The sequence below is a fragment of the Lactuca serriola genome, chromosome 3 (genome assembly GCF_051521515.1).
Source record: "Lactuca serriola cultivar US96UC23 chromosome 3, Lser_US96UC23_V15, whole genome shotgun sequence".
NCBI classification, from domain to species: domain Eukaryota; kingdom Viridiplantae; phylum Streptophyta; class Magnoliopsida; order Asterales; family Asteraceae; genus Lactuca; species Lactuca serriola.
The window spans coordinates 289,419,064-289,491,152 of NC_136410.1; the positions used below are offsets into that span (position 1 = coordinate 289,419,064).

A 72,089-nucleotide genomic window follows, 5' to 3' on the forward strand; every position below is an offset into this window, starting at 1 on the left:
TAAAAACCTGAAATACCAATTCACTCTCATTGATTTGTTTATTAATGGCTACAGGTGATAGTTACAATTGCAGATGAAGATGGTGACTACTTACAAGAAGCATGGGAACACATTCTCACATGCATTTCACGTTTCGAACACTTACATCTATTAAGAGAAGGGGCCCCACTAGATTCTGCTTTCTTTTCACATGAATCAGGAGCAAAGTCAAAGCAAAAAAAGTCAAACGTCCTTCCGGTTCTTAAAAAAAGAGGGGCTGGAAGAATCCATCACCAGGCAGCAGCTGCAGCAATGAGAAGAGGTTCATATGATAGCTCAAACATTGGTGGTGATACTTCTAGTGGAATTACATCAGAACAAGCTCATAATTTGGTTTCTAATTTGAATATGTTGGAACAAGTTGGTGAAATGAGTCGTGTGTTTACAAATAGTCAGAAACTTAATAGTGAGGCGATTGTTGACTTTGTCAAAGCACTTTGTAAGGTGTCTATGGGGGAGCTACAGTCTACTTCTGCTCCACGCGTTTTCAGCCTAACAAAGATAGTTGAAATCGCGTATGCTTCTTCTTACTTCCTACTCTTTTCTTGAAATAATTTTATTTTTTTGTTGTGTTTATATGGAGGAATGGAATGGTTCGTTCCATTGCCGATGGAATGGAATTGACCATTCGTAAAGAAATGTGATTCCTTTCGATTTGTTAATTTTCTGTCTTTAGCCAAGCTGTGTTTTTTTTTTCTTCTTCTCATTCCGGTCATGGAGTTTTCATTTATGTAAATTTGAATTTCAGTTTAAAAAAAAAAGTTTCACGAAATAAAGTTATATATTGTTATCTAAAAGTAAGGGTTTTATGCAGAAAAGTCTCATGATTTTGGGAATTTTTTTTTGATAAAGTCCTAACGTTTTTTTAATAGAAAAGTCGCGATTATTTAATATTTAGCTTATATTAACGAAAAAGTCTTTATTTTTATTTTAACAAGAACTGACAAATTATCGTGTAAAATTAAATAATCGGGACTTTTCTATTCATAAAAAACGTTAGGACTTATATTTTAACAGTATCTAGAATTTTTTTTTTAAACTTATTTGAGTTTTAGTGAGCTTATATAATGTTTAAATTTTGTATTTTTGGTATAACGGAATTGGGGGAGGAATGGAATTGTGAATTCCATTGGAATGAAAAAAGTTTTTCTTTTGCTAGATGGAATAGAATAGTGAGCTTAATTTTCTTTTTTTAGCCACTTGGGTGGCTTTTTCTAATTCCATCTTTAAATGGAAATGAAAAAAATTGTAATATAGAACTCTTTTTTATTTATGTAGATTTTTTATCGTACAAATATTTAAAAAAATGATAATTATACAATATTTTTCTAAAACTAATCGAATTTTTTAATCATAACTGTATTTGGGTTATAGTGACCTTATATTATGTTTCATTTTATATTTATGTAAATAAAGTTCATTAATTATGATAAAATAATGTACAAAGTAGACATTGTATTTACATAAAAAATAAAAATCCATATGTTACCACTTTTTATACATATATTTATTTTTCAGGCACTATAACATGGAGCGTATCCGGCTTGTTTGGACAACTATCTGGAATGTACTTTCTGAATATTTTGTGACAATAGGCTGTTCTGAAAACCTCTCAATTGCAATATTTGCAATGGATTCTTTACGCCAGCTGTCAATGAAGTTTTTGGAGAGAGAAGAATTGGCTAATTATAATTTTCAAAATGAGTTCATGAAACCTTTTGTGATTGCTATGCGTAAAAGTAGTGCTGTTGAGATCAGAGAATTAATAATCAGATGTGTCTCTCAAATGGTTTTATCGCGTGTAAATCATGTCAAATCAGGATGGAAAAGCATGTTTATGGTATACTCTACTACCTAATCTCTCTCTACATGTTATTCCAAATTATTTCTTTTTATTAGAATTCTAATTGTTGCAACATTTATCAGGTGTTCACAACAGCAGCATATGATAAACACAAAAACATTGTACTTCTGGCATTTGAAGTAACTGAGAAGATAGTTCGAGACTATTTCCCGTATATAACTGAGACAGAAACAACTGCTTTTACAGATTGTGTAAATTGTTTGATTGCATTCACAAAGAGTAAATCCAACACAGATATTAGTCTTAGTGCTATTGGATTCTTGCGTTTATGTGCTTCAAAACTGGCTGAAGGAGAAATTGGATTTTCAAGAAATAAAGAGAAAGAAGGTTCTGAAGTTTTGCAATCACCAAGTCGTGTGAGATCACCACATCAAGGAAGGAAATTTGAAAATGGGGAGTTGTTGGATAAAGAAGATCTTCTTTACTTCTGGTTTCCATTATTATCTGGTAAGAATAAATAATAATTTACTGTCGAAATCAAGGTCAAACCACTAAAAATTAAAAATCACTACCGAATTCTTGATGATGAAAACCATTTTGCTTGGATTTTGTTGCCATTGTTTTTGTAAAAGTTATAAAAAAGAAAAAAGTTTGATTTATATTTTTTACAATTTGTCCAAAGTTACTCGTTTTCGAAAACTAAATGCCGATTTGGTACTTTCTGAAGAAATATGGTTAGTTTGCAACGAAAAAACAAGCATGATGGTATAAAATATGGGTGAAATGCAAGAAATAGGAATGTGCTTTTGTTAATTTGTTTTTTTATAGCATCTTACTTTGATTTTTTTTCTTAATAGAGCATTTTACCTTTGATTTCTACCTAATTATAGCAATGTCATTCTAACACAAAGCAACTTTCATTGCTATAATTGCGTAGATTATTCAAAGTACATTGCCCTGATAACAAGAAGTTTCATAGTACACTGCTATAATTTGGTAGACTTTTTGAAGCACAACATAAATAGAAAGAAAGAAAGTATAATATTGTAATCGAAAGAAAGAAACTATGGTGATATATAAAACAAGTAAACAAAAGTGCGTTGCTATTTCCTCCATTTAGCTCATCAAAATACGGGTGCAATGAAAGAAATAGCAACATACTTTCATTTATTTGTTTACTATAACATCCTATTCTCATTTCTTCCTATCACCGTATATACTCTTGAGAAATTTACTAAATTGTAGCATTATCATCCAAAGACATAGATGATAGACCTACTAAAAAAAATTACAAAATACAGTGCTATGCTTTAGCAGAATTCTTAAAGTACAATTCTTTGATAAGAAAACAAATACCTTAAATGTACAATATAGTAACAACAGATAAACAAAAGTACAATTCTTAAAGTAGAATTCTTAAAGTACAATTCTTTGATAAACAAAAGTACGTTGCTATTTCTTGCATATAGCCCTTCGAATATAGGGTAATTGCGAGAAATAGCAACGAACATTCATTTATTTGTTTATTATAACATCCTGCTTTATTCATTGTACATTGCTATTTCTTGCATTCCTAATATTATATATATGTTTTCAATTTTTATTCCTCAGGGCTATCTGAACTTAGCTTGGACCCACGATCCGAAATAAGACAAAGTGCTCTCCAAACACTATTCGACACCCTAAAAACCTACGGACACCACTTTTCCTTACCCTTATGGGAAAGAATATTCGAATCTGTATTATTCCCAATTTTTGATTACATCCGATACGCAATCGATCCATCCAACGATCACAACCCTCCATCCAAAAAACTAATCATCGGTCACGATGAACAACAAGAACTCGATCAAGATCAAGATCCATGTTCATGGCTATACGAAACCTGCACACTTTCACTCCAATTAATCGTCGATCTCTTCGTTAACTTCTATCATATTATTAGCCCGATTTTAAAAAAAATCATGAATTTATTATTAAACTTTATAAAACGACCTCATCAAAGCCTTGCCGGGATTGGGATTGCTGCGTTTGTGAGATTGGTGAGTAATGCGGGTCAGCTTTTTGATGATGATGATGATAAATGGGTTGAAGTTGTTTTCAGTTTGAGAGATGCGGCTTATTTCACACTTCCTGATTTTGAATTTGTGTTTAATAATAATAATAATAATAATAATAATAATAATAATAATAATAATGTGGAAAGTGGGGAGAATTGGAGCAATAGCAATGTGCTTTTGTTTGGTGCGATTTCCAATGTTAAATGTCGGGCAGCCGTTCAGCTTTTGTTGATACAGGTAAGTTTTTTTTATTTATTTTTAAAATCTTTTCTTTTGTAGAAAAACCTACCCAGTTATAGCAAATGCCCTTCTTATGTGTTATTAAACACTTAATTATATTATTTTTTAAAATTTTAATTTTGGCAGGCAATAAGCGAGATCCAAAACATGTATCGATCTCAACTATCAATAAAAAACACCATGATACTTTTCCAATCAGTCCACAAAATCGCAAACCACTCTCACAACATAAACACAAATCTAGCCTTACGTTCAAAGCTCCAAGAACTCGGATCCATGACCCAAATGCAAGATCCGCCATTACTCCGCTTAGAAAACGAATCCTACCAAATCTGCCTCACATTCCTACAAAATCTCACAACCGATAAACCCCCAAATCCACAAGTTGAATCCTATCTCGTTGACCTTTGTCACCAAGTCCTCGAATCCTACGTGGAGATAGCACGTCCTGTGCAAATGACGAATTTGCCCTTCAACCATTGGTTGATACCTTTAGGGTCCGGGAAGAAAAGAGAACTCGCGGCTCGTGGGCCCCTTATTGTCACTACCCTCCATGCGGTTAGTAGTTTGAGGGATTTTGAGTTTGAGAGGAATTTGAAACGGTTTTTTCCGTTGGTTTCGAGCTTGATTAAATGTGAGCATGGGTCGAATGAGGTACAGGTGGCGCTTAGTGATATGCTTAGTTTGTCCGTGGGTCCCATTCTTCTTCGGTTATGTTGAAAATGGTTATTTCTATTTATTATTCTATATATTTTTTTTTATCTAATTTGAAAATATAGTTCATAGCTTATAAAAGGTTTTCGGGGTTAGATCGGTAGAATGGTTAGATTTGATGAGGAATTTTGTTGTATCTTATATTCTACCTTTTTAATTTAATCTGAAATAATATTTTATCATCTTCTTGCTGTTTTTGTAAACACCTAAATGGTCGCAGAAATGCTTTATTTATTCTTTCCAATGGTGTCATGAGTTCTTTTCGAATATATATATTTAAAATATCACTAATTTTTATAATATTTAATAGGAAAAAAACAACAGTGATGCTAAAAGAAAATTTGATATTTTCACTTGTGATTTTATACATCCATAAATGAAAATACCCCCTCCTAAAAAAACCCTTTTTGGGTTTTAAATTACATTGTTTTTTGAAATGACAATGTTATCCCAACTTAATAACAAATTTTGTAAATTACAAAAATGGTAAGCTTTAGAAAATTGATGCCAAACATTCATATGGTTTTAACATCAAACACATTTGGCCCTTACTTCAGTTATTTATTGTCACTTGGGTTGCGTTAGAAAGCACTCACATGCCCTACACACAAGGGCAAATCCGGTTATAAGTAAGAAATTGGGGTATATGTTCAAATTAAATAATATGGTTTTATTGAAAAAACCGGATCTTTTTGCTGGAAAATTATATCACCCAGTTTTCTGATTGTAACCGTGTTTTATGACTCAAAGACATAACTTGTTTTTCAACAACTTTGACAAATGAATCATAGTAAGAGTATATTGCGATTTGAGGGTTGACGCATTAAGTTATAAAAGACCGAATTTTATCGTTACTTATATGCAAACCTAAATCAATACACATTCAAAATCCACTACCAAAATAACGTAAATAAGCTGCAAATCAATCATTTTTCGAATTTTCTTATTTACCTTTTAGTTCAATGCTAACACCAAACACATATTTGACTGGAATAACGTTATTTTTTTAACGCTAACTCTTATTTACCCTGCACCATACTTTCATTGATTCTTTTACATAGCATCCTAATTTCATATACACAAAAACTCAGATACCTACACACATACAATGACATATATGTTTTATGCCCTGAAAAGTAATTAGTAATAAACAAACACTTCATATAAATAGGCACATACACAATTTTTTCTATAAAGAAGCATACATACATGCAAACAATCACAAAATATTTATGATATAGTGAAATACACAAACATCACACAAACACACACACAATTAAGTAAAGGAAAATAGCAACAAACTATATTGTTTCTTTGGTCCTTTGAGAACCATTCTCTCTTGTAATTCCCCTATTGTAATTGTGCCTTCGGTGCAATGACGCTCTTGCAAGTACCTTGTTAGCTAGTTGTGCCTTAACAAAATTACTTAATGTTCAAAAGAAAAACAATTACTTAATTTAACAATTTTTTTTTGCTAAATACGTGGGTCCACTGCACAATTTGTAAGGCATTATGATAGATAATTAACTTTAAAGGCCCCAAATTGTTAAATTTCTTCGACTTCGAGTGTAACGCCCGTAGATCATGGCTAGTCAATTTAGAGACGATAAACGTCAAAAATGACTTTTTGGTAGAAGATTATTTAGAAAGAATAATCTTAACTAAGTTGGTCGTGACAAGGATTCCGGATATATAAAGAATGCCGAAATCCGAGTTATAACGAAGAAGTTATAACCTGTCAAAGTTTCGCGACAGAACAGACACGACGATGTGTGACGTAAAAAAAGTGAATTTACGATAAAATGCTTTTTAGTCTTAACGATCTAAAAGAATGTTGTAGAGTTCGTTAAACCGAGAGCGTGCATAAAAAGAACGTCCAAATCTGACTTCGTATGAGGAAGTTATGATTTTTCTAAGTTTCAGCTTAACAGTATGCAGCCCGAAACTCGAATTTTAGATCGAATGATTTTTAGCCAAAACAATCTAAACGGGAATCGAAGATCTTGTTAATAATAGTGCAACGGTAAAAAGACAGACGAAAACAGACGTCGGATGAAGAAGTTATGAATTTCTAACGGAGTTTTCCTGTCCCGGCCTACTAAAAATAATATAATAAAAATAAAGTCAAAATTAGCCAGCGGAGTCTAAACAAAAGTTGTAGAGCTTAGTCTCACCTACCGTGGATATAAAGAACGTCGAAAACAGAGCTCGTATGAGGAAGATATGATTTTATGAAGTTTTTAAATAATTAAAATATATAGATTTTATTATATATTCGGATAATATCCTAATTGGTGACTCGTCCGATCTGATATGAAGGGTATGCCCAACGTACCTAGGTGTACGCCCCACGTAACCCCGAAGTTCAGCCCTATAAATATGATGGGAGACCTTCGGGTTTGTTGTCCAATATTTCTTCTCCCCCCCCCCCCCCCCCCCCCCCCCCCTTATATTTTTTTTCTTGGCAATTTATACCCCCGAAGCCCCGATATCAATCCCGAGACCCGAAGCAAGTCCTGAAGCCCCGAAGATCCCAAGAAATATAGTTTTCGAGCCGAAACTCTGCCCCGCGTGAAGCCCGGTTTTGGAGAAAACATCCCGGTTTCAGCGAAGAATATTATTTTAATAGATGAGGTGTTGTCCGATCATCGTCTTATCAAGTGAGTGTATAGTCCCTTTCATAAACACGATTTTAATACAAGTATTGTTTGAATGTATTAAGTATATGTTTTAGGTGAGTGTGTAGTCACTATCTTTTAACACATAAATATGAAGTATTTGCTATGAAATACGTGCTATGTGTTTATATATTGTTGTTTATTTAAGATGAGTGCGGAATGAATGTTTTATATAGTTAATGAGTTAAACTGTATATATATATATATATATATATATATATATATATATATATATATATATATATATATATTATATCTACAAATATGTTAGCTAGAACATGGGTAGATGAGATAGTTGGTGTGTGATAAAAGATGAGTTGGATAATGAGATCAAGAGGTTAGTTTTAGATCAGGGAGTATGTATCAGGTAAAGAGATAAACTTGCTATTAGTCCGAGAGTATAGATTAAGACTAAGTTAATTGTCCCTAGTCCGGGAGTATGGATCAGATCAGGAGATTAGTTTTAGATCCGGGAGTATGGATCATGTGAAGAGATTAGTTTTAGATTCGGGAGTATGGATCAGGTGAAGAGATTAGTTTTAGATCCGGGAGTATGGATCAGGTGAAGAGACTAGTTTTAGATCCGGGAGTATGGATCAAGTGAAGAGATTAGTTTTAGATCTGTAAGTAGGGATCATGTAAAGAGGAAAAATTTTGATACAAGAATTTAGATCGTGTCATTGCGAGGATCGATGGGGTGGGATAAGAGTTGCTTTTATATGGTGAAATTATATAAATTTGTGAGTTCAAATATATATATATATATATATATATATATATATATATATATATATGATATAACATTGTGGGATGAAAACCCTATATGCTCACCAGGCTCCCAAGCCTGACCCACTCAGTTTTCTTTGCATTACAGCTTATGGCACGAGAGCATAAGTTGGCTGACATAACGAGAGATTTGGATTATAGGCCAGTAGTTGTGAATAACTGTTGTAAAGTCTATTTTGTTCTGTTTATGCTTTTGGTATGTATTGAACATGACATCCCGAGATTTTGTTATATAATGAAAATACATTTCAATAAAGAAATGCTTTGATAAAATTCGTATCATATTTTGTTTTAGGAACAAATTTCGCAACTGTTTTCTGTAAAAGATTACTCTGATTTTAAAAACAAAGCATAAAAAAATAGGTCTTTTTTGGCCGTGAAACTGGGGATGTCACATCGAGTTTGAAGTTGATTTTAGTAAGATCGGGATGGAAATCTGAAGATGGTATAAGATGGAGATTTTCGTAAGATCTATATGTAAATCCATACGTACGATTTTTTAAACTAATTTCTAATCCTTTGTACGTATATCTCTCCCTACCACTCTATCTTAGTCTCTCGTATATCTTTTTTTTTCTTCTTTAACCGAATCTACTTGTGTATATACGAGGTCAATGATATGGTAGAATTGATAGAAGATGATGGATTTTTGGTGGGAACTTAAAGATGTATTCCCGCCTTCCATGGAGGCTAAAATGGTATAGTACTAGTATGTAATTATTTATTAAATAATATGATATGTATTTAATTATTATTTTTTTGTTTAGTGTTGTTGATTTTTGTTAATATATGTCTTGTTATTAGCAGTTTTTTTATTTACTTTCAGCTTGTTGATTTTATCATAAATAATCAAAAAAATGTATTTAACATTAGTAATTATATTATGATATGGGTTGATTATATTTCTCGTTTCAATATTACACTATTGTTTATTGAAATCAATTGAATCCAAAGAATACTTATAATATGTAAAACTTGTTTTTTTTTTTTTTTTTTTTTTTTTTTTTTTTTTTTTTGATAACATTAGTTAATTATGTAAAGAATTGATAAGGATATATATGTTTGGTGATTTCTAATGTTAAATACTATATACCCTTATGTTCTTACCATTATAAGTAAAATTTTATTGTGTTATGATGGATGTTTTCTATAATAAAGTTGTATTTGAGATCAAGACGGTCGCTTGGATATAAAATTCATATAAATGCGAATTTGTAAGAGGGAGTTATAGTCGTAGAAGTTCATGGTGTGAAGTACAATGCTAAAATATGTATCGGGAAAGAATTACATGATCGTGTAATTATGACGAGGTGACCAAAGCTTGAGAAAATAATATGTTGCTAAAATGGGCTTTAATGGGAAGTTACATGAACGTGCAAGGAGTTACATGATCATGCATAGTTTTGGACTTTAGGAAGAAAGAAGATGAGTGTGCTTGAGTTCTTTTGCAACCTCTCTGAGGGAAGTTGTAACACCAATTTTCTAGGATATATCAGTTGACGGATTGAGGGATTAAAATTAAGGTTTTTGAAAAAAAAAACCATGTGCCATGACATGATGAATGGGGAACCACGACGTGACATAGCTAATGCATGGTCCACACATCTAATGATCGTCATGAAGTGGAAAGGAGGGGTGCCACGTTGTGGCAGCTGTTGAAGCCCAAGCCCATGATTTATAGGATTTCTTCCATATTTAAGCATCTAAACTCAAGGTTTACAACATCATCTTCGGCCTCCAACCCTTCCAAATGAAACCATAACATCCATGCTTGATTAAGGGCTTGATTTCTTTATTTAGAGCTTATTCTTTGGATTTTTGTAAAGCTTAGGGAAAGAATAGGTTCATCTTGGTGCAAGGGAACAAATAACAAGTTCAGATCCAACATTCTCTTTAGATTTTTAAGTTGTTGAAAGTATAAAGTTCATACCTTGGAAATTATTCTTCAAGATTCAAGTTTGAGGTCATATTTGGGTGGTTTTGGTCCCTTCCATGGATGCTCTTGGAGTTTGAGGAACTCCAGAGCTTGGTATGGCTCATATATTGTAACGCCTAGGTTTTCATACCAAATACACCATAAAAATTTCATTTCTCGTTTAAAAATTTACAATAATTTTGGTGTACATTAGCACTCTGGAATACAAGTAGTTATCACAAGGATCGTACTGGCCTCAAGTACAAGATCGAGTCGGGCCTCAGAATAATTTACCTGCAAAACAATTCATCACAACAACGTAAGCCTCGTGGCTTAGTGAATAACAACTACAATAACATAATCAGATGAATCACACTCTCAATAATAATCTAATTGATCATTATGATCAATATCAATTAGTCAGATCAATCTCAATTGCTCAGATCAATACCAATCGCTCATAGTTATCTCTTCGATCAATATAAATCACTCGGTTAAATAAATTAAATTACTCAGGTCAATCAACCACTCAAATCAATCGATATGATCAATATTTATCACCATGTTCAATATTAATCAACCACTCTGATCATTTATTCAATTTAATCTATTCAATTACTCAAATTATTTATCAACCATTCTCTAACCCTTTTTCCACACTCAATTAGGAAATTATTTATCTTATAAGTTTGCGATTTCTCAAATCAATCTCATTTTAATCAGGTCAATTACTCAAGTTGATATCATTTGCTCAGATTAATCACTTGGATCTATCGATTACTCAAATCAATTTCTCATATTAATCATTTTTAAATCAAAATCAATCATTCAGATTAATTACTCGATATACTTAGATAAATATCATCCACTCAAAATAATTGCTCGGATCAATATTGTTTACTCATATCTGTTACTCAAGTTAATCATAATAAACCTCACATTGAGATTAGGCCTCGTCATCTCTCGGAGACTCAATCACAATTATTATCTTCATGAGTAAACCCAATCATCTCTCATGGGCCCAAACATGCAAGTCTCAATCATCTACATGAAACGATCTAATCGCCTCTCATAGATGAATCATGTAAGTCTATCAATCGTCTACATGGAATAATCATGTAAGTCTATGATCTCAATCATAATTCTCATTTATCTTGATCTTTTACATAATGAGATACAATCATCTCTCATGGATCCATTATATAAATCTCCTGATTAATCTATCAATTATCAATCGATTATTCATTAATAACTAATCATTTAAATCATGTAATGTATATCACAAATAACACATCGATGTTCGAGTGGTGTTACTCACATGGTTAGTTAGTAGACTTATTCTGGTTTTGATTTTAATCCTTCGCCGCCTATCATCTTGTCACATGGTAGTGCCTAATCATGAAATAACAAGTTTCTTAAAAGTTGTATTACTCATTACTAGTTACCGTCTGGGACCTCTTGTCACCAAACTAATCAAATCTCATAATATAATCATAATAGGCTAAACCCGTAAGCCATTAGCTAAATCTCTCATAACAGGTATTTCTCAAATATTAGAGTTGATAACCCTCACTGTAACACCTTTTCCAGGTATTATTTAATTTATCTAATTTTTTAGGGTTTTGTGCATGGACTCGGTGAGTTGGGGAGCTCCAACTCGGCGAGTAGAAGTTATTATGAGGACGCGGATTTTCAATCCTAATCGACGAGTTAGAAGGCCCTGACTTGCCGAGTAGGTGAAGGAAAACCCTAATTTTTAAGGTTTGCACCCTATTTATGTAACAGCCCGAATTTCCAGGTATCTTTTATGCTTACGTTTTTGGTGCTTTGTGAGGGGACTCGGCGAGTTGGAGCTCAAACTCACCGAGTAGGATCGCGGTTCTGGATGCGGGTTCGCGCCTGGACTCGGCGAGTCCACGGTATGGACTGGGCGAGTCCGCGCTGTTTAATGTAACCCTAATTTCTCGGGTTTGGGACCTATTTAAAGGGCCTTAAGGTCGTCATTTGTGCTCACCGGACCCCTGAGTGAAACCCTAGCGAGTTTGAGCGTTTGGAGCAAAGCAAGGAGCCATTATTGACCTTGGAGGTGTTGTATTGCAAGGGAAAGGAATCAATAGCTAAAGGGGAAACAAGAGGAGCCACTTCCTGAAGATTTGAGGACCAGAACATCACATTTGAGGTACTACCTTCGAGCTATTCTCTGTTATGTTGATGATTAGAGCTTATTGAGCCCTTTTGTGGCTAGATCTAGTGCTTCCTTGGCCACTTAAGTGAGTTAGGTTCTAGATCTGGACCTTTGGAGGTCCAGAGTGTCCCTTTTCCCAAGCTTTTTATGAATCCATGGGGGTTTTGGATTGGGGTCTTTGTGCTTAAGGTCAAAACACCATTTATGAGTCATGGGGTGTGTTATGAACACCAAGATGTGGACTTTACGTGATAAATAAGCTTAGGAGGGCCAGATCTATGAGTTGTTGGAGCGGATCTGACCTCAGAAGCAAGTTGGAGTTGATGTATGGCATGGACTCACCGAGTCTGAAGAACAGACTCAACGAGTAGCATGAAGATTGACCTTAACCACTCAGTGAGTGGTCCAACCGAGTTATGAGTTGACTCAGTGAGTCGGGGAGAGTTAGAGAGGGTTGACAGGTGGATTGAGTCGAGCTGGGACTCGCCGAGTTGTTCTTGAGACTCGGCGAGTTGAGTCGTGGTGGCCCCACGATTCATGCCAGGTGGAACCCGTCGAGTCAGGGGAGTACTCGACGTGTCAAAAGAGAATCCTAGAGAGTTGGTGAGTACGTATAGACTCGCCGAGTCGCCCTAGTGCACTCGCCGAGTCCGGTCAAAGTTGACCGTTGACCGTTGACCGTTGACCAGAGTTGACCAATGTTGACTTGATAGGGGTAGTCAACCTTAGTGGTAAAAGTGTTAATTAAGAGATATATGATGTTATAGGAGGATTATAGCTCGGAGGATCGAGCACGAGTGATTTCCAGGATTCACGAGTTATCGGGATACCCGAGGGGAGTCTTCTCACTATACTTTACCTTGAGTAGGTAATCAGAGTTATGTGTCAGAGTATGTGTATGTTATGTGTATGCTATGTGTTGTACTGCATGATGTCTATGTGATTTATGCTGTGGATGTTTATAGAGTTGGAACCGGAAGGTTCCCAGAGTTAGAACCTGAGGGTTCATAGAGCTTGGGTGCACGGACCCATAGAGTTATAGCCTCGAGTGGCTAATATATGTTTATGTGGTATTTTGGGGAACTCACTAAGCTTTGTGCTTACAGTATTAGTGTTGTTTGTTTCAGGTACTAGTGATGACCGTGGGAAGGCGCCGGCTTGATCTGTACACACGCAGGGGATTTTTGATATATATATATATATATATATATATATATATATATATATATATATATATATGATCTTGGGATTTGTATGATGTGAATTGGGATTTTAACTTAATGTGTTTATGAAAATTAAATGAGAAATGTTTTTATAATTTGTGAAAAATTATTTTGAAATTCACGGCGTTACAAGTTGGTATCAGAGCCTTGGTTTGAGGGATTCGAGTACACCTTCGGGCGTATTTGAACTCAAACCGAGGATTTGAGAAGTATTTTCAAAAAGAATAAAATATTTTGAAAACGTAGAACAGAGTTGTGTGTACGATCAGTCCGCGCCCGAACGGTGATTTCCCAAAGTACCCTTATGTTATGTGATATTGATATTGATATGATGTATCCGCATGCTAGAGCAGGCTAGGTATTCCTATTAGGACTAGAGTGGCCTGATCTGTGATGCCTTAGCCTTGGAAGAGGTGAGCTGCTATGAGATGCTTGAGAGTGAGTAGGTAGCAGCGAGGGGCTTGTGAGAGATCTATTAGAGGGAGGTCTATGCATGATAGAGTACTTGAAAGTTGGGATCCGAAGAGGAGGACTTGGGGTGTATTCTGAGACGGTGCGGACAGTAGTATTGGGCCCGTACTACTGAAAGCACCGGAGCGGTGTACAGCCCAAGTAAGAATCTTTGGAATACCAAGGATCAAGGAGGAATGAGTTGTCGAGTGTGAGTATGCTCGAAGGGGTTCTAATTTCTCGTATGTTGTATTTCAGAGGTAGATTATGGTGAGGACACGCTTGATGCCTGAGAGTAGTGGTACCAGTGATGAGGAGATCCGCCGGATCATCCATGAGGAGGTGGCTGCGGCCATCAGGGCAGAGATACCAGAGATGTTCGGGTCTATTAAGACCACGCTGATTGAGACCTTTGACGAGTGTTATGCCGCTCTTTCTGAGGCTGCTGTTGCAGCGGCCACCGCAGCGATTGCTGCCGCGAGGCCGCAAGGTGGTGATGCGTTGCTGTTCCGGGAGTTCAGCAACACGAAACCACCAGAGTTTGATGGGACCCAGGACCTGGTGGCAGTTATGAGATGGATTTCTGATATAGAGGGGTGTTTCTTCACTTGATCGTCTCCTGAGCATTTGAAGGTTCGGTTCGCGTTGAACCAGCTTCGCTTGGGAGCGAAGGACTGGTGGAAGTTTGTGACGGCGCATTATACGCCTGCTGAGCTTGCGGCAGTGACTTGGGAGAGGTTCACTGTCATGTTCCGAGATGAGTACGTTCCCCAGGTGGAGAGGGAGCGTTTGGCATAGGAGTTTCTGACCCTCAAGCAGGGTACTGAGTCAGTTACAGCGATCACCAGGATGTTCCATGAGAGGGCGATGTTCTGCCCTGAGCACATGTCCACTGAGCAGGCACGTATGAGCCGATATTTGAGTATTTTGAGGCGAGACATTCGGGAGTTCACGGCGAAATCCTCGTACCGGACATTTGCTGAGCTTCAGGCAAATGCCCGGAAGAGGGAGATTGAGCTGGAGACTCAGGCCAGGGAGGAGGCGGAGTCTTAGGGGAGGGATCGGCGACCGACACAGTCTCAGCCGGCAGCCAAGCGGGCCAAGCTCGTTGATCCCAAATCAGGGAGCCAGCAGGGTCGCACTTGTGGGAAGTGTGGCAAGGGTCACGATGGAGTCTGCAGAGCGGGATCTTGCTACAAATGTGGCAAGGAGGGGCATATGGCCAAGGATTGCCCCAAGGGGTTTGTAGTGTGCTTCCATTGCAGTCAGACCGGACACCGGAAGGCAGAGTGTCCGCAGTTGCGAGGGTCATCTCAGGGAGCACCTCAGGGATCTGCCCCTGCCGCCATCAGAGCTACAGAGAGTCGACCAGTGAAGGCCGAGGCGCCGAGGGCACGGGGGAGAGCCTTTCAGCTGACCGCGGAGGAGGTCCGCGCAACGCCCGATGTCGTGGCTGGTATGTATTCTTTCATGTATTTATTTTGATGTTGTGATATTATGCTTATGTTATGTTATGCGTACGTACTTTTCTTGTGAATTCTGTACCTGCCTTGGTGTTATTTGACTCGGATGCGAGTTAGTCTTTTGTATCTTTGGCTTTTAGTCAACATATCAGTGTTAGTCGTGAGGCGTTGAGTCGGCCTCTGAGAGTTTCCATAGCTGATGAGAGGGTGATATATTGCACTGAGGTTCTCCGAGGTTGCGTAGTTGAGATTTTCGGTGTTGAGTTCTCGATTGATCTGGTTCCTATTGCTATGGGTGATGTCTGTGTCATTGTGGGCATGGTTGGTTGGTTGAGTAGGTTCCTTCATCTATCGACTCATAATGTAACCAGGAAAAACTTGGATGCTTTATCAACTTCATAGTTATCATTTCCGTTTTTACCTACATAACAAATTGCTATATTGAAACAAAACCCATTGAAATTTTGTAGATCGAAATTCCCAACTTATAAAAAACAATGAAGAATTGCTTGAAAGTATGAAACTTATTGTCACCTTTTCAAAGAAACCAAATACTTCAGAAATTGAAAAAAACACTAAACAAAAACTATGAAAAATAAAGGATCACCTTTGCGATTCGGTAAGATTGTAGAAAGCTAAGAAGCACATTCAATGCATAGTGCATTCACAAATCTGCATGTTAGTAAGAAATTAGCTTTTACAAAGAGTGAGGAAAATTACAAATAGGTTAATAAAGCTTAAGCTGTGAGATATTAGAATTCAGACATTTAGACTTCTCAGGTCTAAATCTAAAAAGATAAGTTGATCAAACTAACAATAGGAATGCAATATATAAAATGCGAGAAGAAATACAACGGATAGCAATTAATTTTTCAAAACCAGTAATAGATCAATTGCGCCACCGGAAGTTAGCGATCGTGTGGTAGATTCATAAGAAAATAGAAACAAAGAGATCTAGGATATCACAACATCAACAATTCTTATTCAAGTAAGAATCAGTTGGTTTTCATCTACTTACAAAAGAAACCTTACTACAATAACACTCAACCCTCTGATTATCGTCTAATCTATCTACTAAATACAAACAATCAATAAAAGAAGGAATAAGAACAACCCTAACTCGATATGAACAGACTCATACTCGATATGAACAACTCAGAGAGAATGAGTGAATCGTAAGAATGAAAGTAGTCGAAATGAATCAAAACAACACACAAAGTACTCATTTAAACAACAGGTCGACCCGATTATAAATCAAGTATAACCTGCGTGTTTTTACTTGATAAGTTCCAAAAGTGCTCCGCAATCCAAAAGATCCACAATCTTTGCACTAACCACCATTCCTGCAAATATCTAACAAATGCAAGAAATACAAACTAACACAATCTACCCTAAATAAATAATAAATATATATTAAGAATACAAAAAGATATACCAATGAATTATAAGTTTGAAGAAATAGACATCAACTAACTCAACACCCCTCCTTAAACTTAAAATTCAATGGAAACATTAGCAAAACTCCTTGGAAAAGTTCAACAAGACCCAATTCTTGACAAATCCATTCATGTTGAGAAACACTCAAAACCTTAGTAAAAATATTAGCCAAATTATTATCGGAACTAACTTTTAAAACCTCAACAATTCCTTTTGAAACACGATCTTTAATAAAATTAAAATCAACATCAAAGTGCTTGGTTTTCTCATGAAATACTGGATTAAGAACAAGCTTTATCGCTGATGCATTATCACAAAATATTGGAACATGAGTTTTATTCTTAATTCCAAGATCAAAAAGAATTTTCAAAATCCAGATTATTTCACATGATACAATACTAAGGGCTCGATATTCAGACTCAGTAAAGGAGCGAGAAACAGCTTCCTGTTTCTTACTCTTCCACGAAACAAGATTATTACCAAAAAAAATCTGCATAACCTGTTACAGACTTTCTTGAAACAAGACACTTTGCCCAGTCTACATCAACCAAGCTTTTAATATTCAGAGAATTCGATTTCACAATAGAAAATCCTCTTCCAGGATTACCCTTTAAATACCTCAGAAGCCTTATAACAATATTAAAATGAGACTTTCTTGGACTTTGCATGAATTGACTTAAAACTTGCACAAAATAAGAAATATCCGGCCTGGTAATGGTTAAGTAAATAAGCTTACCTACTAATTTTTTAAACAAACAACATTAGGTATTAAACTATCATTTTTATCCAAGCCATCTCCTTTAATAACAACATTATTATCCAAAGGAACTTTAACAAGTTTACAACCTAACATACCAAATTCATGAATTAACTCAATGCGGTATTTCCTTTGACATAAAAAATACCATTATGAATATCAACAACTTCAATACCAAAAAAAACTTTAACTTTCCCAAATCTTTAATTAGAAACTTAGATTTTAAGAAACTCTTTACTTTATTAATTTCATCAACACTACTACCTGTAAGAATAATATCATCAACATAAACTAAAAGAGCAAGAAAAAATTATTATCAGACTTAAAAAATAGAGAAAAATCATTTATACATTGTATAAAACCAAATTCAAACAAAGAACCACATAATTTTTCATTCCATTTTCTAGGAGCCTGTTTAAGTCCATATAAAGATTTCAGCAATTTACAGACTTGATTATTATTTCTATGATGATATCCTGGAGGCAAAGACATATAAACATCTTCATCTAATTCACCATATAAAAATACATTATCACCCAGAATTAACAGCTACAGTAATAACAATTCTAATAGTAACCATTTTAGCTACACGAGAGAAGGTTTCCTTATAATCTAAACCTTGTCTCTGATTATAGCCTTTATCTACCAACCTAGTTTTTATACCTTTCAACCTCACCATTGGATTTATATTTAATATTATAAACCCATTTACAACCTATGGGTTTTCTATCAGAAGGCAAATCACAAATAATCCAAGTTTGATTTCTATACAAAGCTTCCATTTCCTCATTCACAGCTTTAACCCAATTGGGATCTAAGGAAGCTTCATAATATGAATGAGGTTCAACAGTCTTATAAAGATTAGCTGAAAAACATCTATTTGCAGAATCCAAAAAACAATAGTTAACATATTTCTCAATTCCACATTTATATTTTCCTTCAATAACAAAATCACTATATTTTTTTAGGAAATTTAGATTCTCTATGATATCTTCTTAAAGATTGACTATTAGAAGAAGTGGAAACAACACTTTCCTTAGAATTGTTTAGAAATTCAAATGTAACTGGATCAGGTTGCGAACCATGTGTTTCACAACCTGGAGAACCTTCTTGTTCAGGAAGAGTTGCAGTTCTATTTAAACTACCTTCAAGACTAGATCGGTTGCACTCACTGGTTGATCAACAATAATATCACCCTCCTGATAGGTATCATCTAAATTCCTAGTATCTTGGGTATCATCAGGATCATCAAACAACAATATCTCGTCATTCAAAAAAGGATCCCATGGACCATTATCATTCAATGAATGAGACTAAAAAAAAACCAGGAAAAGCACAAGATTTTGAAGCCATTTAAAAAGGAAAAACATACTCATAGAACTTCACATCCCTGGAGAAAAAATAAATTCCAATATCAAGACTAAACAATTTATACCCTTTTTTAACATTAGAATCACCAATTAAGACACACTTTTTAGATCTTTCAGAAAATTTATCTTTAACATCAAGTTTAGTTGAAAAACACAAACATCCAAATACCCTAATTTTATCAAAAATAGGAACACATTCATAATCAAGTTCAAAAGGAGTTTTACCATTTAAAACAGAAGAAGTTCTATTTATCAAAAAAATAGCTGTAAGAACAGCATCTCCCCAAAACTTTCTAGGCAAACTAGACTAAAATAAAAGAGACCTAGAAACATTTAAAAGATGTCTATGTTTTCTCTCCAAAACACCATTATGTTGTGGAGTATGAACACATGTCGTTTGATGTATGACAACCTTACTTTCAAGAAAAGTTTTCATATTAAAATTCACAAACTCAGTCCCATTATCAGATCTGATAGTTTTAATTTTAACGCTAAATTGATTTTTAACCAAGGCATGAAACTCACGAAAACAAAATTGAGCATCACTTTTAGACTTCAACAGATAAACCCAAGTTGCTCTACTAAAATCATCAACAATCGTAAAACCACCAGAAGCAAGAACTTTATAAGGACCCCAAACATCCAGATGAATAAGTTCACCAAGTTTACTAGACTTATGTTCACTTAATGGAAAAGGTTCTCTTGTTTGTTTAGCCTTATGGCAAACTTCACATGGCATTACATTTTCATTTTCACATTTAAGAATAGGTTTTAACACATTTAAAGCCTTGTCAGCAGGATGACCTAACCTATTATGCCAAGTAAGTTTAGAAACAAAACACTTAGAACTGTTTACAAAAATTAACCTACCTAGAGAGTTATTTTCAAGATAATAAAGACCTCCAAATTCTTTACTAGTCTCCACAGTCATCTTGGATAGAGAATCCTAAACATAACAATTATTTTCATCAAAATTAACTTTACATTTGTTTTCCTTACACAACTTATGAACAGATAAAAGATTGACATGAAAATCAAGAATAACAAAAACATCGGTTAAGATGATAGAATTAGAAAGATTCATGTTTCCAATTTTGTCAATCTTGGCAGTGGACCCATTAGGATGATCCACCTTCAAGTTCAACTTGGAAATATCAACCGCGTCAAAAAGTTGTGATTCAGAAATAGTCATATGTTGACTAGCTCCTAAATCAACAACCCAACTTTTATTTTCAAAAGAAACATTATTACACATCATACCTGCCATGTTGGCATATCCAGTAATATATGATAAAGGTTGTTTTTCATTGAGAAGTGCCAAGGCTTTAGAAAATTGTTCACTTGTTAAAAAATATTGATCATGCTTGTCAGAAGAAGTTACTGAAGAATTAAAGTTCTCACTTGCATGAGAAATAACATGGGAAGCAGTTCCAGATGAAGAAACCCTGTTAAAATCAGATTTAGGTTTGAAATCTTTGGGATATCCAATAAGTTTATAACACTTTTCAATTGTGTGACCCTTTATACCACAATTTTTACAAACCAAATTCTGATTTCTACCTTTAAATTTCCTGTTATCATTAATTTTTCCAAAAAAGCTGAAGAAGAACTACTCTTGTTAGACAAAACAGAAGTAGATGCATTTCTTTGATTAGATTCTTCTCTAGACACAACAGAAAATGAAGTTTTAACATCAGGTAAAGGTTCCATTAAGAAAATGTGACTCTTTACCTGATTAAACGACTCATACAAAACATTTAAAAATTACATGAGTTTCATGAGTTTAGAATGAGTTTTAGATTGAGTAGCAGCATCACGATCACATTCAGTACACTTAGTTAAACCATCAAATTCCTTCCACAGACCATCAAGTTTGTTATAGTAATCAGAAATCGGCAAACCATTTTGATAAAGAGAATTTATTTGTTGATGAACATTAAAGACAACAAATCCATCAGTCTTGTAATAATTGTCACATAGATCATTCCAAATATCCAAAGCAAACTCAGAACATGCATTACCAATATATATATATATATATATATATATATATATATATATATATATATATATATATACATATATATATATATATATATATATATATATATATATATATATATATATATATCAGATAAGGAGTTAAGAATCCAAGAAAAAATAATAGCATTTACCCTGTCCCACTTAAGAGATCTAACCGGATCCTTTTTATCCCGAACCCCAGTACCTTCAATAAGTCTTTTTTTATTTCTAGCTTTCAAAGCTCTAGTCATAGAGCTTTTCCAAACCCTGAAATTCTCAGATCCTAGTAGCTTAAAGCTAATGATTGTACTACTAGTGTAATCGGAAGGATGAAGATACAAAGGATCATCAAAATCAACAGTTTCAAGTTTACAAGAAGAAGACCCTTCAGGTGTTTCACCAGTCATAATTACCAAGAATCAGACACAAGAATAATCACGAGTCCAAACTCTAATCTCAGAAGTTTACAGCTAGTTTCTGTAAATCAGTCGAGATTCACAACCATATAAGGCAAGAGCAGGATGAGATACACACGTAAAACAACCAAGATCAATAAAACACCACAAAGAGAGAGAACAAGAGAAGAAACAAAAGAGAAAACAAAAGAGATCTAAAACAACATAGATCTAAAACACCACAAAGAGAGAGAACAAGAGAAGAAACAAAAGAGAAAACTTACAGAGATCCATAATAAACGCACTACAAGCAGCTAAGTTGTTTCGATAGATCAAAAGATCTACCACTGACCACCACAGTGCATTCAAATGCCAGAAACCAACCCTATTAATGATATCCTATTTGCACAATCTTGACGTTGACCATCAGGATAATGTAGACATTGGATTTAACCCAGGTTAAACCACCGCATACAAGATCTGAATGTTTACTCTCAAGATAGTGACAAGACAACACTAGAGTTGATGGAGAAAAAAACTTCAAGATCTGAAATTAGATCAACGAACAAACTTCACGATCTAACAATAGATTGACAAAAACAGATCTAGATTAAGACACAAACCCTAATCAGGAACCCTAAAACGAAAGCAATGAACTCCAAACAACTAGAACGCCAAACCACACTCTGATACCATTGTAAGAAAATAGAAACAAAGAGATTCAAGATATCAAAACGTAAACAATACTTATTCAAGTAAGAATCAGTTGGTTTTCATCTACTTAAAAAACAAAATCTCACTACAATAACACTCAACCCTCTGATTATTATCTAACCTATCTATTGATTACAAAGAATCAATTAAAGAAGGAACAAGAACAACCCTAACTCGATATGAACAATTCATAGAGATTGAGTGAATCGTAAGAATGAAAGTAGTCAAAATGAATCAAAACAACACACAAAGCATACATTTATACAACGAGTCGACCCGGTTATAAATCAAGTATAACTCGTGTGTTTTTACTTGATAAGTTCCAAAAGTGCTCCGCAGTCCAGAAGATCCACTAACTTTGCACTAACCACCCTTCCTGTAAATATCTAACAAATGCAAGAAATACAAACTAACATAATCTACCCTAAATAAATAATAAATATATCTTAAGGATATAGAAAGATGTACCAATGAATTAACAAAGCTTCTTGGCCCTCGATCAAACCATATAGAAGAAATCGTCAAGACAAGATGCATAAATTATTAGAAGCAAAACATTGTAAAACAGAAATTTGTAGTCTTCATCATTCCTACATTATTATAAGTGTATTATACATTGGAGTTGATACAACTATTCGGGAGGATAAATTAACAGCTTAAACCCATGACTCGTCATTACCATTTGTTGTTGCCTTTTCTTTTGTTGTTGAATTAAACGAGCAGAATCTACAGCAGAAGGTGTATGATACAACTCCAAGGTCTTTAGTGCAGATACATCTGCCAAAACAACAGGAATACCCAACAAGTTGCTACATTGCTCAATAACAACATGTTCTAGTCTCGGGAAGTGATGACCCGAAGCCTTCCATACAACCAAATCAGTCTTCCCAATTTGCAACACTTTAAGCAACCGAAAACCCCCATCAAGAGCTTCCCATTCAGCTCCCTTGAATGCATACACCTTTAGTTTAAGCACTTGAAGATGTGGCAACATCCCTATCGTAGACATATGCTTCCAATCCAATAACGTGTCTGATAAAGTCAACTTGTTTAAATAAGGAGGGAATTTGTAGAGTGAAGGAAGACCCCGAAGTTTACCTTCAGGTGTTGGACGTGGGAAAGTGTCGTTTAATAATTTTAATTTTTCAAGGTTATCAAGCTTAGAAAAATTGTCAAACAAACTTGGAGTACAAGTAATTCCGGATCTCTTTTCCTCCATGAGTAACAAGAGTTTTCCACGAATTCCAAGTTTTTTTAAATTGGGAGTTCTCGCTAAGATGTTTTCAGTGCAAGTATCGGGTGAAATTGTGGAGATGGTTTGTATGTTTCTTTGTACAAACGGGTCTTCGTTATCCATCCGGGTTTTCGCTTTCGGCCCATGTAATCGACTTGACCCGCTTGTACGCAAATGGCGAAATTGCGACATTTTCCATATGTCAACTTGAATGTCAAGATCACGCGATGTTGTATCAACAATTAAAGATTTAAGACTCCATAATTTTGAAATCGATGGAGGAACAACTTTAAAATTGCCAAAAAGCGCGATGTAGCGAAGATGAACGAGTTGTGTGATTTCAATCGGGAATCGGGAAATGTTTATCGACATCATGTCTATAACTCGAACCAATTTAAAAGATTCATGGATGAAGGACGTATGTTCTCAAGATAATTCCTTTTCCTCACAAGGAAAACAAAGAAAAGAACGAACATGGGGTCCACAAGGTCTGGAGTGAATAACGTTCATGACATGTGAATGAACATAAACACGTTGGTGATAAGGGATTATTAACGAATTTGAATCTAGAATTTGATACCCTTTGATTACTTGTAAAAACTTTTCTTCTGATGCTTCTTTTAGGCATAAATCGCGTAACATATCATGAACACGACATGTTTTAATCCTTCCGTTTGATCTCCTCTTAGAAACTAATATCAGATTGCGTTCAACAAGATCTTCCAAATAATCTTCCGCTAAATCCTCCAAACAATCTTGACCTTTATGTTGAATAAACCCTTCTGCCACCCATAAATTTAACAGTTTCCAAACGGGTATCGGGAAATCTTCAGGAAAAGCACCGAAATAAATGAAACACACCTTTAAATGATCAGGTAAATGCTTATAACTTAATGCTAATACATCCATGTATTGTTTCGGATCTCTTGCAACATACGAACTAACACTTTCGACAACTTTTTTCCACAAATCACGCGTCTTATCTTTCTTCAATAAAAGCCCATCAACTACCACAATCGCAAGAGGTAATCCGTAGCATTTTCTAGCAATCGTTTCACCAAGTTCAACAAGCTCAAATGGACAACTTCCTTTTCTGAAAACTTTTGTAGAAAGTAGCTCCCAACTTTCATCATCATTTAGAAATTTCAAATGATGTGGGAGGCTATCGGGGTTTGCAATTAAAGCCACATCTGTGTTACAACTAGTTAATAGGATTCTACTTCCATAGTTTTGATTTAGAAATGCCATTTTAAGATCATTCCATGCATCTGGGGTCCACACGTCATCGAGCACAACTAGATATCTTCGGCCATTTAAATGTTTGTATATTTCTTCGATCAACATTTCCTCATTCAGTTTATACATTTGTTCAGAAGGATAATCAACAACTGAAGTTAATATGGCAAGAAGTAATTCCTTTCAGTTGTATTCTTGAGAAACATAAACCCAAGAACGAACAAAGAAGTGAAATTCAATGGCGGGATCACAGAACACCTTCTTCGCAAGAGTTGTTTTCCCAAGTCCACCCATACCCACAATCGACACAACTTCAAGCAACTCGGAGATATTAGTGAGTCGACTCACTAACTCTTTTGCCTCTTCATCGAAACCAACAACATTGTCTTCCTCAACCATGGGTTTTCTTCTTTGTGATGAAGAAGAAGCTCTGTTTGAAGATTCGACAGTGTAAAGAGCTTCAATGCCAAACATCTTGTTGTCGTAAATCTCCTTCACTTTTGTCTTGATGAATTCAATATCTTTTGCAACATATCGAAGCTTTGTGGGGTAATCAAATACGTGGACGATTCTACTGAAGGTGCTTCTCTCTTTCTGCATGGTTGAGTTAACTATAAATGTGTCAATGATGTCTTCTGCTTCGTAAGTGTAACAGCCCGGATTTCCAGGTATCTTTTATGCTTATATTTTTGGAGTTTTGTGAGGGGACTCGGCGAGTTGGAGCTCAAAATCGCCGAGTAGGATCGCTGTTCAGGACGCGGGTTCGCGCCCGGACTCGACGAGTCCAGAGAATGGACTCGACGATTCCTCGCTGTTTAATGAAACCCTAATTTCCTGGTCCTAAGCCCTATTTAAAGGACCTTATGGCCCTTCATTGCGGCTACATGAATCTTGAGAGCACCAAAGCAGCTGAGGGATTCGTGTGAGTGAGATAAGAGGCCATTGTTCACCAAATTTGTGTGTTTTTGCAAGAAAGGAAGAGGAAAGTCAAGCTAGAAGAGTTGGGGAGCTTGGATCTTCTTTCATTTCATCAGAGGAGGCTTCTTGAGGTATCATTCAGAGCTTATTTTCGTATTTTTGTTGATATGGTCAAATCTAGGGTTTCTTCATGCGTTATCTGCTTTGTATTGGAAGTGTGAGAGGTCCCGTGGGGATATGGTGCTTAGATCTGGACCTTAGTAGGTCCAGAGAGTCCCTAATGTCATGCTTTATGTCCTCCCTTTTGGGTAGGAGGCTAGGGTTGCCATTTTAGAGGTCATTTCTCCAAAAAGAGCCTTATAGGTGTTGTATGGTAACCAAGATATGAACTTTACGTGATGAATAAGCTTAGGAGGGCCAGATCTATGAGTGGATGGTGCGGATCTGACCTCAGAAGCTAGTTTGAGTTGATGCATGGCATGGACTCGCCGAGTCTGAAGAACAGACTCGGCGAGTAGCATGAAGATTGACCTTAACCACTCAGTGAGTGGTCCAGCCGAGTTATGAGTTGACTCAGTGAGTCAGGGAGAGTTAGAGAGGGTTGATAGGTGGAAAGAGTCGAGCTGGGACTCGCCGAGTTGTTCTTGAGACTCGGCGAGTTGAGTCGTGGTGGCCCCGCGATTCATGCCAGGTGGAACCCATCGAGTCAGGGGAGTACTCGACGTGTCAAAAGAGAATCCTAGAGAGTTGGTGAATACGCATAGACTCGCCGAGTCGCCCTAGTGCACTCGCCGAGTCCGGTCAAAGTTGACCGTTGACCGTTGACCAGAGTTGACCAGAGTTGACTTGATAGGGGTAGTCAACCTTAGTGGTAAAAGTGTTAATTAGAGATGTATGATGTTATAGGAGGATTATAGCTCGGAGGATCGAGCACGAGTGATTTCCAGGATTCACAGGTTATCGAGATATACGAGGTGAGTCTTCTCACTATACTTTACCTTGAGTAGGTAATCAGAGTTATGTGTCAGAGTATGTGTATGTTATGTGTATGCTATGTGTTGTACTGCATGATCTCTATGTGATTTATGCTGTGCATGTTTATAGAGTTGGAACCGGAAGGTTCCCAGAGTTAGAACCTGAGGGTTCACAGAGCTTGGGTGCACGGACCCATAGAGTTATAGCCTCGAGTGGCTAATATGTGTTTATGTGGTATTTTGGGGAACTCACTAAGCTTTGTGCTTACAGTGTTAGTGTTGTTTGTTTTAGGTACTAGTGATGACCGTGGGAAGGCGCCGACTTGATCTATACACACGCAAGGGATTTTTATGTGATATGATCTTGGGATTTTGTATGATGTGAATTGTAGATTTAAACTTGGTGTTTTATGAAAAATTAAATGAAAAATGTTTTTATATTTTGCGAAAAATTATTTTGAAATTCCCGGTGTTACAAGTTGGTATCAGAGCCTTGGTTTGAGGGATTCGAGTACACCTTTGGGCGTATTTGAACTCAAACTGAGGATTTGAGAAGTATTTTCAAAAAGAGTAAAAGATTTTGAAAAGAAACGCAGAGCAGAGTTGTGTGTACGATTAGTCCGCGCCCGAACGGTGATTTCCCAAAATACCCTCATGTTATGTGCTATTGATATTGATATGATGCATTCACATGCTAGAGTAAGCTAAGTATTCCTATTAGGACTAGAGTGGCCTGATTGTGATGCCTTAGCCTAGGAAGTGGTGAGCTGCTATGAGATGCTTGAGAGTGAGTAGGTAGCAGCGAGAGGCTTATGAGAGATCTATTAGGGAATAGCCTGTGCATGATAGAGTACTTGGAATTTGGGATCCGAAGAGGAGGACTTGGGGTGTATTCTGGTACGGTGCGGACAGTAGTATTGGGCCCGTACTACTGAAAGCACCGGAGCGGTGTACAGCCCAAGTAAGAATCTTTGGAATACCAAGGAGGAATGAGTTGTCGAGTGTGAGTATGCTCGAAGGGGTTCTAATTTTTCGTATGTTGTATTTCAGAGGTAGATCATGGTGAGGACACGTTTGATGCCTGAGAGCAGTGATACCAGTGATGAGGAGATCCGCCGGATCATCCACGAGGAGGTGGCTACGGCCATCAGGGCAGAGATACCAGAGATGTTCGGGTCTATTAAGACCACGCTGATTGAGACTTTTGATGAGCGTTATGCCACTCTTTCTGAGGCTGCTGTTGCAGCGGCCACCGCAGCTATTGCTGTTGCGAGGCCGCAAGGTGGTGATGCGTTGCTGTTCCGGGAGTTCAGCAACACAAAACCACCAGAGTTTGATGGGACCCAGGACCCGGTGGCAGTTATGAGATGGATTTCTGATATAGAGGGGTGTTTCTTCACTTGCTCGTCTCCTGAGCATTTGAAGGTTCGGTTCGCGTTGAACCAGCTTCGAGATGAGTACGTTCCCCAGGTGGAGAGGGAGCGTTTGGCACAGGAGTTTCTGACCCTCAAGCAGGGTAGTGAGTCAGTTACAGCGATCACCAGGATGTTCCATGAGAGGGCGATGTTCTGCCCTGAGCACATGTCCACTGAGCAGGCACGTATGAGCCGATATTTGAGTATTTTGAGGCGAGACATTCGGGAGTTCGCGGCGAACTCCTTGTACCGGACATTTGTTGAGCTTCAGGCAAATGCTCGGAAGAGGGAGATTGAGCTGGAGACTCAGGCCAGGGAGGAGGCGGAGTCTCAGGGGAGGGATCGGCGACCGACACAGTCTCAGCCGACAGCCAAGCGGGCCAAGCTCGTTGATCCCAAACCAGGGAGCCAGCAGGGTCGCACTTGTGGGAAGTGTGGCAAGGGTCACGATGGAGTCTGCAGAGCGGGATCTTGCTACAAATGTGGCAAGGAGGGGCATATGGCCAAGGATTGCCCCAAGGGGTTTGTAGTGTGCTTTCACTGCAATCAGACCGGACACCGGAAGGTAGAGTGTCTGCAGTTGCAAGGGTTATCTCAGGGAGCACCTCAGAGATCTGCCGCTGCCGCCATCAGAGCTACAGAGTCGGCCGGTGAAGGCCGAGGCGCCGAGGGCACGAGGGAGAGCTTTTCAGATGACCGTGGAGAAGGTCCGCGCAGCGCCCGATGTCGTGGCTGGTATGTATTCTTTCATGTATTTATTTTGATGTTGAGATATTATGCTTATGTTATGTTATGCGTAGGTACTTTTCTTGTGAATTCTGTACTTGCCTTGGTGTTATTTGACTCGGGTGCGAGTCGGTATTTTGTATCTTTGGCTTTTAGTCAGCATATCAGTGTTAGTCGTGAGGCGTTGGGTCGGCCTCTGAGAGTTTCCATAGCTGATGAGAGAGTGATATATTCCACGGAGGTTCTCCGAGGTTGCGTAGTCGAGATTTTTGGTGTTGAATTCCCGATTGATCTGGTTCCTATTGCGATGGGTGATGTCTGTGTCATTGTGGGCATGGACTTGTTCGATCAGTTACAGGGAGCATCTTGGTTCTCCAAGATCGATTTGAGGTCTGGATATCATCAGGTGAGGGTGCGGGATGAGGACGTCCAGAAGACAACATTCATGACGCGTTATGGGCATTATGAGTTTGTGGTGATGCCTTTTGGGCTCACCAATGCCCCGGCAATGTTCATGGATCTCATGAACCGAGTGTGTAGGCCGATGTTGGATCGGTCGGTGATTGTGTTTATTGACGACATTCTGGTATATTCAAGATCTAGAGAGCAGCATGAGGAGCATCTGAGAGAGGTTCTCGGAGTTCTGAGATCGGAGAGGCTTTATGCCAAATTCTCCAAGTGTGATTTCTGGTTGCGGGAGGTCCAGTTCTTAGGACATCTCGTTAACCAGGAAGGGATATTGGTCGATCCGGCCAAGGTTGAGGCGGTGATGAGTTGGGAGGTGCCGAAGTCACCCTCCGAGATCAGGAGTTTCCTAGGGTTGGCAGGGTATTATCGGAGGTTTATCAGGGATTTCTCTAAGATCGCAGTGCCACTCACCAGATTGACCCGGAAGGGTGTTGCTTTTTCATGGGGCCCCGAGCAGCAGGCCTCCTTTGAGACACTTCGCCAAAGGTTATGCGAAGCCCCGGTATTAGCCCTCCCGGAAGGGATGGAGGACTTTGTGGTATATTGTGATGCATCGATTTTGGGTCTGGGGGCGGTACTGATGCAGAGAGGGCATGTGATAGCATATGCATCGAGGCAGCTAAAGCCTCATGAGGCGAGATATCCCACCCATGATCTAGAGTTGGGGGCAGTGGTGTTTGCCCTCAAGATTTGGCGTCACTACTTGTATGGGGTTCGGTGTACGATATACACGGACCATAAGAGTTTGAAGTATTTGATGGATCAGCCCAACCTAAATATGCGACAGAGAAGGTGGTTGGATGTGGTCAAGGATTATGATTGTGAGATCCTATACCACCCAGGCAAGGCTAATGTGGTAGCCGATGCGTTGAGCCGCAGGGCGGAGAGCACTCCACTGCGGGATGTATGTTTGAGATTGACCGTGATAGCTCCGGTATTGGACGCCATTTGCGGGGCACAGGCCAAGGCTGTGCAACCTGAGATGCAGAAGAGGGAACGGGTTGTTGGTTTGGTTTCAGAGTTCGTTACCGATGGTCGGGGGCTTATGACTTTTCAGGGGCGTATCTGGGTGCCATTTGTGGGAGGAACGTGTACCATTTTGATGGAGGAGGCTCATCGGTCGAAATTTTCGATCCATCTGGGGGCCACTAAGATGTATTTGGATTTGAGAAAGGAGTATTGGTGGCCCTGTATGAAGAGGGATATTGCGTGGTTTGTTGAGAGGTGCTTGACCTGCCGTAGGGTTAAGGCCGAGCACCAGAGGCCGCATGGCAAGTTGCAGCCATTGGAGGTTCCCGAGTGGAAATGGGAACAGATCACTATGGATTTCATCACCAAATTGCCGAGGACTGCCAGAGGAGTTGATGCAATTTGGGTGATTGTGGACAGGTTGACGAACATCGCTCACTTCCTTGCCATCAGTGAGAGCTCTTCAGCAGAGAAATTGGCAGAGGGTGATGGGCAGTACAGAGATCGTACTTCAGACGACAGAGCAGATTCAGCAGGTCAGACAGAGGTTGTTGACCGCTCAAAGCCGACAGAAGAGTTATGCAGACAGGCGCCGATCCGAGCTTGAGTTTCAGGTCGGCGACCATGTTCTCCTGAAGGTCTCTCCTTGGAAAGGAGTGATTCGATTCAGGAAGAGGGTCAAATTGGGTCCCCGGTATATTGGTCCATTCCGTGTGATCGCGAGGGTAGGTCGGGTAGCCTATCGTTTGGATTTGCCAGCAGAGTTGGGGCAGATTCACGACACTTTTCATGTGTCGCAGCTGAGGAAGTGTATAGCCGATGAGTCGGCAGTGGTTCCATTAGAGGATATTCAGGTGGATGCGAGCCTGAATTATGCCGAGAGACCAGTGGCCATCAGAGATCGGAAAATCAAGGTTCTGAGGAACAAGGAGGTACCCCTGGTGTTGGTCCAGTGGCAACACAGGAAGGGATCAGAAATGACCGGGGAGCCGGAGCGTGAGATGCGTGAGCAGCATCCGAAGCTATTTTCAGAGCGAGACTTCGAGGGCGAAGTCTAGTTTTAGTGGGGGAGAGTTGTAACAGCCCGGATTTCCAGGTATCTTTTATGCTTATGTTTTTGGTGTTTTGTGAGGGGACTCGGCGAGTTGGAGCTCAAACTTGCCGAGTAGGATCGCGGTTCTGGAAGCGGGTTCGCGCCTGGACTCGGCGAGTCCAGGGTATGGACTCGGCGAGTCCGCGCTGTTTAATGAAACCCTAATTTCTCGGGTGTGGGACCAATTTAAAGGGCCTTAAGGCCGTCATTTGTGCTCACCGGACCCCTGAGTGAAACCCTAGCGAGTTTGAGCGTTTGGAGCAAAGCAAGGAGCCATTATTAACCTTGGAGGTGTTGTATTGCAAGGGAAAGGAAGCAATAGCTAAGGGGGAAACAAGAGGAGCCACTTCCTGAAGATTTGAGGACCAGAACATCACATTTAAGGTACTACCTTCGAGCTATTCTCTGTTATGTTGATGATTAGGGCTTATTGAGCCCTTTTGTGGCTAGATCTAGTGCTTCCTTGGTCCCTTAAGTGAGTTAGGTTCTAGATCTAGACCTTTAGAGGTCCAGAGTGTCCCTTTTCCCAAGCTTTTTATGAATCCATGGGGGTTTTGGATTGGGGTCTTTGTGCTTAAGGTCAAAACACCATTTATGAGTCATGGGGTGTGTTATGAACACCAAGATGTGGACTTTACGTGATAAATAAGCTTAGGAGGGCCAGATCTATGAGTTGTTGGAGCGGATCTGACCTCAGAAGTAAGTTGGAGTTGATGCATGGCATGGACTCGCCGAGCCTGAAGAACAGACTCGGCGAGTAGCATGAAGATTGACCTTAACCACTCAGTGAGTGGTCCAGCCGAGTTATGAGTTGACTCAGTGAGTCAGGGAGAGTTAGAGAGGGTTGACAGGTGGAAAGAGTCGAGCTGGGACTCGCCGAGTTGTTCTTGAGACTCGGCGAGTTGAGTCGTGGTGGCCCCGCGATTCATGCCAGGTGGAACCCGTCGAGTCAGGGGAGTACTCGACGTGTCAAAAGAGAATCCTAGAGAGTTGGTGAGTACGTATAGACTCGCCGAGTCGCCCTAGTGCACTCGCCGAGTCCGGTCAAAGTTGACCGTTGACCAGAGTTGACCAATGTTGACTTGATAGGGGTAGTCAACCTTAGTGGTAAAAGTGTTAATTAAGAGATATATGATGTTATAGGAGGTTTATAGCTCGGAGGATCGAGCACGAGTGATTTCCAGGATTCGTGAGTTATCGAGATACCCGAGGGGAGTCTTCTCACTATACTTTACCTTGAGTAGGTAATCAGAGTTATGTGTCAGAGTATGTGTATGTTATGTCTATGCTATGTGTTGTACTGCATGATGTCTATGTGATTTATGCTGTGCATGTTTATAGAGTTGGAACCGGAAGGTTCCCAGAGTTAGAACCTGAGGGTTCACAGAGCTTGGGCGGACCAATAGAGTTATAGCCTCGAGTGGCTAATATATGTTTATGTGGTATTTTGGGGAACTCACTAAGCTTTGTGCTTACAATGTTAGTGTTGTTTGTTTCAGGTACTAGTGATGACCGTGGGAAGGCGCCGGCTTGATCTGTACACAAGCAGGGGATTTTTGATATATATATATATATATATATATATATATATATATATATATATATATATATATATATATATATATATGATCTTGGGATTTGTATGATGTGAATTGGGATTTTAACTTAATGTTTTTATGAAAATTAAATGAAAAATGTTTTTATAATTTGTGAAAAATTATTTTGAAGTTCACGGCGTTACAATTTAAAGAACATAATCCGCCTCTTGTGGCCTCCCTTACCACCCTGTTAGCTAGAGAATACCCTAGTTGGACCTTGCACCTTCCTTGAGTGAGAGAAAGAGTTTTTGTGAGCAATTTTGGTGTGTTTGTGAAGGATTTTAGAGCTTGAAGAAGAAGGAGCAAGGAGAGAAGCAGAAGATCCGACATCTACTCCATATTAGCCACCATATTGAGGTATAAATTCGTTACCTTGATCTATAGTTGCTTAGATCCTTTTCTTGGAAGTAAATGGCCATTTTTGGTGCAAAATGGGGTCATACTCGTATATGGACTTATCACAAGGATATGGTTCCAGATCTGGACCTCTCTAGGTCCCCAATGGCATAAAGTTGCTCACTTTATCCAACTTAGGCTCTTTCCATGCACAAAAACCTTGTAGGAAGATTCGTTTTGATGTTTTAGCCTTGAGAGGCCTTGCATGCACGTAAAGTTTGCAACTTTATGTGGTATTTTCACTAAGGGAAGTTGGATCTGAAGTTTGGGACCTTAGATCCCACTGAAATGGACTGAACAAAAAAGGACTGAAGGAACTCGTCGAGTCCACTGGTCGACTCGACTTGTCGGGGTAGGGTTTACTCGTTTTTGAGTTTCTGAATGAGCGTAGTGAAGGGTTAGAGTATTGGTCAGAATGAGCTTTTGGTTTTCTGGAAATTGGATGAACTCGAGGAGTCACTTAGGTGACTCGATGAGTTGACTCGAGATTCAGTGGAATGGAATCGGGAGGAACTCGACGAGTTATTGTGTTGAGAGAAAAACTTGAGACACACTTGAAGAAACGTTAGAACAAGTATAGTTGCGGAATAGTTAATCTCAAAGGATCTAAAAGCTCAACAATAATAAGTTAACGAGTTAGATAATTAGAGAGTTAGTTGCGGAAATGTAAGGAAATATAAATGACAGCAGGTGATATATCAAGTATACACATAAGTTGATTCATAACATGGAATGCATTCAGACCAAGTTAGTGAGTGAGATCAAGCTTAGTGATAAATTCACGAATGACTTGCTCCGAAGAGAAATAATATTCAGTTATGTTATAGAGGATTTTTGAAAGTAAGGAGAGATATGAGACGCGTAATAGAGAGATGTAATTTATAGACTTGAAGATTGTTAAGATATATATTTAACTGGGAATTAAGGAGCTCTATATATAGAGACTCAAGAATTACATTGGATCAAATCTCTAAGCGTAGCCATGCAAGGCATACTGGACAATAGAGATTATTACAGAAAAGTAGATAAAGTTAAACTAAGTAAAGTGTAAGTAAGATTGCGGTTGGATGATGACTTCGGATGAGGCTGCTGATGAAGATTTGACTGCGGATCCTTGAGGGTTGCGGTAGACTAAGTTTAAGAGGGCCACTTCCATGATTCAACAATTCCCCCCTAAGTGACCTCTAACTTTTCTTCACTTATTAAGTTTCAGGATCTTGATCAGAATCCACCAAAACTGTAACATCTCAAAAATCAGGTATACCTTGTGAACCTTGTAACACTTGAATTTCAAAATATTTTTTTCGCATAATATAAAAAAATTTTCATTTAATTTTCATACAAAAATCCCAAGATCACATAACATAAAAATCCCATGTGTGTGTACAGATCAAGCCGGCGCCTTCCCACGGTCATCACTAGTACCTGAAACAAACAACACTAACACTGTAAGCACAAAGCTTAGTGAGTTCCCCAAAATACCACACATAACACATATTAGCCACTCGAGGCTATAACTCTGTGGGTCCGTAGACCCTACTCTGTGAACCCACTGGTTCTAACTCTGGGAACCTTCCGGTTCCACCTCTATAAACATGCACAACATAAATCACATAGAAATAATGCAGTACAACACATAACATACATATAACATACAAATACTCTGTCACATAACTCTGATTACCTACTCAAGGTATAGTATAGTGAGAAGACTCACCTCGCGTATCTCGATAACTCGCAAATCTCGGAAATCACTCGCGCCCGATCCTCCGACCTATAATCCTCCTATAACACAATATATCTCTAATTAACACTTTCTCAACTAAGGTTGACTACCCCTATCAAGTCAACACTGGTCAACTCTGGTCAACAGTCAACTTTGACCGGACTCGGCGAGTGCACTAGAGCGACTCGGCGAGTCTATACGTGTTCACTGACTCCCTAGGATCCTCTTTTGACACGTCGAGTACTTCCCTGACTCGACGACTTCCACTTGGCATGAATCGCGGGGCCACCCCGACTCAACTTGCCGAGTCTCAAGAACAACTCGGCGAGTTCCAGCTCGACTCAGTCCATCTGTTAACCCTCTCCAACTCTCCCTGACTCACTGAGTCAACCCCTTAACTCGGCAAGACCACTCGCGGAGTGGTTAAGGACAATGTTCATGCTACTCGCCGAGTCTATTCTTCGGACTCGGCGAGTCCATGCCATGCATCAACTCAATCTCGCTCCTGAGGTCAGATCCGTTCCATTAACTCATAGATCCAGTCCTTCCAAGCACATTCATCACGTAAAGTCACAATCTTGGCTACCATGCAACGCCTACAAGGCTTCTTTTGGTGAAATGACATCTAAAATGGCAACCTAAGCCCCCAACTCAAAAGGAAAGGCATAAAGTAGAGTATTTGGGACTCTCTGGACCTACTAAGGTCCAGATCTAGGTACCATTTCCCCATGGGACCTCTGACACTCTAATTACAAGGCAAACAAGGCATGAAGAAACCCTAGATTTGACCATATCAAGAAAAACACGAGAATAAGCTATGAATGTTACCTCAAATAGCTTCCTCTACCGAAATGGAAGTAGATCCAAGCTCCCCAACTCTCCTAGCTTGGCCTTCCTCTTCCTTTCTTGCAAACACACACAAAAATGGTGAATAATGGCCTCTTATCTCACTCACAAGGACTCTCAGATGCTCTGGTGCTCTCAAGGTTGAAGGTAGCCGTAATGAAGGGGTATAAGGTCCTTTAAATAGGGCTCAAGGCCGGGAAATTAGGGTTTCATTAAACAGCATGGACTCGCCGAGTCCGGACACGAACCCGCGTCCAAATCCGCGATCATACTCGGCGATTCTAGGCTCCAACTCGCCGAGTCTGTTCACAATTTACCAAAAATAAATAAATGAATAATACCTGGGAATCTAGGCTGCTACAAACCTTCTTCTTTGTATGATTGTCATATTTAGCCCTTGATAAGAAGATTTTTGGTTGGCAGGTACGCGGGGCGTACTGGAGTGTACGCTCAGCGTACTTGTCCGCGTTCTGATCAGGAAGGATTTCCAGGTACGTGGGGCGTACCAATGTGTACGCGGGCCGTACCCGGCCCAGAAGAGAAACCCTAATTCCTTGAGCCTCCCTATTTAAGCAACCTTATGGCCCTTTTGTTGGCCACCCTTCCCAGAGCATTATCATTTCTAAACCCTAAATCTCGTTCATATAGCAAGGGAGTGTCTAGGAGAGCCTTGTAGTGTGTTCTTGGCCATTTGGAGCAAAGTGAAAGCCTTGAAAAAGGAAGAGTTAGAGCTCAAGCTTGTGGATCCGAGATTAGCGGTGAAAGAAGCTTCATTTTGAGGTAAAAAGCTTCAAGCTTTACATCTTTTCTGTTTATACCTTGTAAGAGAAGTTTTAGGGTTTTTGTCCCCAAGTTGATAGCTTTATGAGTTAATGAGCTCTTAGAAGCCGAGATCTGTCACATGCTAGCCCATTTAGGGTTGTTATGTGATAAAAACCCAGTCTTGGTTGTCAAAAGTTGTTCATGCATGAGATATGGACCTTTAAAGGTTGGAAATGGGGTGATTTGGGTGTTGGTGACTTTCACAGCCATGCAAAGGCTTAAAGTCACACACTTTATGGATTAAGTCGTATTAGAGAAGTCAGATCTTGAATTTGGACGCAAGTCTTAACTGATTAAGACCCAAAAATCAAAGAAGACTGAAACTGGGAGTTACGCTGGGCGTAATCTTAGTACGCGGGGCGTAGGGGTCGCGTTCCCCAGTTTCTGTGAGGTTGCCGGGTAAGCCCAGCATACATGTCTGGTACGCGCAACGTAACCCGGAGAGGGTTGACTTTTGTTGACTTTTAGGGTTTAGTCAATATTTGGGTTGTTGAGCCATGGAAGGGGTATAATGGTCTTTTGCCCTTCTAAGAGTGCCAAGAGAGAGTTTAGTCTAGCCTTTGAGAGTGATATTGATTAGAGTGTTGTTCCATGTGATTAGGCGGAGGCTAGACCAGATTTTACCGAGTCAGAGATTTACCGAGACACCCAAGGTGAGTCTTCTCATTATACTTTACCTTGAGTAGGTAACCGGAATTATGTGATAGAGTATCTTGTATGCTATCTATGTGATTTGTTGCACTGCATTATTTCTATGTGCCTTATGTCGTGTGTATATCAGAGTTAGGACCGGAAAGTCCACAGAGCTAGGACTAGAGGGTCCACAGAGCTAGGACCAGAGGGTCCACAGAGTTAGGGTCCAAGGGCCCACAGAGCTATAGCCTCGAGTGGCTAATATGTGTTATATGTGGTATTTTGGGGAACTCACTAAACATTTATGCTTACAGTGTTTTGTGTTATGTGTTCAGGTACTAGTGACGATCGCGGGAAGGCGCCGGCATGATTCATACACACACGAGGAGTTTTATATGTTCTTTTGATCTTGGGATATGTTTTATGAATTGAGATGTGATACATTGAGATTTTATAATAAATATTAATGGGAATGTGTTTTGAAATGCGAAAAATGGTTTAAATTTTCATGGTGTTACAAATTGGTATCAGAGCCTTGGTTTGAGGAACTCGGATGCACCTTCGGGTGTATCTGAACTCAAACTGAGGACGTGAGGAATTAAAAAAAAATAATTTTCAAAGAGTAAGAGAGTTTTGAAACAAACAGAGCAGAGCCGTGTGTACGATCAGCCAGCGCCCGGACGTTGATTTCCCAAAATACCCTTACAATAAGTGTTATGAGCTAGGTTATGATATGATATACGATGAGTTATGTTATGCATGCTAGAGTAGACTAGGTATTCTTATTAGGACTAGAGTGGCCTGATTTGTGATTCCTTAGTCTAGGAGTCTTGCTGCTAGGGAAGCTTGAGAGTGATTAGATGGCAGCGAGGAGTTTATGAGAGAGCTGCTAGAGACAAGCCTATGATTATTTAGAATAGGGTACTTAGGATTTGGGACCCGGGGAGGAGGACTTGGGGTGAATGCTGTTGCGGTGTGGACAGTAGTATTGGGCCCGTACTACTGAAGGCACTGGATCAGTGTGCAGTCCATGTAAGAGTTTTCGGGGTACCAGAGGTCAAGTAGGGTTGAGTTATCGAGTGTGGGTATACTCGAGCGAGTCCCTGATATTTTGTATGTTGTATTTCAGAGACATCATGGTTGGGACACGCCACACACCAGAGAGCAGTGGTGCTAGTGATGAGGAGATTCGTAGGATCATTCACGAGGAGGTGGCTGCGCCCATCAGGGCAGAGATACCGGAGATGTTTTGGTCTATCAAGACCACTTTGATTGAGACTTTTGACAAGCGTTATGCTGCTCTTTCTGCTGCTACTATTGCTGCGGCCATCGCAGCCGTCCCTGCTGCTAGGCCGCAAGGGGGTGACTCGTTGCTGTTCCGGGAGCTTAGCAACACGAAGCTACCAGAGTTTGATGGGACACATGATCCAATTGCTTCGATGTGATGAGTTTCTGATATCGAGGGGTGCTTTTACATGTGTTCGTGTCCAGAGCATTTGAGGGTCAGGTTTACGCTGAACCAGCTTCACATGGGAGCGAAGGACTGGTGGAAGTTTGTGACGATGCATTTTTCGTCTGCTGAGCTTGTTACGGTGACCTGGGAGAGGTTCACCGCTATGTTCTGTGATGAGTACGTTCCCCTGGTGGCAAGGGAGCGTTTAGCATAGGAGTTTATGACCCTCAAGCAGGGTACTGAGTCCGTTACAGTGATTACCAGGATGTTCCATGAGAGGGCAATGTTCTGCCTAGAGCACGTGTCTACAGAGCAGGCACGTAGAGCCGATATCTGAGTATTCTGAGGAGGGACATACAGGAGTTCGTGGTGAACTCATCATATCGGACATTTGTTGAGCTTCAGGAAAATGCTCAGAAGAGAGAGATAGAGCTAGAGACTCAGGCCAAAGAGGAGGCGGAGCCTCAAGGGAGGGATCGGCGACCGGTACAGTCCCAGCCGGCAGCCAAGCGGGCCAAGCCCGCCGATCCGAAGACGGGGAACCAGAAGGGCCACACTTGTGGCAAGTGCGGGAAGGGTCATGATGGGGTATGCAGGGCAGGGTCTTGCTACAAATGTGGCAAGGAGGGGCATATGGCTAAGGACTGCCCCAAGGGATTTGCAGTATGTTTTCACTACAACCAGACCGGACACCGGAAGGCCGAGTGTCCATAGCTGCGAGGGTCAGCACAGGGAGATTCTCAGGGATCTGCCCCTGCTGCTGTTAGAGTTTCAGAGAGTCAGCCGGTGAAGACCGAGGCACCGAAGGCACGAGGGAGAGCCTTCCAGTTGACCGCGAGGAGGTCCGCGCTGCGCCCGATGTTGTGGCTGGTACATATTCTTTCTTATGTTTATTTTGAGTTTGTGGTGATATGGTTATATTATTGTCACACCCCCGAACCAGATGGCGGAAACGTCTGAGGGCTCGCGTGACTTAAATTGAATATCATCACAATGAATATACATGAATCATAACATAAACATCACCATGCATCAATATATTACAACTGGAATTGTTCACATCAGTTACATTGTTTTAATGTTACAAATCCATACTTAAACTATTTGATAGTTTTCAATAACAAAACACACTAATGAATGATTTTTGATTACTCTTCCTTGATTACTCGGGTGGTGTTGGATTAATTAAGGTTTGTGAGTTGTTATAATCATGCATTAGTAATGACTAGTTATAACTACAGTTTACGAACGATCCCTAGAGGCGTAGCCCGTTATCACTCACTTAATCGAAACAACCTTGTTTACTATTGATTTACAACCTGAATTTGTTTACTTTGATTTACAACGTCTGAGACCGATCGATTTGTTTATAACGAAATTTTGGAGTTATACACGTATTTGTCTTTCGTTGTTTTTGTTGTAAGCCGTAGATTAGTATTTTGACTCAATATTCTATAAATAAAATATTTGGTATAAATATAGTCGTTTAACCTTTTTAGCCCCTTTTCTTTTTATAAAAGTAACAGTTTTGGTCCTTTATATAAAAGAAAAGACATTTTTAGCCTTTAAAACATTTTCTTGATACTTTTGCATCATAGATTTATTGAAATGATAGTTTTAACTCAAGACTTAGTTTGTTAACAATTTCAGCCCTTTTAGAATAGTATTTTTTTCGGTTTGAACCCAACTTTTCGCAATTTTTACAGTTTTAGCCCAAAATCCAAAAACTTTACTTTTTTGATCCTTTTTGGAAATAAAAAGCATTTTCAATCCTTAAATAGTTTTGTTACACTTTTTATCCCCTGTTTTGAAGAAATTATCATTTCAGCACCTTTAAATGTCATTTTTCGCAATTTTTGGGCTTATTGGGTCGAAAAGCCCAAAATTAGCCCATTAAGCTAAAGATTTACATTTGAAGTCCTTTGAAAATTTTATTATTCAGAAAAACAATTATATTAACTGTTTTGACTCTTTAACCCTTAAGAATCCGTGATTTGGCAACCTTTAACCCAAATTTTGTATTTTTGACAATTTAAGCCCAAGAATGGGCTTTATGTTGAAATATGTTTATCACAATCTTATAAGTTATTATTCTTGACTTGTTGGGTGCAAAATAACTTAGATCATGTTTGTTTTCTTTCTCATGTCATAGATCTTGTGATATCACCCCTTTTTGGTTACATGTTTGTCACAAAGACACATAAAATCATACATACATGCATAAAATCACACATAGCATACACATACACATAGATCTATACATTTTCTTGTATTCTCCCTCATAAAACATATGAAAACCGTAAAGAGAGGGGTATGAAGTTCACCTTGAGTTGTGGTTTCGGTTTTTGAAGGAAGAGATGAAGAAAGTTTCGATCCTAGCAAGTCTTCTTGGAAGATTTTTGACTTAGATGTGTTCTAAGGGACAAGATCACGAATTTTGTATGAGATAAGGGAGATTGGTGATGAAATGAAGAAGATATGTTATTAACCAAAGAAATAACTTACCAAGGATGTGAACTACTTGATGAAAATCCTTAGATTTCTAGCCATAATTTCGAGATCTTCAAAGTGGAAAAGGATGATGTTGAGAGTGGTTTAGTGAGAGTTTTTGTGAGGTGTGTGTGTATGTTTGTGTTAGGTTCGGCCGAGAGAAAAAGAGAGAGGAGAAGAGAGAGACCTTGATGAGATGTTTGCTTGGAAACATGAGTTGCATGCTTGGAGACCCAACAAATAATAGTGAGGTGGCCATGGAAAGTCAACTCTTCTCTTTTGGTGTAGTTGGGCTGAGAAAAGGAGAGGGAAAGAAGGATTTGGGCCCTTTAATGCTTAAGCCCACATTACAAACCCATTAGGTGATTTTCGACCCAATTAAATCAAGGAATGATTTTTATGAACCATTAGGGCTAATTAAATTTGTTGTAATTCAATGAGTTCCATTAAAATTATCCTAGTTTATTTTAGGCTTATAAAGCCCAAAATATTAAGTTTTCAAGCATATGGGTCCAAATTAGAGCCCATATAAGAGTTCTAAGCCCAAAGTAGTCAAATTGGAAGCTTATTGGTCCATTAGGCCCAATAAGGAAATCCTAGTCCAAAATGTACTTATACCGGAATTTCTAGGGTTTCCAATCTTTTGTTGACTATTTGATGTGCTTGTATAAAGTGTTTGATGGAAGTTTTGTTGTTATTGAATAAGCATCATACATGCTTTCACATTTTTGGTTCACATTTGATATAATTGTTGTTGTTACAAACATTCAAATTTCTAGTTGTGACAATTATGATATGCGTAGGTACATTTCTTGTATGTTCTGTGCCTGCTTTAGTGTTATTGGACTCGGGTGCGAGTCGGTCTTTTGTGTCGTTAGCCTTTATTCAGCACACCAGTATTTGTCGTGAGGTGTTGAGTCGACCTTTGCGAGTCTCCATAGCTAACGAGAGAGCAGTGTATGCCACTGATCTGATTCGAGGATGTGTACTCGAGATTTTCGGCGTAGGGTTTCCGATTGATTTGGTCGCGATTGCTATGGGGGATGTCTGTGTCATCATGGGCATGGACTGGTTGAGCAGATTTGGAGTGGTTATCGACTGCGAGCGGCAACTGGTGACCATATGAGACCCTAGTGGGGGAGTTCTTACGGTATATGGTGAGGGCACGTGATCTGGGTCGACATTTTGTTCGGCCGCTAGAGTGAGGCAGAGTCTACAGCGGGGCTGCAGTGGGTTTGCGGCGTATGTGATGGACACGAGGGTTGATTCCGAGAGACCGAGGTTAGTTGATGAGGTTCCGATAGTGCGAGAGGTCCCGGATGTTTTCCCTAAGGAGTTGTCGGGTGTGCCTCCCGAGAGGCAGGCAGAGTTCCGTATTGATTTGGTTTCGAGGGCAGCGCCCATCACCAAGGTGCCCTATCGCCTTGAACCTCCAGAGATTCAGGAGTTATCCTCGCAGCTTCAGGAGCTGCTGGGGAAAGGGTTTATTCGGCCGAGTAGCTCGCCGTGGGGAGCACCGATCCTTTTGGTCAAGAAAAAGGATGGCTCACACCGTATTTGCATTGATTAATGGGATTTGAACAAGCTGACGGTCAAGAACCGTTACCCCTTGTCGAGGATTGACGATTGGTTCGATCAGTTACAGGGAGCGTCTTGGTTCTCCAAGACTGATTTGAGGTCTGGATATCATCAAATGAAGGTGCATGATGAGGATATCCAGAAGACGGCGTTCAAGACTCGTTATGGGCATTACGAGTTCGTGGTGATGCTTTTCGGGCTCACCAATGAACCGACAGAATTCATGGATCTCATGATCAGGGTGTGCAGGCCGATGTTGGATCGTTTAGTGATCGTGTTCATTGATGATATATTGGTGTACTCGAGGTCTAGAGAGCAGCACGAGGAGCATTTGAGGGAGATCCTCGGAATTCTGAGATCGGAGAGGCTGTATGCCAAATTCTCCAAGTGTGATTTTTGGTTATGGGAGGTCCAGTTTCCAGGGCACCTCGTCAACCAGAATGGGATATTGGTCGATCCGGCCAAGATTGAGGCAGTGATGAACTAGGAAGTACCAAGATTCCCTTCGGAAATCAGGAGTTTCTTGGGCTTGGCCGGATATTATCGGAGATTCATTCGAGATTTCTCTAGGATTGTGATTCCTCTCACCAGGCTGACCCAGAAGGGCATGACTTTCAGTTGGGGCCCAGAGCAGCAGGCCTCATTCGAGACACGTCGCCAGAAGTTGTGCGAAGCCCAGTGTTGGCCCTTCCAGAGGGAATAGAGGACTTTGTGGTATATTGTGATGCGTCGATATCAGGTCTGGGCGCGGTGCTGATGCAGAGAGAGCATGTCATAGCATATGCATCGAGGCAGCTGAAGCCTCATGAGACGAGGTATCCTACGCAAAATCTAGAGTTGGGGGCTGTGGTGTTCGTGCTCAAGATCTGGCGTCACTATTTGTATAGGGTTCAGTGTACCAAATACACGGATCACAAGAGCTTGAAGTATTTGATGGATCAGCCCAACCTGAACATGCACCAGAGGAGATGGTTGGATGTGGTAAAGGATTACGATTGTGAGATCTGTATCACCCGAGAAAGGATAACATTGTAGCCGATGCCCTGAGTCGTAGGGAGAAGAGCGCCCCGATACGATACGTTTCTTTGAGATTGACAGTGATGACTCTGGTGTTGGACACCATTCGAGGGGCCCAGGCTGAGGCTGTGAGACCGGAAAACCATAAGAGAGAGCGGGTTATCGGACAAGTATCGAAGTTCGTCACCGATAGCCGAGGGCTTATGACCTTCCAGGGTCGGGTTTGGGTGCCATTTGTGGGCGGGGCACATAACATTCTGATGGAGGAGGCACACCGATCGAGGTTTTCGATCCATCCTGGGGCCACTAAGATGTATTTAGAATTGAAGAGAGAGTATTGGTGGCCCTGTATGAAGAGGGATGTCGCATGGTTCGTAGAGAGTTGTTTGACCTGTCGCAGGGTTAAGGCCGAGCACCAGCGTCCGCATGGTAAGTTGCAGCCTTTGGATATTCCCGAGTGGAAGTGGGAACAGATTACCATGGACTTTATCACCAAATTGCCAAGGACTGCAAGAGGTGTCGATGCAATTTGGGTGATTGTGGACAGGTTGACGAAGAGCGCTCACTTTCTTACTATCAGTGAGAGCTCTTCTGCTGAGAGGCTGGGAGAGTTGTACGTGAGGGAGGTGGTATCGCGGCATGGAGTACCGATCTCGATTGTCTCGGATCGAGATGTACGTTTCACTTCCAGGTTCTGGAAGAAATTTCATGAGGAGTTGGGGACGAGGCTTCATTTTAGTATCGCATACCACCCACAAACTGATGGGCAGAGCGAGCGGACGATTCAGATGCTCAAGTACATGCTTCGGGCATGTGTATTGGACTTCGGAGGGAGTTGGGACACGAATTTACCCTTGGCTGAGTTTTCCTATAACAACAACCATCATTCGAGCATTGGTATGCCACCCTCTAAGCTGTTGTATGGGAGGAGGTGTCGGACTCCCATCTGCTGGGGAGAAGTAGGGCAGCGAATGATGGGAAGTATAGAGATAGTGCTCCAGACGACATAGCAGATACAACAGGTCATGCAGAGGTTGTTGACCGCCCAGAGTCGCCAGAAGAATTATACGGATATGCGACGATCTGAGCTCGAGTTTCAGGTCGGGGATTTTGTACTCCTGAAGGTATCTCCTTGGAAAGGAGTGATCAGATTCAGGAAGAGGGGGAAGCTAGGGCCCCGATATATCGGTCCATTCAGGGTGACCGCGAGGGTCAGCCGGGTAGCGTATTGGTTAGAGCTACTTGCGATGTTGGGGCAGATTCATGACACCTTCCACGTATCTCAGTTGAGGAATTGTATAGCCGACGAGTCGGCGGTAGTGCCCTTAGAGGATATTCAGGTAGATACGAGCCTGAATTATGTTGAGAGACTAGTTGCGATAGTGGATTGGAGGATTAAGGTTTTGAGAAACAAGGAGTGCCGCTAGTTTAGGTTTAGTGGCAGCATCGGAGAGGGTTCGAGTTGACTTAAGAGCCAGAGACAGAGATGCGGGAGCAACATCTTGAGTTGTTTGCGGAGTGAGAGTTCGGGGGCGAAGTTCGATTCTAGTGGGGGAGAATTGTAACATCTCAAAAATCAGGTATACCTTGTGAACCTTCTTCTTTGTATGATTTTCATATTTAGCCCTTGATAAGAAGATTTTTGGTTGGCAGGTACGCGGGGCGTACTGGAGTGTACGCTCAGTGTACTTGTCCGCGTTCTGATCATGAAGGATTTCTAGGTACGCAGGGCGTACCAATGTGTACGCGGGGCGTACCCGGCCCAGAAGAGAAACCCTAATTCCTTGAGCCTCCCTATTTAAGCAACCTTATGGCCCTTTTGTTGGCCACCCTTACCAGAGCATTATCATTTCTAAACCCTAAATCTCGTTCATATAGCAAGGGAGTGTCTAGGAGAGCCTTGTAGTGTGTTCTTGGCCTTTTGGAGCAAAGTGAAAGACTTGGAAAAGGAAGAGTTAGTGCTTAAGCTTGTGGATCCGAGAAGAGCGGTGAAAGAAGTTTCATTTTGAGTTAAAAAGCTTCAAGCTTTACATCTTTTCTGTTCATACATTATAAGAGAAGTTTTAGGGTTTTTGTCCCCAAGTTGATAGCTTTATGAATTAAAGAGCTCTTAGAAGCCGAGATTTGTCCCATGCTAGCCTATTTAGGGTTGTTATGTGATAAAAACCCAGTCTTGGTTGTCAAAAGTTGTTCATGCATGAGATATGGACCTTTAAAGGTTGGAAATGGGGTGATTTGGGTGTTGGTGACTTCCAAAACCATGCAAAGGCTTAAAGTCACCGACTTTATGGATTAAATCGTATTAGAGAAGTCAAATCTGGAATTTGGACACAAGTCTTAACTGATTAAGACCAAAAAATCAAAGAAGACTGAAAATGGGAGTTACGCCGGGCGTAATCCCAGTATGCGGGGCGTAGGGGTCGCGTTCCCAAGTTTTTGTGAGGTTGCCGGGTACGCCCAGCGTACACTTCTGGTACGCGCAGCATAACCCGGAGAGGGTTGACTTTTGTTGACTTTTAGGGTTTGGTCAATATTTGGGTCGTTGAGCCATGGGAGGGGTATAATGGTCTTTTGCCCTTCTGAGAGTGCCAAGAGAGAGTTTAGTCTAGCCTTTGAGAGTGATATTGATTAGAGTGTTGATCCATGTGATTAGGCGGAGGCTAGACCAGGTTTTACCGAGTCAGAGATTTACCGAGACACCCGAGGTGAGTCTTCTCACTATACTTTACGTTGAGTAGGTAACCAGAGTTATGTGATAGAGTATCTTGTATGCTATCTATGTGATGTGTTGCACTGCATTATTTCTATGTGACTTATGTCGTGCGTATATCAGAGTTTGGATCGGAAGGTGCATAGAGCTAGGACCAAAGGGTCCACAGAGTTAGGGCCCAAGGGCAGACACAACTATAGCCTCGACTGGCTAGTATGTGTTATATGTGGTATTTTGGGGAACTCACCAAGCATTTATGCTTACAGTGTTTTGTGTTATGTGTTCAGGTACTAGTGACGATCGCGGGAAGGCGCCGGCATGATTCGTACACTCACACGGAGTTTTATATGTTCTTTTGATCTTGGGATATGTTTTATGAATTGAGATGTGATACATTGAGATTTTATAATAAATATGAATGGGAATGTGTTTTGAAATGCGAAAAATGGTTTAAATTTTTACGGTGTACGATCAGCCAGCGCCCGAACATTGATTTCCCAAAATACCCTTACAATAAGTGTTATGAGCTATGTTATGCTATGATATAGGATGAGTTATGTAATGCATGATAGAGTAGACTAGGTATTCTTATTAGGACTAGAGTGGCCTGATTTGTGATGCCTTAGTCTAGGAGTCTTGCTGCTAGGGAAGCTTGAGAGTGTTTAGATGGCAGCTAGGAGTTTATGAGAGATCTTCTAGAGAAAAGCCTATGATTATTTAGAATAGAGTACTTGGGATTTGGGACCCGGGGAGGAGGACTTGGGGTGAATGCTGATACGGTGTGGACAGTAGTATTGGGCTTGTACGACTGAAGGCATCAGATCAGTGCGCAGTCCATGTAAGAATTTTCGGGGTACCAGAGGTCAAGTAGGGTTGAGTTATCGAGTGTGGGTATACTCGAGCGAGTCCCTGATATTTCATATGTTGTATTTCAGGGACATCATGGTTGGGACACGCCACACACCAGAGAACAGTGGTGCTGGTGATGAGGAGATCCGTAGGATCATTCACGAGGAGGTGGCTGCGGCCATCAGGGCAGAGATACCGGAGATGTTTGGGTCTATCAAGACCACTTTGATCGAGACTTTTGACGAGTGTTCTTCTGCTCTTTCTGATGCTACTGTTGTTGCGGCAACCGCAGCCGTCGCTGTTGCTAGGTCGCAAGGGGGTGACTCGTTGCTGTTCCGGGAGCTCAGCAACACGAAGCCACCCAAGTTTGATGGGACGCAGGATCCGATTGCTGCGATGAGATGGGTTTCTGATATTGAGGGGTGTTTTTACATGTGTTCGTGTCCAGAGCATTTGAGGGTCAGGTTGGGAGCAAAGGACTGGTGGAAGTTTGTGACGGCGCATTTTTCGTCTGCTTAGCTTGTTGCGGTGACCTGGGAGAGGTTCACCACTATGTTCCCTGAGGAGTATGTTCCCCCGGTGGAGAAGGAGCGTTTAGCATAGGAGTTTATGACCCTCAAGCAGGGTACTGAGTCCGTTACAGTGATTACCAGGATGTTCCACGAGAGGGCAATGTTCTGCCCAGAGCACGTGTCTACCGAGCAGGCACGTATGAGCCGATATCTGAGTATTCTGAGGAGGGACATACGGGAGTTCGTGGCGAACTCATCATACCGGACATTTTCCGAGCTTCAGGAAAATGCTCAGAAGAGAGAGATAGAGCTAGAGACTCAGGCCAGAGAGGAGGTGGAGTCTCAAGGGAGGGATCGGCGACCGGTACAGTCCCAGCCGACAGCCAAGCGGGCCAATCCCGCCGATCCGAAGACTGGGAACCAGAAGGGCCGCACTTGTGGCAAGTGCGGCAAGGGTCATGATGGGGTATGTAGGGCAGGGTCTTGCTACAAATGTGGCAAGGAGGGGCATATGTCTAAGGACTTCCCCAAGGGATTTGCAGTATGTTTTCACTGCAACTAGACCGGACACCGGAAGGCCGAGTGTCCATAGCTGCGAGAGTCAGAACAGGGAGCTTCTCGGGGATTTGCCCCTGCTGCTTAAGAGTTTTAGAGAGTCGGCCGGTGAAGACTGAGGCACCGAAGGCATGAGGGAGAGCCTTCCAGTTGACCGTGGAGGAGGTCCGCGCTGCGCCCGATGTTGTGGCTGGTATGTATTCTTTCTTATGTTTATTTTGAGTTTGTGGTGATATGCTTATATTATTGTCACACCCCCGAACCAGGCGGCGGAAACGTCCGAGGGCTCGGGTGACTTAAATTGAATATCATCACAATGAATATACATGAATCATAACATAAACATCACCATGCATCAATATATTACAATTGGAATTGTTCATATCAAGTACATTGTTTTAACGTTACAAATCCATACATAAACTATTTGATAGTTTTCAATAACAAAACACACTAACATACTTGGTACTTATTCCTCGGCTTACCTGTTACCTGAGAATACAAGTTATTTTGGAAAATGGTCAACATATGGAATGTCGGTGACTTCATAAGCAATGTTGTGATAAAAATGATTTGTGTAGTTTGTAAAACCCATAAAATCCGATATTTTTTGAAAAGGCCATTGTTTATAAAAAGGTGTGAAGATCCGTAAATGTATTCATGATGATTTCAAAACATGTATAATTGAAAAGAAACATTGTATTAACTGTACAAGTGCAAAATGTTGAACTTCCACGGAAAATCCGATGTTTTCCAAAAACATAAAATACAATTGTTTCTCGAATGGTGATACTGCCACAATGAATGATTTTTGATTACTCTTCCTTGATTACTCGGGTGGTGTTGGATTAATTAAGGTTTGTGAGTTGTTATAATCATGCATTAGTAATGACTAGTTATAACTACAGTTTACGAACGATCCTTAGAGGCGTAGCCCATTATCACTCACTTAATCGAAACAACCTTGTTTACTATTGATTTACAACCTGAATTTGTTTACTTTGATTACTCATAAGCCTAACAAACGAGGAGAAGAGGAATACGACATCCTGCTACTTCCGTGAGTGATTTTAGGCTATCGGGGATGCGAAAGACATGTTGGCCCAACTCGCATTTGATTACTTTGACGTTATGACAATGCTAATGGATCACTAGATGGAATTAGGTCATAGAAGGCCCAATAACATATAATCATTATCCCTTGGGCCTAAAGATCATGTTAATGGACTTGCAAGGTCCAACAAGCATGATTTGAAACTTTCAAGCCCAAGTGTCGAATGTTTACTTGTCTTAGGTATTACATGTCTACTAGAGAGTTTGATTTAACGATTGTTATTTTGTATTGACTCGAGACCGATCGATTTGTTTATAATGAAATTTTGGAGTTATACACGTATTTGTCTTTCGATGTTTTTGTTGTAAGCCGTAGATTAGTATTTTGACTCAATATTCTATAAATAAAATATTTGGTATAAATATAGTCGTTTAACCTTTTTAGCCCCTTTTCTTTTTATAAAAGTAACAGTTTTGGTCCTTTATATAAAAGAAAAGACATTTTTAGCCCTTAAAACATTTTCTTGATACTTTTGCATCATAGATTTATTGAAATGATAGTTTTAACTCAAGACTTAGTTTGTTAATAGTTTCAGCCCTTTCAGAATAGTATTTTTTTCGGTTAGAACCCAACTTTTCACAATTTTTACAGTTTTAGCCCAAAATCCAAAAACTTTACTTTTTTGATCCTTTTTGGAAATAAAAAGCATTTTCAATACTTGAAATAGTTTTGTTACACTTTTTATGCCCTGTTTTGAAGAAATTATCATTTCAGCACCTTTAAATGTCATTTTTCGCAATTTTTGGGCTTATTTGGGTCGAAAAGCCTAAAATTAGCCCATTAAGCTAAAGATTTACATTTCAAGTCCTTTGAAAATTTGATTATTCAGAAAAACAATTATTTTAACTGTTTTGACTCTTTAACCCTTAAGAATCCGTGATTTGGCAACCTTTAGCCCAAATTTTGTATTTTTGACAATTTAAGCCCAAGAATGGGCTTTATGTTGAAATATGTTTATCACAATCTTATAAGTTATTATTCTTGACTTGTTGGGTGCAAAATAACTTAGATCATGTTTGTTTTCTTTCTCATGTCATAGATCTCGTGATATCAACCCTTTTTGTTTACATGTTCGTCACAAAAACACATAAAATCATACATACATGCATAAAATCACACATAGCATACACATACACATAGATCTATACATTTTCTTATATTCTCCCTCATAAAACATATGAAAACCGTAAAGAGAGGGGTATCAAGTTCACCTTGAGTTGTGGTTTCGGTTTTTGAAGGAAGAGATGAAGAAAGTTTCGATCCTAGCAAGTCTTCTTGGAAGATTTTTGACTTAGATGTGTTCTAAGGGACAAGATCACGAATTTTGTATGAGATAAGGGAAATTGTTGATGAAATGAAGAAGATATGTTATTAACCAAAGAAATAACTTACCAAGGATGTGTTTTATGAATTGAGATGTGACACATTGAGATTTTATAATAAATATGAATGGGAATGTGTTTTGAAATGCGAAAAATGGTTTAAATTTTTACGATGTTACAAAAACTTTCTGATATTTTCCAAACAGGTGATCCTTCTTAAAATCTCGAACTTGACTTCGACAGTCGTGTGTTTTGATTTTTCTACTGCGGTTCGACAGATTTCAAGTTGCTTCCTTGTAAGACAATTCATTGAGGTCATGGGAATGAAGTATTTGATATGATCGACCTTCCTTTTGAAAATGAATCCAAGTTCAGGGAAGTTTGTTGCACCTAGGGATCTCTCTTGATAACCTTCGGTAGGCATCGGTACAGGATCAAGTTGTGGTAGATCAAACTTCTTGGCAATTGTAGGGTAGATGTCCGCATCAATCTTTGCAAAGTCGCAGACGGTTTCCTTCAAAAAAATGCTTGCCCTTTCAAGTGCTATCTTCTTTTTTGGATACTTTTCGCATTTGTTTTGGAACACCTTTGCTATTAGAAAGACTTCTTCTGGATTCATACATGGGAAGTCAGCTTGGGTGCGGACATAGTCCTGAGTGATTCTTGTAAGTGTGTATTGAATGAAGTCAGCTTTCATGAATTTCCGGGGTTTGAAGTTCTTGACTGTGGATGGTCTATTGTTAGACTAGATTTTCTCTATGGAAGAGGCATGTTTGGCATGGAAACGATTGAGTCTCTCGAATTCCATGGGCAGTTTTTTGTGATCCGGTAGGCTACGGTCAAACTGCTCAAATACCGTGAAGTATTTAGCATTTGGGGAGCTTGGAACATCCTAGTAATTGTCTGAGGGAGGTTCAACATAGGTAAGGTAAGGTTCGTAGTCATCATCCAGTAGTCTGTGGTGGGGATTGATCCAAGAATTGATCAAGGATTCATCCATGTTGGTGTCAAAACCGAATTCTCTCCATACGAGTTAAGCAAACTTAGTTGCTTTCCAGTCAACTTTCTTCTGTTTTGTGATGGGAGAGTCATTGGAGCTTGCTAATGACATGTCGGAAGCCAAATTTTTCAGGTGAAGATGAGTCTCAGGTCATTCAGAAGAAGGAACGACTTTCTGTTGTGGTGGAGGTGACTGGTGGCTTGGACACTTGTGAGGAGATGGTTGCGGTGAAGGAATTTTCTCAGTTATGATAGGATGGCTTCTATGATGAGAAGCAGTGTTTAAGTGATGGTATTCTTCACGATGGTCTTCTTGACTTCCCCCTCTTGAGGAGTCCAGACCCGGAGCTTCCTCAAGTCATTGTTTGAGACCATCGACCTTGGCACAGACCTCCTGAAATTGAGCTTTAAGAACATCAGCCAGTTGCTGATTGTCTGGGATAGCGGTGTTGAAGAGTAGCCGATGAATCTCCCTTGTGAGTTGTAGAATTTTCAGGGCCATGGAAATTAGACGATAAGGATCATTGAAGTCTGTTGATGGCTGATTGAAGGACTGAGATAGTGGACTCATAAGCAGTGTGAGTCTCAACTATCCGCTTCTATGAGAGAGTGGACTGGTCTGCAATGGCTGTTTGCAAATTTTCCTTGATTATGGATACCTCAGAGATGAGGCGCTCCGCAGCAGCCATGAATTGCTTGTGATCAGCCTGTCGAGTGTTGTCGAGAGACCGAATCCCCATTTCCACTTTGAGAAAAATCCTCTCAGCAACTAAACGTTCCCGAGTTTCCAATCTTTCAATCCTTTCGATTAAGGACTGTGGGCCTGGATGGTCTTCAGATTGCGGTTGAGTGGACTTGACCGCATCAAGAATTTGATCTACTTTGGATTGTAGACTCAAAAATTATTTTCTGGACACAACCATCTTCTTCTTCTTCTTTTTCTCCTTAGGCTTGGAGGTTGAGTGTTGAGAACCACTCGATTCCTCTTCCTCATCAAACATCATCAGAAGGATTAGGCTGATTTACCTCGTTCAGATCAATATCAGCAGTTGCGGATTGCATCGGCCATTTCGTCCATCAAGGCTTGAACTTTTCAGATTGTAGATATAGTATTGGCATTATTGATTGCGTCTGCCCAATACTTCGCTACGGATTGAATCTCCTGTTGTTTTTGTTGAAGCTACTTTGTTTGTCGAGCCTTTCTTGCTTGAAATTCCCTACAAAAAGCGGCATATTTCTTAGCTTCAGATTCATTGGTTGGTTGATACTTACTCCACCAGTCATTGAGATCAATTTCGTCAATTCCTTCAAAACGCACCGAGGTGTCCCTCGGGTTCACGGATGCTTCCACATTGGTGCTCACCGTGCCTAAACCACCTATAACAGATGTAAGCAAAGTAGGATTTACTGAGCTTCCTCGGTCTCCTTGACCTGGGGTCAAGTTTGGCCTCGGCTTAGTTCTGGAAAAGGCTGAAGAATCGCCTTGTGCTTGGGAAGGTGTTTGAAGTGTTTAGGTAACAGACAAAAGAATGGATTTCAACTCCTTAGGGGAAAATAATTTTAGACGGGAAGCCCAGGAGACCATAGGGCGGGAACCAGTTCCATCCTCTTGGGATTGAGCTGGGGGGAGTCTCCACGTTGCAGTGAAACAAGCACACCTTCTGCATCTGAGTGGTATTGGATGGTTGATTCGAATGGGTGTGCGGCCACCCTAAGGACTACCGGAGCCTTTTGAGAGGCTGCGGTATCAGTCCGGACACGCATTTGGTCTATGGGATTGGTTTTTCTTTTCTTGAGGATCGAGATGGGTTGATCGTCCTCACCAAAATCACTCATAGAGGGAGAGTGAGATCGATGTTTGTTTGGTTCATCATCTGTGGGCACAGTTTGAATGGATTTTCTTTTCTTTGAAGGATTAGCTTGCTTGGGAGCATCCTTTTTCTTAGGAGTTCCATGTTTCTTGGTGTGACGGGGGGCCTTGATGAGCTGAGGCTAACTGCTTGCGTCTTTGTGAAAAAGACAAGTTTGATAGAGTGGTGGAGGATGGGACTGTGGTACTACCAAGGACAGTGAGTGAAGATGTGGTTTGTAGAGGTGGGGTAGAAAGGTATGGGGCAATACCTTCCGTAGCCTCTATATGGTATGAGACATCAGCAGTTTCAAGACCAAGAGTAGAGAGAATGTGGACTGGTAGCCTTCTGATAGGTCCAAAAGCAGATTAATCAGTGGAGGGATTGTACCTTTTTAGATCTTTAGTGATGAAGAGATTGATGTCCTTGCCCATGCTAAGTCCTGCATCCGTATGAAGGTCTGAGATGCATAGAGACCAGAACCTGGCAAATGTGAGTTCGGTAGGGTTCTCTCTTGGACTTTCTTTGGGAATGTACTACAAGATGTCATCCCACAAGATCTGACCATAGTTAACATCATGGCCAGTGAAAATGCTCGACACCAACTCTAGAAGCTTGAGACCCATATTATCAGTGCCTCCGGTTCTGCCGAATAGGCTGCAGATCACAAAATGGAAAACAAATTGCCATACTGTAGGAAGCTTATTTTTCTTGAATTCGCCAATGCCTTTGATCTTTTTTCAGAAACCCATTTGGTAAAGTGCAGAAAGGATGTCTGCCATACTTGGAGTGAAAACCTTGATTGAAGGATGAACTAGCAGGTTGATGGCAGTGAGGAACTTTTCCTTAGTCAGAAAGACCAAAGAATTGTTTACCAAGTTCAGATGCACTTCTTGAGGATTTTCGAGGGGTCGATACGCTGAGAAGGCACATTTGAAAAGAGTTGAAAGAGGAACCACATCTGTAAATGAATCGAAGGGACCAAACAATGGGTGATTGGACAGAAACTTGATCATCAGTTTTATCAGAGCATTGTAGGAGGAATGCTCTCCGAATACAAACCTAAAATTGCTTGAAGCAATCGTTGGGATTAGGTGTCTTGATGCAGAGTCTGAACCGGTAGGGTTTGCCGATCCAAATGCCTTGGAGTGTTTCTTGGAGATGCCTGATTTTAACCATTTTTGGAGTTGAAGAATCTTTGCAAGAAAAACAGAGCGCAAGAAAAGGTTCGAAGTTCAGAAAGCATAAACCTTTCTTGGGGAAGAAGAAGGGGGTTTTATAGTGGCTAATTCATCACCTGTTCAGCCCTTCTCGGAGCCTATAATCGCAGCCAAAAACTGCCTACCGGAGTCTCCTAAGAAGCCTCCCCGCATCCCCTCTCAGGCCTTGGTCCGTAGCCCTTCTGAACATTAGACTGCAGCCTAGTCTTCTTCTCCTCTGACCGATGTCCTCGCACCGCAGCCTCTCTTTCTCGCCCTCGGTTCGGATCGCTTCTTGCTAGGACCGCAACCTCGGATCCACAGGAATTCCTTTCAGTTTTGCACCGTAGTCAGGTCCCTTACCTTCTTCGCATACCGCAGCCCGCTCCTTCTATCCGCAGCCTAGCCTCCAACCGCAATCAGTTCGTCTGCACCCAACCACCCCACCGCAGCCACTCATCATCCGCAACTCCCTCCCTCCATCAGCACCTCCCTTGACTTGCAATTTCCTAAACTTCGGATCCTCTCTCCAGACCTCCCCCCTCCTCCTTCTTCTTCCTTTAGCCTCTTCCTCCCCCTCCTCCCCCCTCATTCCCTCCTTCTTTTGCCTTCCCCTCCCTTCCTTTTTCCCTTCCTTTTTTTTTCAAGAATTCATTTTTTTATTTTATTCAGTTTTTTTCTGCAGTATTTTTTTTAAATTTAATTTTTTTCAGCCAACTTTTTTATTTAGCCAATTATTTTTTTAAACCAATTTTTTTATTTAGCCATTTTTTTTTATTATAACCATTTTTTTTTATTAAAACCAATTATTTTATTTAACACCAATTTTTGCCACAACCGAACCTTGGATTGTCACATTGGTTAGTTCATGTCGGTTATTATTTTTGGAAGAATACTCCTACCGCAGTCGAACTTTATATCATTCTTTGTGATGCTTGCACCACAACGACGATTGATCAACAAAGTTGTTTCACATTCTTCACTTTATGGGATTTTATGACTTGGCGCTCTTGATTTTTGGTTGACGAATCATGTATCTTGAGCAGGTAGACTTTCTTTTTCTATTGAAGACCACTACGAGAGTTCCGACACCGCAGTTTGGATATTTGGATTTTACTTTTGGCACAACAGATTATTTTCTCAGCACAGCTTCAGTAACTATGTCACCCACCTTCTCATGACCGCAAGAGTATCTCTTTTACTCTTTCTCGTTTGTTATCGAGACCCTTCATACATCTATGGAGAGCTTCTCTTAGCTCTTGGTATTCGACACTCTCCGTCCGATGATTTGTTGATTTTTGATATCCGGTCATTGGTTATCAAAAATAGGGAGAGAATATCATCCGGATTTGTTTATTATTATTGTTTGAGTTTGGATTTTTGAAGACTTCTGAAGACGATTATTTATTTAGTGATGCGATGTGGCACTTATTTTTGGTCTTCACGGATCAAAATTTTGGCACTACTCGATGTTTTCTAATTCAGATTATTTATTATTCGGACTCTACCACAGGATGATTTTGTGTTTGCATTTGGTTCAGATCTTATTGTTTCACGAGTTTGGATTTGTGATATGTTGAAGACAAAGATTATTTTGGGAATATAACATGGCACTTATTTTTGATCCTTGGATCGAATTTTTGGCATTGCTGGACCATGTCTTTGGACTCAAATTATTTTTATCTGGACTTCATTTTATGGATGTTTCACATTTTTAGTAGGTTATTATTTGAAGAATTTCGGTGTATTATGATTCGAGAACTCCAGATGTTTTTCATACTTTTTGAAGCCGAAGTGGTTCTTTTATTGGATCTTCTACTTGCTCATGGTGACCTCCTTCTTCGGGTGATTATGACTGGTTTGAAGACTTGGATCTCATTTTTCTACTTCATTGGTTGTGCTTTGAAGCCGAAGACCTTCATTGATTAGAGATTCATGGCCAATTTCAGACTTCACAGAAACTTCATAGTTTCAAAGATATTTCAGCACTTGGTTTCATTTTATTACCATACTTGCTAGTCGGATTACCGTATTATTGCCTTATATCACTTGCTGTATCTCATAATTTGTAAGCATTTAGGGAGAGAATGTTGGAGCATGGAAATGCTTTACAAATAATGAGTGATAGTTAGGTTGTATTTCCCCTTTATTGTATTTATGGTGTAAATACTCTCCCTCCTATATAAACGAAGAGTTGGTTATTTGTTATTTAAAAAGCTAGCTCACTTTTTCTTAGATAGTGATTACTTTTACTCTTCTAAAATGTAATCTAGAGAGAGAGAGAAAAGTGGTGGGTTCTCCCACCCAGGGAGAGTTTCTCTCCCACCATGTTCTTCATGCAATATTACTATTATTCTCTCTTTATTCTTAGCTTTCTTCCATGAACTCATAATATGTTCATCGTGTTCATACATACAAAAACACGATTAATCTCGAGATATCTTACTTCCGCATTCACTGTTCGTTATAAAAATGGGTTCCAATATATTTGATGTACTCGACGAGTTGAGGTCAACATGGACTGTTGACCTTGACTTTGACCCGAGTTAACTTTGAGGGTAATCATGGTAATTTGGGATCGTAACAAGTCAATTACATGATGATTATAGGCTGTTGAGTTGGAGCAGCACGTGGGATTTATCTGATCTTAGCTTGTCAGTTCAACATTCACGAGAGGTGAGTCTCCTCACCATACCAATGGCTCTAAGGCACCAAGGCTGGGCCATTATTGTTAAGAGTTATGATTAGTTGATTATGGGAAATGTGATATGCTAGTTATTTGTGATACTCGCATGAAAGAACTCGGGGGGGGGGGGGGGGTCCCGAGGCACTTATATGTAAGACCTTGGAGGGTTACCATTACATTCTAGTATATTTTCTTGTGTAGTTTGTATGTCATCTCTGGATTGTAAAGACTGTGTGGGGGTTCCCACGGCAGGAAGACCATGTGGGGGTTCCCATGGCAGGAAGACCATGTGGGGGTTCCCATGGTAGTTAGTTAAGACTGCGTGGGGGTTCCAGTGACACTAGGTGTAAGAACATGGAGGGTTTCCATGGCTTCCTTATATGTTCGTATGCATGGCTTATGTGATATATGTAGCTTTTATAGCTAATATGATATGTGTTATGTGGATTGTATGTGGGGTATGCCTTGAGGAACTCACTAAGCATTAGCTTACAGCTTGTAGATTTGTTTCAGGTACATCCGAGCCTACGGGCAATGGAAAGGCTTGATGGTGTGGTGTGCACTCTCTCACAAGCGTTTTTATGGGACACACTGATGATTTGGAATAAAATTTGTAATTGATATGAATTCTGAAAACAATTGTATTTGGGAGTTCATGGTTTGTGGACAGTATTTTGGTTAATCAAAAATGAAAAATTTCTCTTGAAAATTGGATCGTTTCAAGTTGGTATTAGAGCCTTGGTTTGAGGAATTCAGAAATACTCTTGGGTGTGTTGTGACTCAAACTATGGAAATGATAAAATTGTTTTCAAAAAATAAAATAAAAGTTAAAACTTTTAAAGAATGGAAAAGAGGAGAGCGGAACACGCATGATTGGCCGAGCCAAGTAAGTAGTTCCCTAATATAATAGCCATGTTGTACTGATATTTGAGCTATGATAATCATATGGTGGTGACACGACATGGAGCTGGGGGATCAGGATCGAGAGTTAGATTTGGGTGGGGTGATGGTATCGAGCCGATTGACGAGAGGTTGCGTGAGCTCATCGCAGCCGATGTTACAAGGGGCATCCTGGATGCTACCCCAGTTATATTTGGGACGATCAAGGAGGGTATGATGGAGATTATGGAGGAGAGGTTCAGGTCATTCAGAGCCGAAATTGCTGCTAGCCAGGTCGAGGCCCGAACTCCCTAATTCTGGGAGTTCAAGGCATGTGGGACGCCAGAGTTTTTCAGGGTCCAGGACCCCAATGTTAGTCGATGCAGGTGGTGGATATTGAGAACGACCAACGCACGAGTTCTTGCCCTAATGCGACAAAGGTGGGTTTTGCTTCATGTATGGTGCGAGACAGAGCCCGAGATTGGTGAGGAGAGGTGACTAGCCAGGTGGGAGCAGCCAGTGTGGCTAAGATGACATGGGCCGATTTTGTTTGGCGATTTGATGTAGAGTTTGCACCAACTATTGAAGTGCAACGACTAGTGAGGAGTTTCATGAGCTCCAGCAGACCACTGAGACTGTGGCGAAGATCACCGCCAAGTTTCGGGAATGACATTGTTGATTCCACAATATGCTACCAATGAGGACATGAGGAGGACGAGGTATCATTCCATGCTGAGGGATGATATCAGTGAGTTTATAAGTTTTACAGGGTGCAAAAACCTGAATGAGATGGTGGAGAAGGCCCATGAGCGGGAGATGGAGTTGGACCTCCACACCAAGCGGAAGCCTGAGCAGTCACATGCAGTAGTAGGTCAGCCTAATAAGCGTAAGACCTCAGATTCATCTAGTAGGGGCCAGCAGGGTTGTGGCTGGTGGGCTAATTGTAGGAGATCTCATGGTGGAGCTTGCCGGGGGACGGGACCAGTGTGTTATACGTGTGGTTAGCCGGTCCATGTAAGCAGGGACTGCCCTAAGAAAGGTCTGATTTGTTTCCACTGCAACCAGACTGGCCATAGAAAGGCCGATTGTCCGAGGTTGCAAGGAGGGGGAGGAGCAGTGGTGGTCCCTGCACCCGTCACATTGAGGATTACTGACGACCGTCTTGCTAAGGCGGATACTCCGACGGTGAAGAGCCGCGCGTTTAAGTTGATCAATGAGGAGGCTCGGGTAACGCTGGACGTTGTGGATGGTACGTATTTTATCTTCCTATTCAATACTTATTTCATTTCTTATGTGTGTATTGTGCTTATGTATAGGGACCTTTTTGGTCAATGGTATGTCTTCCTAGGTTTTGTTCGATTCGGGAGCTACCCGATCGTTTGTGTCTCTTGTGCTTAGCAAGAAGTTTTAGGATGCGCGGGGACTCTGGATTCCACGCTTGAGTTCGAGATTGCGGACGACCGCACCCTGATTGCTGCGAGGATGTATTGGGACTGTGTTCTAAATGTTGTTGGGGACTGGTTTCGTGTTGACCTAGTCCCGATACCATTGCGAGGGTTGAAGGTGATTTTTGAGGTAGACTGGTTGGGGGCGAAGAAGGCCATGGTCAATAGCAAGCGCCAATTGATGAGGGTTCGAACCCCAAGTCGGGGAGAACTGGTTATTCATGGTGAGAGGGCCTAGCAGGGGCCAACCCTCTGTTCAGCCGCGAGAGCTAGGAGAATTTTGCAGCAAGGTTGTACGGGGTTTCTGGCATATATATCGGATACGAGGGTTAAGACCATGATGGATGTGGGCAGCAAGGTTGTACGGGGTTTCTGGCATATATATCGGTTGTATAAGAGAGGCAAGTGGAGTTTTGCATGTATTAAGTTCTAGGTGCCGCTCCGATAGCGACGACATCGAACGGGTAGCACCGCCCGAGATGCAGGAGCTATCTACGCGGCTTCAGGAGCTTCTAGACTAAGGGTTTATCCATCCGAGCAGTTCCCCTTGGGGAGCTCTGATCCTGTTTGTGAAAAAAAGGATGGATCACACAAGATATGCATTTATTATCGAGAGTTGAAAACGCTAACGGTTAAAATCTGTTATCCGTTACCGGGGATCGATGATTTATTCGATCAGCTATAGGGTGCATCTTGGTTTTCCAAGATTTATCTTCGGTTAGGGTATCATAAGTTGAGGATTCGAGAGGAGGATATACCAAAGACATCTTTTAGGACTCGGTATGGGCACTATGAGTTTGTGGTGATGCCATTTGGGCTCACCAGTGCCCCAGTAGTGTTCATGGATCTCATGAATAGAGTGTGCATAACGATGCTTGATCAGTCGGTAATCATTTTTATTGATGATATCCTGGTCTATTCTAAGACCATGGAGCAGCATGAGCAGCATCTGAGGGAGGTATTAGACACACTGAGGGTAGAGTGACTTTATGCTAAGTTCTCCATGTGTGGTTTCTGGCTGCGAGAGGTAAAATTTTTGGGGCATGTCATCATCCAGGAGGGCATTTCGATTGATTCAGCCAAGGTTGAGGCAACGATGCGGTGGGAAGTACCGAAGAATGCATCCGAGATCCATAGCTTTTTGGGTTTAGCGGGCTATTATCAGAGATTCATCGAGGATTTATCCAAGATTGCTATGCCTTTGGCCCGCTTGATTAAGAAGAATGTGACATTTCAATGGGGCACAAATCAGCAGTTGGATTTTAAGACCCTGAGACGGAGGTTATGCAAGGATTCGATTGTAGTGCTACCTGAAGGGTTAGATGATTTGGTGGTGTATTGTGATGTGTCGATTTCTGGGTTAGGCGCGGTTTTGATGCAGAGGGGCATGTGATAGCCTACGCCTCGAGGTAGTTGAAGCCTCATGAGGTGAATTACTGAACTCATGACCTGGAATTGGGGGCAATGGTGTTTTCCATCAAGATTTGGAGGCACTATTTGTATAGAGTATGGTGCACGATTTATACTGATCAGAAGAGTTTGAAGTATTTGATAGATCAACAGAACCTCAACATGCGACAGAGGAGGTGGTTGGACGTACTGAAAAAATTTGATTGTGAGATCTTGTATCACCCAGGAAAGGCCAACATGGTTGCCGATGATTTGAGCTGCAAGGTAGCTGGTTCCCTGATTGGGAATTTATGTTTGAGGATGACGGTGATCTCCCTGTTGTTGGATATGATCAAGGAGGATCAGGTCGAGGGTGTGAAGAAAGAGAATTGGAAGATAGAGAGTATTCGGGGTCAGTATCCCTTGTTTTTTAAGGATAGCCGTGGTCTCCTGACGCAATGTGGTCGTGTGTGGGTACCGGTGACTGGAGGAGTGAGACAGAAGATGTTGGAAGAGGCACACAAGTCCAAGTTCTCTATACATATGGGAACTACAAAGATTTATAGAGATTTGAGACTGAGCTATTGGTAGCCCTGCATGAAGCGGGAGATCACCTGGTTCGTGGAGCGATGCTTGACTTGCAAGAAGGTCAAGGCCGAACATTAGCGGCCACATGGCAAGGTTCAGTCGCTACCCATTCCCATGTGGAATTAGGAAGAGATCACTATGGACTTCATCATGAAGTTACCGAGGACAGCGAGGGGTGTGGATGCCATATGGGTGATTATGGACAGGTTGGCGAAGAGTGCCCACTTTATTCCGATCTCTGAGAGTATATCCGTTGAGAAGTTGGCGGATATTTATGTAACAGAGGTGGTGGCTAGACACGGGGTGCCAGTGTCGGTAGTCTCTGACAGAGATGTGCGATTTACATCTAGATTCTGGAAGAAGTTCCACAAGGAACTGGGCACTCAATTTCATTTTAGCATGGCGTAACACCCCTAGACAGATGGCCAGAGTGAGAGGACAATCCAGACACTTGAGGATATGTTTCGGGCATGCGTGTTGGATTTTGGAGGGAGTTGGGATACATTCCTCCCATTGACAGAGTTTTCATAGAACAACAGTTACCATGCTAGTATCGACCGAACCCCGTTTGAGATGTTGCATGGTAGGAGATTTAGGACCCCGGTTTGTTGGGGTGAGGTTGGACACCGAGTCATGGGTAGCACTGAAGTAGTGCTTAAGACTACTAGACTGATTCAGCAGGTGTGCGATCGACTGTGGGTCGCGCAGAGCCGTCAGAAAAGCTATGCTGACCGGTGGCGATCGGATCTCGATTTCCACGTGGGGGACTTTGCGTTACTAAAGGTGCCGCCATGGAAGGGAGTCAATAGGTTTTGGAAGAGGGGCAAGCTAGGGCCCAAATATATTGGATTATTCTGGATTTCAGCCCAAGTGGGCAAGGTGGCCTATCGCTTGGATCTGCCGAATGAGCTTAGCCAGATTCATGACACCTTCCATGTGTTACAGCTTCGGAAGTGCGTCACTGACGAGGTTCCAGTTGTATCTTTGGATGACATTCAGGTGGACGAGAGCCTAAAATACATTGAGAGGCCCATTGCAATTCTAGACAAGAAGACCAAGGTCCTTCGGAACAAAGAAGTGAAGTTAGTAAAGGTGCAATCACTACTATAAAATAGCCCTTTAATGACGCGTAAACAATGACACTCGCTGATAAAGGACGCGCATTTGGGCGTGCCCTAAAAAATAATGTTAGTTTTGCAAAATTTGAAGGATAGATAACATGCATTTGTGCATGCCCTAAAATTAGTGTCAGAAAAGAAAAAAAGGAAACGCGGAGGGCGCCTTTCATAAAATGTACGTCGTCTGAATGTGTCGCTTTATAACATTTTAATGAAACACACGTTTTTAACGCGGGATTTCACCCGCCTATTGAATCCCAAAAATTAAACCCCCCCGCCTCTTCCAATTAGGAAGAAAAATCCCTAGGCCTTGTCTTCATACCAGAATTGCTCTTGCTTTCGTGATCAAATGCCTCAGGACGACGATGATAACGATCATTGTCTCGGCGGAGTCATCCCACCTCCATTTTTATGCGACCCTTTAGCACCAACACCGCTATATCCCTTCTGTAACATCAAATTACCAATTCCCAACCCAACCTTACCTAAAAATCAGACCTCACAAAATCTTTCATAGAGCCGACGATTGAAGATCTACGACTCCTCACACTCACATCGCCGATGATTTTAAGGCCTTTTGTCCCCGATATCAAGGAACAACTAGGGCTTTATGCTCCCGACCTCACAAGGGCAGACCCAAGAACTAGGGCTTTTATATCGGTGTCTTCAGGAAGAACAAGGATATTCGCTCTTCCTCCTTCCAAATCGACTAATTCTTCATCAGCTCTTGTTGAATACATGTCTCCCAAATCAAATCAGGAAGATGAGGACCTCGAGGTGAAGCGATATCGGATTAAGGAAACGTCTAGAACGAATGATAGGTTTTACCCCTGATCTCATTGCAATGAGTCAGCTTATGCAAAGTCCAGCTATTTCACAGTTCATTCAGCGTCTCCTTTCAAACCCACAGAACACGAATCCGGTTTTTGGCTTCTTCTTTTTTCATTATCTTTAGATTTATTTGTTTGTTAGGGTTTACTTTGCTAACATGCTTGGTATAATTTCACAGACAGTCGATCCCTCATTTGTTATGTAGATTCAGGGCATGCATTATCCCTTAAGGTATACATGTTTTCACCATTTTGCTGTTATTGTAAAAGAATAAGCTAATAAATATTGTATGGAATGTTTCAAGAAGTACAAGATAAATTAGAAGCAGTGAAAATGGAACAACCACAAGGACAAGGAAATATTTTCTATTTTCTACCTCTTGCAGATAGACAACTTTGTATTGCCCCCATCCGAGTCAACTCGAATCTTGAAGGACAAGGAAATAATTGGTCAGCTTAATTTTTAACTTTTTACTACTTTCTTCATACAAACATGTAACTAGTTCTTTAACAAGTGGACATATGTTTGTTTGTTACTTCAGTGTGAAAAGAAAAGAAATGGCTTTGGTTGAAGCAATACAGGGGGCATATGCTGGTAATTTACTTGACTATCCAGAAGTCAATAGGAAAGAACCTGTAAATAATGGCATGTTACTTCTGGAAAATGAAGAGTTTGATAAGGAAACTGGAGGATACCAAAGTGAATCTGAGGATGCTGAAGATGAAAAGTTGGAAGATGAACCTTCACCTATACAAACAACTTCGAAGAAAATAAAAGCCTCTAAAACATCTAGGAGCTCAAAGTAAGTCATGTAATCTAATGTACATTTTGTTTTTGTGTTATATTTATGATAAAGTTGACTTTCAATTTTATTCGTTTTTGTGTTACATGAGTTTGCTTTTGTGAAACATAGGAAGAAGAAACACCGAACAACGACGGATGTTGTTGAAGATGAAGTTGTGACAGAGGACAACAACATTAATAATGACAAATTTTGTCCCATGAAAATCATTAAACTAAGAAAGGAGAAGGGGGTGCTGAAACAATCCTTGTAGAGGTTAAATCTCCTCCTAAGTTGAAGAGGTAATTCATAATATGTATATACATATATACATATAAGTTTTCTTGTTAATTTTTCTCTATTAAATTTGTTCTTGGGCTCTCTTTGGGTTTCATAGGAAGAAGAAACACAGGGTGATGAGTGGTGATGAAGGTGAAGTTAGAGATGAAATTTGCAACATTGATGATGATAAAAGTAAAACCATTAGCAAGAAGAAGATTAAACCAAATGAGGAAGCTAACATGGGAGATGCTGAAACAAGTGACAAAAAGGTTAAATCTTCTTGAAGGACAAAGAGGTAATTTGTAATCTTGATGCCATGTATGTGTATATAGACTAGTGTTACAATTATGTAGGAATAGTTCTCCATCCGTCTAATTTATGTAGGAGTGAAGAATATCTAGAAGACAATGTCCAAGGAATTGAACAAGCCTCTACTACACCTGATGGGGGATAAAAAGGTCTTTTCATGCTTAGTTAAACAAATACAACATTTTTATCTGCTTGTTAAATGTTAATCAAACAAAACCATAAATAACTTTTGGTATGAATCCTTAGGGCCCTAGTATAAGTGCCAGAAGGAAAAAGGCTAAGAGACAATGGAAGCAAGAACTTACTAAAATTTCACAAAAGGTAAACAAATTATCTGTTCAAATTTATTTCTCAATAAACTGCTGATTTATTTCTTGCAATCTCAAATTGCAGCCTGATACTGATACCCATCTAGAAGGGACAAATGACCACCCAAAGGGGCATGTTAGTAATTTTACATTTGAACATATGTGGATATAAATAAACCATCCATTTATAAATGTATGTTTTCTCAATCAGGAAAAGAGTTTAACAGAAGAAGAAGAAAGAAATTGTAATGGGAATACAGATACTCAACTTGTTGCTTCTGTAGTCAAGCCAGGCCATATTCGCTTTGAACTTCTTAATGAAGGTATATATATATATATATATATATATATATATATATATATATATATATATATATATATATATATATATATATATATATATCATTATTATATACAAAGACCTTATTTTTTAAGAAGCGCGTACAGCGCGTTAGATGGCTTTATAGAAAAGCCGATGGCGTAAACAAAACTACCGCCGAATCGACATGTATCTTCACGTTTCTTTCTCTTCGTGACACCTAACTCCATCACCGCTTCAGAAAATAATGCACGAATCAACACAACCTATCGCACTCTTGCTCTTTCTCTTTGAGGAAGGCATGTTTCCGGTTCCAAGCAAAATCCATTTGAGTGAAACCCGTTCCACTCCCAATAGAGACTCGATGATCGATCGTGCTGGACCCTAATTATCCCCGCTTCGACATTTATCCTCCCTTCGATGCCTCTTCTTTTGCATTGAATATGATTCCATGACTTTGGTGAAAGAGAAAACTCGAACCCTAATCAACCTCGCCATGCAATCGATTCACTCTTCAGCATTTTAAAGATACAAGAAAGAACAGAAGGCAATAGTTGGTTTTGCCCTAAATTATTAGAATTTTACTCTTTATTGATATATTCGTTTTTCTTTTTGTTTGTGTTACTGCAGACCCTAATCTGCGTTTCTTTTTTACATTTGGTTATTTGCAACACTTAGATGAACATCCAACTCCTTGAAGACAATTCTATACAACATACAATCGCACTTAGAAGGAAGGTTAATTAGGGACTGTCTAAAGACAACTACGCTTGGTGGCATGCTTGTTTATCACAAGTTTCTCGCTTTCATATTTTATTGTTTACTATTAATTTTGATTTGTAAATTTTGTAGTCTGGAATCTGGATACTAAAATATATTTTAATATAATATATATTTTATTGTATTTCTATTTTGCAGCATTATTAAAGATTTTTTTTCAGATAATGATCATTTATTGGAAAAATTACATAATAGAAGAAAGATTAAGAAGATATTAGATATAGATCTATATCTGATATCTTCATAATCTTTCTTCTATTATGTAATTTTTACAATAAATGATCATTATCTGACAAAAATCTTCCATATGATTCAGAGATGGATCTTGGTATCAGGAAGAAGGGGCTCATTCTCTTTGGGAATCTGTATCATCATACAGGGTTTCATTGGTAATTTTGATATTTCATTTTTCTGTTGCTCTAAAATAAAATTTCTTCAAGTTGTAATTTTGATTGTGTTTTGTGCAGATGCTTTTCACATGTGTTTGTATTTTGGCTGTTGACAACATTGACATATTTTTGAATTGAATAAGTTTCACCATTATTGTTTAACACCTTTCTGACAACTCATATTACCATTTTATCCTTTCAAGTGACAACATCTTGGCAGCTACTGTTGTGGTCACTTCTACAGTCTAGTCATCTCTAACATCTGGGAAGATTGTTTTCCATGTCATCACTGATAAGAAAACATACGCAGGCATGCACTCATGGTTTGCCTTAAACCCCATCTCACCTGCCATTATTGAAGTCAAAGGTGTTCATCAGTTTGACTGGAAATCATATATCAGGCACTAATGTTGGTGATACTGTTACTGCAAGATCATTTGCCTCAAAATTACAAGCTAGAATCCTTAAATACATATCCTTTCTCAATCATCTTCGCATATATCTCCCAGAGGTAACCAGTAATTTGATTTTATTGTAAATTAAAAAAATGGTCCCTATGCCTCCTGTTTTGACCACGTTTAGTCCAAAATTAAATTATTTTTCAGTTTCGGTCCTTATCTCAGGTTTTCATATCGATTTTGGTCCTTATTTCAAGATTTTAAGAACCAAAATCAATATGAGAGCTTGAAATATAAGGACTGAAGTTGAAAAAGTTGTCAAATTTAGACTAAACACTGTAAAATCAGAAAGCACATGGACCCTTTTTGTAACTTAAAGTTTATATATGCATCTGAAAGTTTAGATTTGAATGGTTATTTGAGACCTTTCCACATGTGATAAATTCTTCCCAAGTTTTCTATTTTAATGTCAAATCTTTAACATAACTTTGTTCACCTCATCAACTTCCAATCTAAATCAATGCAACAAAGAGGTAGGCTTAGTGAAAAAACTCATGGATGATTGTTTGACTAGTCAACTCTCCAATTCCCTTCTTCCACACGATGTTTGTTTCTGCATTGGGCCCCATGTATGAAGGTCATGACAACAATGGATGCAAAAAATTGCAAGTCTCAAATCAACCACTTGGAAAGCACTAAAGGTTTGACTTTTTTTTATTATTCCGAATAGCTTTTATTAATCCTTGTAATTATACTTTTATCTTTTTTCTATTAGATGTGCATCCTCAGTTCAGTCCTTGATAAGTGCCTAAGGCTACTTGGTTTTGAGTCAGCAGCACCTTGCGATACCTCTTGCAAACTCAGGTATGTAGCTTTATTATTCCGAATAGCTCTTGTTTTCTAGTATTTGAAGATCATATGTCTTGATTTCATGCATAACAATAGAGAGATATTGCAGCATCTTTAATAGAGCTATGTAACATTATAATCCTTTAAATGTGATGGAAACATATGAGGTGTAGTGGATAAGCAAATAAAACTCTTAATCCCAATGATGTCAATAATCTTCCAGAAACTAAAAATCTTCATTGTTTGTACGATTCATGATATATTTGCATCCCATGCTATATTATTTAGATGCTTTAACGTTCATTAATTGGTTTGAATGTTGGTGTTTAGTAATTAAACTCAATTTATTCCTCTTTTTTATTAACAACTTTTATTTATTCATGATCTTCAGCTATCTTCTGCTTTTGGGCGGCTTGTAATTTCAAGTGATGGAGTCTGGGATGCTCTTTCCACTGAATCAGCTCTGGAATGCAGTCGCGGATTGGCTCCGGAATCAGCAGCAACACAAATTGTCAAAGTACGGAAACAAAAAATGTCAAATTTGTAATAAAATATTAGGCAATGTATTCTATTTTTGTATGAGATTAAATTTTATGAAATGGATTATATTTTTTGTATATGATAATTTATTTTCTATTATGATGCATTAAATGCAAATTTAATCTGAAAATTAGTAAATCTATAAAAAATATATTTTTTTAAACATTTAAAATTATGATACGCAAAAATGTGTGTCATCTTCATTTATGACATGGCATTTCTTGACAGGGGCTTTCTTGATACGCATTGCGTGTCATTAACACGCGCGTCATAAGGTTACGACACGCGAATGCGTGTTGTCTTCCTTTATGACAGGGCCTTCCTTGATACGCATTGCGTGTCGTAAATGCGCGTCATAACTGCGCGTCGTAAATGAGTGTCGTAAATGCGCGTCGTCTCTCTTTATGACAGGGCCTTCCTTGATGCGCATTTGCACGTCGTCTGAGCCATTTATGACGCGCAATGAGCGTCGTAAAAGGTTGTTTTTCTAGTAGTGAATGGCAGCACCGAAGGGGCTCCGAGTGGACATGGGAGCCGGAGGAAGAGATGCATGACCACTACCCAGACTTATTTGGGCCATCAGAATTCGATGACGATGTCTAGTTCAAGTGGGGGAGACTTGTAACACTTGTTCCAGGTATTATTTAATTTATCTAATTTTTTAGGGTTTTGTGCATGGACTCGACGAGTTGGGGAGATCCAACTCGGCGAGTAGAAGTTATTATGAAGATGTGAATTTTTAATCCTACTCAAGGAGTCAGAAGGCCCTGACTCGCTGAGTAGGCGCTGTAAAGGAAAACCCTAATTTTTAGGGTTTGCACCCTATTTAAAGAACATAATCCGCCTCTTGTGGTCTCCTTTACCACCCTGTTAGGCAGAGAAAACCCTATTTGAGCCTTGCACTTTCTTGAGTGAGAGAAAGAGCTTTTGTGAGTAATTTTGGTGTGGTTGTGAAGGATTTTAGAGCTTGAAGAAGAAGGGGCAAGGAGAGAAGCAGTAGATCCAACACCTACTCTGTATTGGTCACCATCTTGAGGTATAAAGTCGTTACCTTGATCTCTAGTTGCTTAGATCCGTTTTCTTGGAAGTAAATGGCCATTTTTGGTGCAAAATGGAGTCATACTCGTATCTGGACTTATCACAAGGATATGGTTCCAGATCTCTAGGTCCCCAATGACATAAAGTTTTGATGTTTTAGCCTTGGGAGGCCTTTAATGCATGTAAAGTTTGCAACTTTACATGGTATTTTAACTAAAGGAAGTCGGATCTGAAGTTTGGGACCTTAGAACCCACTAAAAAGGATTGGACACAAAAGGACTGAAGGCACTCGTCGAGTCCATTGGTTGACTCGACGAGTCGGGGTAGGGTTTATTTGTTTTTGAGTTTCTGAATGAGCTTTTGGTTTTCTAAACATTGGATGAACTCGAAGAGTCACTTAGGTGACTCGATGAGTTGACTCGAGATTCAGTGGAATGGAATCGGGAGGAACTTGACAAGTTATTGGATGCACTCGACGAGTTGAGGTCAACACGGACTGTTGACCTTGACTTTGACCAGGGTTGACTTTGAGGGTAATCATGGTAATTGAGGATTGTGACAAGTCAATTACATGATGATTATAGGCTGTTGAGTTGGAGCAGCACGTGGGATTTATCTGATCTTAGCTTTTCAGCTCAACATTGATGAGAGGTGAGTCTCCTCACCATAATAATGGGTCTAAGGCACCAAGGTCGGCCAATTATTGTTTTGAGTTATGATTAGTTGGTTATGGGATATATGATATGCTAGTTATTTGTGATGCTCGCATGAAAGAACTCGGGGGGGGGGGGGGGGGGGTGTCGAGGCACTTATATGTAAGACCTTGGAGGGTTTCCATGGCATTCTAGTATATTTGCTTATGTAGTTTGTATGTCATCTTTGGATTGTAAAGACCATGTGGGGGTTCCCATGACAAGAAGACCATGTGGGGGTTCCCGTGGCAAGAAGACCATGTGAGGGTTCCCATGGCAAGAAGACCATGTGGGGGTTCCCATGGCAGTTAGTTAAGATCACATGGGGGTTCCAGCGGCACTAGGTATAAGAACCTGGAGGGTTTCCCTAGCTTCCTTATATTTTTGTATGCACGGCTTATGTGATATATGTAGCTTTTATAGCTAATATGATATGTGTTATGTGGATTGTATGTGGGATATGCCCTGAGGAACTCACTATGCATTAGATTACAGTTTGTGGATTTGTTTCAGGTACATCCGAGCCTAAGGGCAATGGCAAGGATTGATGGTGCCGCATGCACTCTCTCTCAAGCGTTTTTATGGAACACTCTGACGATTTGGAATAAAATTTGTAATTGATATGAATTTTGAAAACAATTGTATTTCGGATTTCATGGTTTGTGGAAAGTATTTTGCTTAATCAAAAATGAAAAATTTCTATTAAAGTATGTGTCGCTACACTCACAGTCTCTACTAAATCTTTACTTATAGGATTTACTCATTGCTTTTACCAACGGGATCGTAACACCACCATACCATGAATTCCTATAACACATTCGAATCTATCAAATCTTATAATTTATCATATATCGAAATTACAGATCAAAGAGGTAAAAGATACCTCAACGAATATTGTACTCGAACCAGTATCTCTTGTACAACAGTATATCTCCTCTGCTAAAATTTCCCGAGAACGACTCTCGAGCAGCATCTCCGGTCGTGTGTGCCAAAATCCCAAAAATGACAAAAATGCTTATATTTATACTATGGGCATCGCCACGTCGTGACTATCTATGTGTGAAGGCATGGGAATCAAATGTATCCTACTTTCTCCATGTGTCCACTCTCCCGTCATGTGTCTCAGTGACTTGAATTGTGCCATGTCATCGTGAATCTTCTTCCACGTTGTGGGAATAAAATTTCCATGTGTCATTGTCTAATCGACACGTGTCATATTGATTCACTTATCGCCACATCGTGGAAAACTTACGTCCACATCATGGTTGTCAAAAGTTGATTGTTGACTTTGACTTTCGTTAATTTTCTAGAAATAACAACATACTTTCATCTAAACTTCAAACAACCATAACTTTGTCATACGAACTCCGTTTTCGATGATCTTTATATCCACAAATCTCCTCAACAGGATCTAGAAAATTCATCAATTATCTTTTGTTAAATAGTATTCTTCTTGTAACACTCCAAAAATCAAGACAAATTTTTTGTTTTAAAACCGTATCAAAATCCATAAA

At 40.1% G+C, this 72,089-nt stretch overlaps 1 protein-coding gene and 1 pseudogene across 1 annotated transcript in view; one reads left to right on the top strand and one right to left on the bottom strand.

Moving 5' to 3' along the window:
- Positions 1 to 4,975, top strand: part of LOC145094059 (brefeldin A-inhibited guanine nucleotide-exchange protein 2-like) — a 12,875-nt gene extending 7,900 nt beyond the window's left edge. Inside the window, exons 7-11 of the mRNA XM_079032324.1 lie at positions 55 to 554; positions 1,558 to 1,879; positions 1,966 to 2,350; positions 3,455 to 4,140; positions 4,270 to 4,975. Coding sequence (XP_078888450.1) covers positions 55 to 554; positions 1,558 to 1,879; positions 1,966 to 2,350; positions 3,455 to 4,140; positions 4,270 to 4,863 — 2,487 coding nt within the window. The 3' untranslated portion in view covers positions 4,864 to 4,975. The remainder of the gene's footprint in view (positions 1 to 54; positions 555 to 1,557; positions 1,880 to 1,965; positions 2,351 to 3,454; positions 4,141 to 4,269) is intronic.
- Positions 4,976 to 22,883: 17,908 nt separating this feature from the next.
- On the bottom strand, positions 22,884 to 52,645 carry LOC145096290 (putative late blight resistance protein homolog R1A-3; annotated as a pseudogene).
- Positions 52,646 to 72,089: the final 19,444 nt, after the last annotated feature.